Source organism: Pseudonaja textilis, chromosome 4 (genome assembly GCF_049901715.1).
Source record: "Pseudonaja textilis isolate UNSWEBS1 chromosome 4, rPseTex1.2, whole genome shotgun sequence".
In the NCBI taxonomy this organism is placed as follows: domain Eukaryota; kingdom Metazoa; phylum Chordata; class Lepidosauria; order Squamata; family Elapidae; genus Pseudonaja; species Pseudonaja textilis.
Window position 1 is genome coordinate 52,900,099 of NC_141993.1, and position 62,377 is coordinate 52,962,475.

At 36.7% G+C, this 62,377-nt stretch overlaps 4 protein-coding genes across 18 annotated transcripts in view; 2 read left to right on the forward strand and 2 right to left on the reverse strand.

Annotated features, from left to right (window-relative positions):
• Positions 1-493: 493 nt before the first annotated feature.
• Positions 494-18,361, reverse strand: AIRE (autoimmune regulator). Of its 2 annotated transcripts, none has more exons than XM_026701328.2 (12): positions 17,519-18,361; positions 16,799-16,973; positions 16,254-16,403; positions 14,412-14,483; positions 11,070-11,188; positions 8,676-8,791; positions 5,529-5,625; positions 4,969-5,124; positions 4,231-4,352; positions 3,571-3,667; positions 1,906-1,974; positions 494-1,556 (listed from the first exon to the last, which is right to left on the reverse strand). In XM_026701328.2, the coding sequence occupies exons 1-12, from the start codon at positions 17,666-17,668 to the stop codon at positions 1,476-1,478; spliced, it is 1,404 nt and encodes a 467-aa protein (XP_026557113.2). In that variant the 5' UTR covers positions 17,669-18,361; the 3' UTR covers positions 494-1,475. The 2 variants fall into 2 exon arrangements, with proteins under 2 accessions (XP_026557113.2, XP_087789154.1); XM_087933028.1 differs by having other exon boundaries at positions 1,394-1,556; positions 8,676-8,788.
• Positions 18,362-22,406: 4,045 nt separating this feature from the next.
• LOC113436751 (uncharacterized) lies at positions 22,407-29,313 on the reverse strand. Of its 4 annotated transcripts, none has more exons than XM_087933036.1 (2): positions 29,200-29,313; positions 22,407-26,222 (listed from the first exon to the last, which is right to left on the reverse strand). In XM_087933036.1, exon 2 carries the CDS (start codon positions 26,188-26,190, stop codon positions 25,321-25,323), a length of 870 nt encoding a protein of 289 aa, XP_087789162.1. In that variant the 5' UTR covers positions 26,191-26,222; positions 29,200-29,313; the 3' UTR covers positions 22,407-25,320. The 4 variants fall into 4 exon arrangements, with proteins under 4 accessions (XP_087789162.1, XP_026557120.1, XP_026557117.1 ...); XM_026701335.2 differs by having other exon boundaries at positions 29,078-29,209; XM_026701332.2 differs by lacking the exon at positions 29,200-29,313 and adding an exon at positions 28,999-29,029.
• SCLY (selenocysteine lyase) lies at positions 28,766-48,308 on the forward strand. 9 transcript variants are annotated; one of them, XM_026701330.2, is made up of 13 exons: positions 28,766-28,862; positions 32,102-32,234; positions 32,752-32,864; positions 35,374-35,474; positions 35,699-35,885; positions 37,332-37,459; positions 38,477-38,641; positions 39,469-39,575; positions 41,161-41,197; positions 42,151-42,234; positions 42,827-42,929; positions 43,478-43,553; positions 45,377-48,308. In XM_026701330.2, exons 2-13 carry the CDS (start codon positions 32,137-32,139, stop codon positions 45,519-45,521), a joined length of 1,344 nt encoding a protein of 447 aa, XP_026557115.1. In that variant the 5' UTR covers positions 28,766-28,862; positions 32,102-32,136; the 3' UTR covers positions 45,522-48,308. The 9 variants fall into 9 exon arrangements, with proteins under 9 accessions (XP_026557115.1, XP_087789159.1, XP_087789157.1 ...); XM_087933033.1 differs by having other exon boundaries at positions 28,776-28,862; positions 32,107-32,234; XM_087933031.1 differs by lacking the exon at positions 28,766-28,862 and adding an exon at positions 29,129-29,256 and having other exon boundaries at positions 32,101-32,234.
• An 11,175-nt stretch (positions 48,309-59,483) lies between these two features.
• ESPNL (espin like) overlaps positions 59,484-62,377 on the forward strand; it is a 6,935-nt gene continuing 4,041 nt past the window's right edge. For 2 of the 3 annotated variants that reach the window (XM_087933039.1, XM_087933038.1), the window contains exons 1-3: positions 59,484-59,564; positions 59,649-59,682; positions 61,045-61,182. Coding sequence is in view for 2 of the 3 variants with exons in the window: in XM_087933038.1 (XP_087789164.1) it covers positions 61,147-61,182 (36 nt within the window). In the remaining variant the exon portion in view is untranslated. Of the gene's footprint in view, positions 59,565-59,648; positions 59,683-61,044; positions 61,198-62,377 lie in introns of all 3 variants that reach the window. The other variant, XM_087933037.1, reaches the window with a different exon arrangement.

Consider the following 62,377-nt stretch of genomic DNA (forward strand, 5'->3'; position numbering starts at 1 on the left):
ACATTTTTCACAAATATAGAAAATTGTATGCAAGAATTACAAAGGTAAGGAATGAAATTGATAAATTTACATTCAACTTTTCAGAAATGGGAAAAAATATTTGGAGAATGTCAAAACCTTTGATGTATTTCTCTTTGACTACAGAGTTGAAATTTACTGTCAGTTGTGCACACAAACTGAAGAATACCACTGTTGCTGAAAATATGCATTGTAACAAAAGTACCTGAAGTTTTGTATTAATTATGCAGTACAGTTTTTTTTACCAGAATAGTAAGATTATTTATTTATATTTAATATTTCATAACTGCCCATTTTCCTGTTTATAAAATCAGTGTACTGTCTTTTCAAAATTTTGTAACAATAGCATGATGAAGTATACAAATAATAATGAAATACAGCTCCAGGACTCACGTCTATGCTTTATCAATTGAGTGTGTATGAGGTTATTATTTTAAAGCACAGAGATAGATGAAAGCAAAAGCTTAATTTGTTTAACTCTTTATATTACACATAGAACTAGAAAAACAATTTTTGGCAATTTTAGGGTACAGTACAGCCCATCTGTTCCAAGTCCTGAATGCATGTCTAAATACTAGATGAAATTACTGAAACCTCAGCCACCACCCTGGAATTCCATTAGATGCCTGGGGCAGACCAGTAAGATCTATTTCATGAGTGGTATGGCACCAGATCTTCTTTATCAAGTTATGACACGATAGAATAATAATAAAACATTTAGAAATCTAGAGGTCACTTTATAGTAAGCAAGGAGTTTTTTGACAATGGCAAAGCATAATATCAATGTTACAAAGTTATAGATCACGTTGGCTGCCTCAAGATTTAAAAAAAATCATCTAAAGTGAGCAATGTGTTGAGCCCTTATATCAGGAATACATCCATGGCTCTCATAATCATTAAGAATTCCTGAGCTGTCTCCAACTTTTCTCCCGTAGAAGGAAAATTAAGTCCCCAGAAACTCCAACACCAACTACAGATTTTCTGAATGTTTTACCATGATACTACTAACAGTTGTGAGAGGTTAATTGAAAAATTAATTCATTGACTTGTTCAGTTACAGAATTAACAATAGGCAGGCAGTTCTAGTCTAGGGTACCACAATTGGGACTCGGTTGTTAAACGAAGTGTCACTAAATGAAATTGCAGCTATGCTTATGATGTTTATTCAGCTTTTTTTTTCTTTACAGACCCATGACAGTTGTAAATGCAAAGATTGATCTGAACGTATTTTTTCATCATTATTGTAACTGTAAACAGTTACTACATAAGATAGTTACTATCAGTACATTCTATCAATATACACATAAAACATAAAAAATCATATTTTGAGCATAGTGTTGAACTGTAGAAAAATGAGATTATATTCCATGTTACTGAAAAATAGCAATGGAATTAGATATATTATTATTATTATTATTATTATTATTATTATTATTATTATTGAAAAACAGTGCCATCTATGAGAAAAATCCTTGGGTGCCTGATAATGAACGAGGCATGCTCTGGAATGCCCAATGCAAAATCCCATCAAATGTATTCTGGAAGATTATAGAGAAAATAAAATAATCAGAATCTGAATATAGAAAGAAGATAATTCATAGGAATAGGTTACACATTAAAGGCAAACATAAAACTATTTTTATACTTAAAAAAAACAAATTCACTTGTTCCTGGGAAGGGTAAACCACATCTAATTCTGATCTACCGTTTTTCCCACAAATTTGCAAATCATTTTGTGGCTGAATTTGTTAAACTAGTGCGTCAAATGCTGACTATTACCAAGAATGATTTTATTTTTGCTGAAGTCTACAGATGTATTATAAATTCCACATTAGATATTTTACAGAGCCAAATAAATAAACCGACATCATTATTTACTTGATTTACCTCCCCTAAGAGTGAATCCAGATCATCTTTGTTCAATGCAGGTTCAGTTCCAGCAGAATCTTCTACCACCTAGGATTCAAAATATTTCCTTACTATGTAACCGTATACATATCTATTCAGAAGTATCTATTCCACGTGTTCAATAGGATTTGTTCTCATGCTAAATACAGGTTTAATGGCCATTTCAAAGTTATGACATGACAAAAAAATGACAAAAAAAATGACTTATGAAATTTTCAATATTTACATATTTACAACCACTGCAATGTCCCTATGGTATTGCGATTGCCATTTGCGACCTTCCCAGGTAACTCCAAAAAGTAAAGTCAATGGGGAAGCCTATAGATTGCAAATCATGATCATATAAATTTTGTACAACATAACTATGGTAAAAGGAAAACACCAGCCTTATGCATGAGAGTTTAAAAGTCAGGTGTGAATAAATTATTCTATCTTCATATTCCTTTAGTGGGTCCTGCATTTTTCTGCTGATACCTGCTCCTTGCCTTCCCGCAGAAAGGGATCAATGCAATAATCATCAGAAGTCTTCTTTGGGTTCAGTCTTAGAGGAACGTGGATATAAAATTTTTAGTATGCTGAGGTTGTTGAGCTTTGGAAGTGAAAATGATTCTATAAGCTTGAGGCAGAAGCTATTTGAGACACTTTTCAAAAATATAAGCTGCAGGAGTGGATTAACAGATAACCAAGTAAAAGTTGTAGGTTTGTGTCATAGTTAAACATATGGAGACCACCATACCTGTCTTTTTCTTCAAATTTCTCTTCAAAATTCACTTCTGGAATAAATCCTTTGATTTGACACATTCATTTATATTTATAAACTTTACCTGTTGGGTCATCTTCATATATATTTGTGAGTGCAGAAAGTCTGGCAGAGATTCTGTGGTTGCAGGAGACTTAGGTTGCAGGAGACTTACCTGAGCAATTTGAGACATTCTTCTGCAAGGTTCCCTATTGACTTTCTCCCCTACAAGCTTTTAAGGAAGGATGTGATTCCCAACTGACTTTTTCTCTGAAAGCTTCCCAGGCTTCCCAATTGGCTTGTGGGCAGGTGTCAGGGAAGTTGTAAATTAGGATCACATGACGGCAGCAGTGAACAATAGCAGGGTTGAAACAGCAAGAACTTTCTAAAATTTCATTCCAACAGAAGCAATGGGTGCCAGCATTCAGTAATTTAGCCCATTTGCAGTACTTTAGTTGAAAATGGTTTGCCCTGTGTTGTATTGTTTCACAGTTAAAGCTTACAGATACAAACTTTTAGTAGTATCATCAACTTTGCAAATGGAACTATATTTACTTGCAGATTTCTTCCTACCTTATCTCTACAATCTGATAGTTGTTGATTTAAGTTTGTAAACTTAGTGGAGCAGTAATATTGGTTTATTTTGTCTAAGAAACCGGAGTATGTTCAGCATACTGATATTAAGACTAATTAAAAAAAATCTACAGTTGTAGCACAGAGAAGTTATGCCTATTCAGAACTTTTTGGATAACTCCCATTAATCTCAGATAACAAGGTATTAACCAATGATAGGAATTGCATCTCACATCTGAAGCATGAAAAGTCATGAAGGCCATCTGTGTATATACCAGATTTCTTTAATCCACTGGGTACAATAAGGCTGAAAAAAATATGGAAAATCTGACCTTTACTGCTCGTAGTGTTTGAGCATTGGAATGTGAGTCTCCTTCCAAGCTGATAACTGTAGAGTTGTCAAAACAGGACTTACATATCAGGATTCCACTAGAATACAATTTAAAAACAATCTTAAGCATTCCCTCAAAGTATAAGACTTGATTTCAGATTCCATGGTTGCTAAACTGGGTAGAGCTATGTTAGACTACTAGTAGATTCTCAAATGATTTAGTGTCTTTTTTTCCTCACATAAATCTTTTATCTAATCAAACAGCAGCATAAACATTTGCAGTAGAGCCTTCCACCTTATCATTTTGTCTCTGATATTCAGGAAGATTTAGAGTGATGGTGATATGGTGGATCATTCAGCTTTGTGATTTTGCACCTGTACAGAACCCACTGCAAAAGGTGAAGATTAAAGTTTTGCCTTAGCTAAAACTTTAAAATGGCCTTGGAAAAAATTAGGAACAAATATGCCTCTAGGTGCCATATCAGTCACATTAATTTAGTGCACCTGACATCAATATTTGTCAGGTCTCCATTCTCCGCCTGCTCACTTTCCATGGTAACAGCTGGGGCCTTTTTTCACAGGAGTTTTGCACTAGGCTAGATGCCAAGGCTTGACAAATATAAGAGATAAATAAAGATTTATTTTTCAGCACAATTAATACCTGATTTCATCTGTATGGGCAGGAAAATGGCAGCGCCAGTGGAAAGCCCTGAAACATTTATTGCAGTAGACCACATCTCCTCCTTTCCAGCATATACCGCATTTATCACCAATGGTTAATTTCTGAAAAAATACAATTTAAAGTAATTTTCTAGCAAAAAGTGGTCCTTTTTGGCCTTCTTGAGAATAATTTTGTACTTTACATAACATCTCTCTTCTATCTAGAAATTGCCTGGACTGGTTCCTGTATTTTTTCAGAAGCATTTTGCCATTGCATCTTCCTAGGGCTGAGAGAGAGTGGCTGGCCTAAGATCACCTGGCTGGCTTTGTGCCTAAGTTGGCATTAGAACTTACTGTCTCTCAGTTTCTAGCCTGGAGTCTTAATCATTACACCAAACTGGCTCTTGTATTCTATTTATTCAAATTTACTTAATATTGAGAAACATAATTCTAGCATTTACTTAAATTAGTTTTAATTAAATTTAAACTGAAACAGTTTCAGAGTTAGTTTTGGATTTGTCCCATTCTTGCTCCTAGCCCATTTATCTCTTGGAGTGTGATCTTTAGTCTCCCAAAGCCAAAAACATATCCCTGCTTTAAACTTTTATCTTAACATACAGCTCTTCCGATGAAAGCAGCTAAGTCAAACACATGGCAACAAATTGTTTTACCCACACATGATTTGAAATGGCCTCACCCACTGAAATGTGAAAAATCCACAGAAAGACAATCTACTGACCAGTTGTTTCTCTGTTCCAGCATTCTGTACTGCGGATGGAGCTGCCACAGACATTGAGAGCAAAGATGGCAGGGGTTGCCTGAAGGAGGCACACAGAGGTTCTTTGATAAGAACTCTCCTCCCATCTTCAGTTGTTCTCTGGACATAAACAGCACCCTTAGGAGATAGGAAAATTAAATAACATTCCAGTCCTTATTCAGCAGGAAAACATTTGCACATAGAAGGGAATACAAACTGTGCAAATTATTTCAGATCTGTCATATGCTGGTCTCAAAATGTTCTTAAAGTGACAGAAGTTCTTTAATTACATTATACACCAAATATCTATGCATAGCTTTAACAAAATTCATTCTCTGTTTTCATTTTACAGAATGAAAACTAGAACCGTGATACAGGAGCAAATGAACAGTCAACCACTGGAAAAAACAGCAGATTTTAAAACTACTTAGATATGGCAGCCTTCTCCAAACTAATATGCTTCTGATATCTGGCATGATAGCTCCTATCATCTCCGGACAGAATGACCATCTGACCTGGAAAGTAAAAAATTACAGTTATACCTGACTTTGAGTAAAAGACTCTCTATTCTTCTCCTCTTCAGTGCCCTTGTCCTCTTTGGCCTTCCCAGATGAGCAGGAATCACACCTCCATGTCCCACTGATGAGTGTTCCAAGGCAGAAAGACAGGTAGATAATCAAATATACAAAGGAAAAAAGAAGGAAAAATAAATTTAAAAGCTTCTTAAATCTTATATATAATTTGTTTCTTTCATGCAGAGTAGTTACTGGCTGAAAATATTTTGCTTTTTCCCTTAATCAGGGGTGGGATTCTACCGGTTCTGTCCACCTCTGTAGAACTGGTTGCTCTGAAGAGCAGCAAACAGAGAGCATACATTGAACCGGTTCTGTGTCTGCTGCTGTTTTGGCCCACCCGCCTGTCCGGGCTCTTAACGGTCCTTTGTTTCCTGCTTTTTCAACCGCAGCTGCTTTGCATGGCACAGCTGCGGTTGAAAAAGCAGGAAAAAGGGGCTTTTCCAACTGCTGTGCACCACACACAGCGCTGCTCAGCTGTCCGGGCAGCTCAGCAGGCTGTAAATTGCACTTGCGCGACTGACACATGCGCGCGCGATGCAGAACCACAGAACCGATAGTTATATGGTTGGATCACATCCCTGCCCTTTATCCACATTTTTTGAGGTAGTTCTCAGTTGAATTACATTCAGCACTGGTATAAGGACAGCATTCTCCATTATATTTAACTTAGGGTCTCACAATGCACATGGAATTATATCTATCAATATCTGTTGCTGCTGCTGATCTCTATACACAATGCCTGCTGTTCATGCTGGCTATCAGATTCTGTCCATCTAAATCTTCCTACTACACACGTTGAGTTAGTGCTGCTCTCTTATGCTTAAAATGACGCAAAACAATGCATAAAATTGCTGTCCTGTCTTACTCTTTTACAGGGGGCGGAGAGAAGTGGAATGATTGTAAATATAAGGAAAATGACAGAAAAAGCTCGATTTAGTTGTTTTCATTATTTTCTGGAGTGAAATAAGTGAGGGTAGGGCAAAAGAGTCATATGCTGAGATGGGCAACTATAGAAACAAAATAAGTATATAAAGCCAGAAATATATTTTAGAATATTTTGTTTCAGCATAATTGCATAAAAATGCTTCTACTTTTTACACATAAAATAGTGCAACGGTGTTTTCCTTTTTTCTTCCCATGGTAGATGCCCAAAGAAAAGTTTGTGTCAGAAACAGGGAGAAGCAGGAAGAAAGGGGATAATGAATGTGAAAGAAATCAAGATGCTAATGAAAATGGCAAATCCTGGAAGAAAATGGCAGCAGCAAAGGCTGAGAGATTGTGGCCAGATTTCCCAACATTTCCTAAACACACCTCTGATCTCATATACAGCAGATCAGCTGATCTAATCTCCAACACAAGCATGACTAAATGTACAGATTTTATACTATAATAGCACTGACTTAAGCAGAAAAATATTACTTTAAAACTGTTAAGCTTATTATGATCTCAAGCTGTTTCATTCATGGCCTGGAGATAAGGCAAGGGTAGCATCATGAAGATAATGAGTGAATATTGATGTTTCCAGAGTATAACTCAGGCAGATCCAATGCAGTAATGGAAGAAGCATATCCAGATGGCAGGTTTCAGCAAATAAATAAATAAATAAATCTACTAGGACATTAACCACTACTTCTTCTAAAAATTTAAACAGTTCAATGGCATTATCTCTATACCTGATGCTTTACCACTTGGCAGCTGATCAATAGCCTATCATTCTTCATGTCAAAAGATATTTGTTCCTTATTCTTGGTTTACAAATGGTTCTGTCATTCAGTAATCCTGTTTGTAAAGAGTTCGATCTCTTTACAAATCTTGTTTGTAAAGTGTTCAATCTCTTTATAACGTTTCTTTGCTTCTATTAGATCTCTCTTATTATTGTTGTTGTTCAGCAGTCCTACCTTAATTATACATTTTCTTGCAATATTTTTGATTTTTTAAAAAAATATTTCATTTTATTATCTATGGAGATTCTCAGTCATCCAGGTTATGGTTGTCCCAAAGATACTTTTTCCAAAAGGCAAATGGACTTTCTTGGTTTTTTTTTCTCTGAAAACATTTCACTTCTCATCTAAGAAGCTTCTTGGATGAGAAATGGAATGTTTTCAAAGAAAAAAGAAAGTCAATTGCCTTTTGGATAAAGCACCTTTGGGATATTTTCTTTTTCTTGTTATTTTCTTCTCTTTGTTGATATTCTTGATTGAGATATCTTCCTATGTCAGGTACATAAGGCAATATTTAAACAAACATTAAATATGTCACACAACCAGTCCATAAGTATACCTCATCCATATTTTAACTTTCCTCCAATTAAAACACACTATGTATGCCTGCAAATCTGCACAATAGACCAGACTAGCTAAAGCAATGCCTTTCCCAATGGCAATATATAACTGAAAAACTGAAAATAAATAACTGCAATAAAACAGATATCTTCAAATTATGAATTTGAAATGTGGTCTGCAAGAAACCACCCACAGTAAATTGTTCCTGGAAAAATAAAGAGTGGCTATTGCACTGGAGTTATGTAAACAGACACTCAGATACTTGGGCTTGTGATACCGACAGATATGGATTAGATATGTCTGTCAGGGTTAAGTAAAGTGATAGAAAGTAAGACAATGGATAAGGTGTTAGATGCGATCAAGGTTATCAGTGGGATATTCCTGTAAGAAGTGCTAATTTTTCTCAAAGTACCAGTGAGGACAGATTGAGATGGAGAATATTTTTACAGATCTCAGAAGTTGTGCCTGACTTGAAGATACCTTAGATATAAACAATGTACATAGCTATATCTAATAATGTACATCTATCTATCTTTTTCACAATTATTCTTTTTTTTACTTTGAGAAGGTGTTGATAACTACTTTTTAAATTATAACCTAGATGTTTGTCACCTTTTATTTGTTTAAATAATAAAAACAAAAGCCCTTCTATAGCCTGCACCCTAAAATTAATTACAAAACTCAGTGAGAACATGGTACATAAGATTACAAAACTCAAATAAGGAACTAATTTTAAAGGCCACAAAGAACCATAATCATACAAGAAAGCAAATTGCTGTAAATCTGAACCCAAGGCTATATTCAATTTTAGATGGATAAAAGTTGTTTTTACCTTGGAATTTCTGTCAGTGGTGGTATAAGGCAACCAAGATGAAAGGCCTTAGGGCACCCATCACAACAGATCAGCTCTCCACCATCCCTACAAATGGCACATTCATCATCGTTCTTCTGGCCAGCAAAATTGTGGAATGATTAAAATGAAAAGAACATTACAATTTGAACCAATTTCTTACATATGGCCAAGGTTGCTTTTGCTGATTTTATTAAATCACTAGACCTTTTGTTAAAATTATCATTTCTTAGTTTACTTTGACCAGTAGCCCATTTTAAAGATTTTCAATATCCACGAAAACTTATTTAATAATAGGCTTACAGCCTTCCAGAAGATCATATACCAATGTATAGAAAGATCTGTATAATGTCTGAACAATATTTTGTAAAGCCCGAGTCAGATATTGCAGAAATCAGATGTCCGATTTCTTATGTAACCCAAGCCAAAGCAGCTAAGGAGGGCAGTGAATATTGACCAAATGGCATCCTCAACAAGCCAACAGAAGCTCACTAGATGCAAGCTCTTGACAGAAGCAGCATCAAGATCATGAATAAGATGTCCTAATCTCATTCATACTCTAAGACTTGTGGGAGAAGATGGAGAATACTGTTTTAAAACTGGAATGGCTAAGGACAAATTTAAGCTCCCTCCACCCTGGACTGGGAGTGAAATAAAAACTGCAATATGAAGACACACCCTATAAAAACAGTGAGGTGTCTCCAAGCATAGTTAACAGGTCATATAGAGCCCCAAATCTCCGTGGGTCTTACTGATTATTTCTATTCGGGGAGAAGCGTAAATCCAAAAAAATATTTGGGTAATAAAGAGGGTAATTATTAACACCTTTTATAAAAACAGGCAAGAATTAGTTTATGCAGTTATTATATGCTTTGAAATACTTGGGGAATTCCATCTTGATAGAAATGGCACATCATCTAAGAAGGAAAAAAAAATACATCATGGCCAAACCCACATCTTTGAATCTGACACCAGTTTAGTACGTAAGGAAAATTGGGACTTCCCACTGCTGATGGATTATACGTTGGGTATACACTATCCTAGATTAGGACAAAGCTAATGAACTATACTATTAGCTATTAGGAACACACAGGGCAACACCCATCATGCCTCCACGTGTTCCTATCATAGGAAAGTTTATGGAAATTTTTCATTTATATTAGAATAGTGTCATATACACTTAGTCCTTGATTTACGACCATAATGGAGCCCAGAATTTCTATTGTAAGTCATCAAGGTCTTAATCCAAGACATTCACATAACCGGATCCAATTTTATGACTTTTTTTTTGCAGCAGTTGTTAAGCAAATGCCATGATCATTAAGTGAATCAGTGTATTCTTATGGATATTTTTTTCCAGAAACCAGTAAAAAAAGACCAGAAATCTGTAAAAAACAAAACAAAAACCCATTAATCACAGTCATGTGACCATGGATTGCTGCAACCAGCTCTAAAGTTGAGCTGGTTACCAAACCTCTGAAATATGGGACCGCAGGAGGTTGTACAACTGTCAACACTTCAGAATTGGGTAATAAGTCATAATGGGGTTTCCACTGTAACTTTGAATGGTTGTTACTTTACTATACAGTAAAGGATTAGTCTGAACAGCAGTTTTCCAACAAAAATATGTCTATAGGTTCTTTCTACAATCTCACCTCTCTTATTTACCTCAGCAAGAACATGATGTATTGCCATTTAGATGGAACAATTATAGAAATTGTATGAGATTGTTTTCCACTTCAGTTTTAGGAAATACTGTATGACTTTATGCTTTTTTAAATGTCAACCACAGGGCTTACATTGTAGTTTCATGTGATCACTGACTTAAATCTTGAGAAATTATGCTATTATAATTGTGTAATTTAGTAATAGCGATTGGTAAGATTCAACGAGGCAGCAAGGAATGAGTACGTAGGCTGCACACATACAGGAGCCATTACTTGTTCCTTTCCTTTAAAATAATGCATTCAAATTCCACACAAATGTCCTCATTAATATGCAAGGTAAACAATGCAGTATCTAGCACAGTATCTGTCTCTTGTATGTGGAACTAGCATGCAAATGTTTTTCTTGCTGATGTTCACCTATTCATATTGAATAGTCATGTTCAGTTGCTAGTTTTGCATCTTAATATAGATTGGCAATATAGATTGGCATGCAACACTTCTTGAAAAGTACATTGCTCTTGGTGCTATATAAATAAGACTAATAGAGGCTCTTGGATTTCCTATTTATCTCTATGTGGTCACCATAACCTTGCCACAGTGAGACTGACTTTAAACAGAGAAGTCAGCCCAGCATAGATTCCTTTTTACTACTAAAGATCCAAAGAGAATAAGAATTTATAATAATATATAATTATACATATTCAGAAACCTGGGGTTCTTTGTTATTCATGCTTGGCTTCTTTTCATAAGCTTTATTTTCTCCAAGTTCTTCTGATGTGCTTGATGTATAACATTCATCCCCAACTTTAACAAATTTCTTAGCATTGCCTGGAAAAAGACATATTTGACATCTTTGGAACTGTGCCTTTCGTAGGAGACAATTTAACCTTAGCTGTAATTGAAATACAGTATTAAACCAAATTAACCTTTTCAACAATGTAATGTAACATATTTTTTCTGCATACGCCCAGCAGTGCAAAATGAAGTAAGTTATAGATTTTACAACAAAGCAAGAAAGAAGCTTAACACAATATGGAGAATACCACTGTGCCAATGTTTAAGTGGGACTAAAGTAGAATGTAGCACTTTGAAACAGCTGTGTTCGATTCTCGACTGTTCAGTAGATTCCCACCTTTATACCTCAGACCCCATATGCAAAATTGAGATCTACTTAAATACTATTTTAAAATGCTATTATAACAAATGATCAAGTTAACTTTCCTTTGGAAATTCTTCATCTTGACATTCAAATTGTCTATTATTTCTGTTTGAAGATTTCTTTTCTGTTAATATATTCAAAAGAAACAATCAACAAGCCAAAAAGGGAACATATAGACCCATGATGGTGAACCTATGGCACGTGTGCTATAGGTGGCATGCAGAGCCATTTGTGCAGGCACACAAGTCCCAGCCAAACTTACCTGCACTGCATATGCGCGTGCCTCCCAGCTGATTTTTGGCCCATTTGAGGGTTTTTTCGGCCTCCCAGATGCTCGAGGGAAGTCTCTGCACCCTCGTAGAGGCCGAAAAATGGGCCTTCTGGAAATACCGGAAATGACGAAACCGGAAGTGATGAAATGGGCCCGTTTTTCAGCCTCCAAAGGCTGCAGAGGCTTCCCTCAAGCCTCTGGGAGGCCGAAAAGGGCCTCAAATCAGCTGGGAGGCATGTGCATGCACAGTGCAGGTAAGGGGGGTAGGGGTATTGCATGACCATGTGCAGGGGGGTGCATTGCATTGTGGGTGCCAGCAAACACGCACTTTCAGCACACCACAACAAAAAGGTTCACCATCACTGATATAGACCAAAACACTTCAATACCAGCAGTCAACACCCTGATGTGCATAGATTAACACCAAGATTAACATTGGACCAACAATTAAGTGACTATACCTCAATCAAGAAACAGTCAAACAGCCCAAGCAAAGAACTTCCAAGACCACTCTCACCAATACCAACAGGGCAAAGCACTAGATTATAAATTGAGAGCAAACCTCATTCCATACTAGCACTGATGATGTCACCTAGTTTGGGTAATGAAACATCTGCAAGAAAACAACCAAGCTCAGGGAGCACCAAGGATCTTTAATTTTAACATTGAAATATTCTCCTTATCAGTTTCTTCTATCAATCATGTTTGATTCTTGGACACTGTCTGAAATAGTCCCTTCAATTTTCTTGGCAAGATTTTTCAGAAGTGGTTTGCCATTGCCTTCTTCTGAGGGCAAAGCGAAGGTCACCCAGTTAGTTTTGTGCCTTATATGGAACTAGAAATAATCTCCCAGGTTCTATGATGCCATAGCCATTACATTAAACTGGCTCTTTGAAGAGAATATTTAGCAATTAGAAGGTTCTTTAGATTGAGTAGAATAATTGTGGAGAGATAATATTGAACTGATCTGATTTTTCTTAGTTGAATCTCATAATTAATCAATTTTCTTACATGCAACGAATAGACTTAAATGAAATCATCAAAAAGCAGCTTAGATCAACTGTTAAAATGAGAAACTGATTCAGCAAAAGTTACTGAATAGCCTTTAATGACATTTTTTCTCACCTAATGTAATATATAGGCCGCCTGGCTAAAGAAATATTTTGTATGCTGAACAATACTTTAGCCATTTAGAATTCTAAATAAGAAGAATGACTTGGGATCATATCTGAGTGAGCAGTACATTAAGGCATTGTATAAAGATAATGTTGGATAGTCAAAGACTAGCAACCAACAACTTCAAAATTAAATCTAAAACTTAACCAAGTTGTGTGATATTTCAGTATGTAACATTGACAAGACTCCAAACAAGGATGTCAAATTATTGTGAAATTCTTTGTTTCTTTCTGAGATCCCCGGGAGACATTTCAAAATCTAATGATCTGATAATGAAACAAGATTGTTCAGGGTTTTAAATTTTATTTTGATTGATAGATCATTTCACAGAAGTAGCCGAACAGTATGGATTAACATATTCAAGAGGGCTGTGAAAATATTTATAGACCCCTCACATCCTGGACATAAACTGTTTCAACTCCTACCTTCAAAATGACGTTATAGAGCAGTGGTCGCCAACTGCTGGGCTGGGGACCACTGGTGATCTGCGAGAAAATTTTGGTGGTCCACAGAGAAATGTCCCCCAAAAGCATTCCCCCCAAAGCAATTAATCCAGGCTGCACGAGAACATAAGGCTGCACCGCCCACATGGCCCACCCACCTGCTGGCCCCCACCCTTCGGCCGAGCACAAACCTTACCTTGAGTAGAGCCACATGAGCTGGAACTGGAAGGTAAGACCAACAGCGGGGAGGGAAATCCATCATGGGATGTCTTGCTGACTTTGATGGGAAAGTCAGTCCCATATTCCAGAGCTGCAGTAGTCACAGGACTAGTCTTTTGGTCATCCTGGAGCAGCTCCTCCAGTCCATGGCAGGCCAGTGTACCCAGGTGGAGGGGCAACTGCTCCAGGATGACCAAAAGGCCAGTCCTGTGACTACTGCAGCTCTGGAATATGGGACTGATTTTTCCACCAATTTCAGCAAGCCACCATCTGTCAAAATTCATATTAGTGGTCCGTGGGATTTAAAATTATGAGTTTGGTCGTCTAAGGTCCAAAAGGTTGGTGACTCTGTTATAGAGCACTACACACCAGAACAACTAGACACAAGCACAGTTTTTTCCCCAAACACCATCACTCTGCCAAACAAATAATTCCCTCAACACTGTCCAACTATTTACAAAGTCTGCATTACTATTACTATTACTCTTGTCAACACTCCTTATCACCCATCCCCTCTCACTTGTGACTGTATGACTGTAACTTTGTTGCTTGTATCCTAATAATTTATATGAACTGTTTTCTAGTATGATTTCATTGCTTATTGTACCCTATGACTATTGTTAAGTGTTGTACCTTATGATTCTTCACTCTTGATGAATGTATCTTTTCTTTTATGTATTCTGAGAGCTTATGCACAAAGACAAATTCCTTGTGTGTCCAATCACTCTTGGCCAATAAAGAATTCTATTCTATTCAACAAAAATAGCAAAGTGATAAACTTACCACTTGGAAGAGGGTAATGTTGTACCTCAGCATTTTCTGATTTCTTCACAGCTTTTGTTTTAGGATGGGACCCTGTTGATTTATAAGACGGTTTGCAATACTGAAAGCAGAAATTTTTTTTTTTTTGCAAAATGCACACTATAGGTACTATGTTTCTCCAACAATAGGCCCCTCCAATAGGAAGGCCCAGCATGTATGAGGTGAAATTAAGCCCCTCCCCCAAAATTAAGGCTCATTTAAAACATGCAAAATGGGGGGAAGGGTGGGGAGGAAACTTGCCATTAGGAGCACCCCACAGGCAGCCACGCCTCGCCACCAGCTGCTCCTAATGGCCGATCATGGCAGAGAGGGGAGACCTCAATACCCCCAAGCGCCATTGCTGCAGACCCAGGTATGATGCTGGCTGTAGGCCAATTCAGCGGGTGGGCAGTGGCGGAAGACACTCTTCCCTTTCTCCCTCCCTCCCTCCTTCTTTCCCTGCCAAGCTTCCCAGTTGCCGTCAAGCAAAGCGATGCCCCAGTGGGAGGGCAGGAGGTTCTCGTTGGCAGCAGGGTCTGTCCCACCGCTGCTGCTGCTGTTGTTGGAGATGGCACTGGTGAGAGAGGAGCCACTGCCGGCAGGAACCATGGAAGCTAGGGAGGGGGCTTCTCGCCTAAGAAGCTGCCGAAATGCTGCTGGTGGAGGAATGTGCTCAAACCATTCCTCCACCCGCTGGAAGGGCCACTTCTCCACTACCACTGTGCCACAATGTCCAGCAGACCCTCCGGCCTCTGCATGTTGCCCAATGGCAGAACTCTGAATGCAGCATAAGCCGCAAGGGCAGAAGGGAAAGCAACGGCGGTGGAGGAAGCGGCAGTGATGCAAAATGCCCTGCCGCTGCTGAGGCTGACATCCATGCCGCCGCCACTGACCCAGCCTGCAGCCAGCACCATACTCAGGTCTGCAGCAAAGGCGCTTGGCGGAGGTAAGGAGCTCTCCATGCTCAGCCGTTAGGAGCGGCTGGTGGCAAGGCATGGCTGTCCATGGGGCACTCTAGGAGAAGGTGCATGGTGGTGGGGGAAATTAAATCACCCCCGAAAAGATGGCCTAGCTGTTTTTGGGGGGTCAAAAGAAAATAAGGCCCAGTCTTATTTTCTGAAAAACACGGTAGTTCTAAACTTACAACCACAATTGAGCTCAAAATTTCTATTGCTAAGCAAAGAGGTTGTTAAGTGAGTTTTGCTTCATTTTATAACCCTTTTCTCCACTGTTGTTAAGTGAATTACTGCAGTTGTCAAATGAACCATGCAGTCATTAAGCAAATATGGCTTCCTCCATTGACTTTGCCTGTTGGAAGCCTGTTGGGAAAGTCACAAATGGTGATCACAATACCCTCGCACAGTGCAGCTGTCAGAAATACATGCCAGTTGCCAAGTGCCTGAATTTTGATCACATGACTGTGAGGATGCTGCAACAATCTTTAGTGTGAAAACAGTTGTAAGTCACTTTTTCCAGTGCCATTGCAATTTTGGTTACTAAACAAATAGTTGTAAGTTGAGGACTACCTGTAACAATAAATCTTATTATATGTTATTTATTAGGATAAAATTAAGAACTATACTTTTCTCAGAAGCTTGAGAGCCATTAGTAGAGACAATATACTGTAAAGGAATGTTTAACTCCAACTGCATGTTATCTTTAATTTTATAAAAAGAGAAAAATACAGTATGATGTCATTCCTCTTCTGAGATGCTTAAGTTTTGGAGAGGGGTTTCCTTTTTTCTTTAAATTTATTCTTTTCATATTTTAGTTAAACTGCAATATCCCACAGATACAGTAAAAACATAGTAAATAATTCTATACCAAGGTGCAGATCAATTTTCCCTGAAGGCTGAGTCAATTGCAAAGGGTCTTTTTCTTCTATCTTTCTCTTTCCTTGGGATTTGTGCTGAGTCACAATCTTTGGACTAATGGCAACTTTCTTTGTTCTGCGATGCTTGCTGAAATCCATATCTGAAAACAAGGGAAATACTGAGACTGATTGAGATTCTTGCCTACAATTGTGGGAATATATCTCCAACTACATAGAAGGTAACATCTTCCTTAGCAAAGACAGATATATGGCACAAGATAGATCTTCTAAATGTGCTGGCATTATTAACTCACATTTTCATCATTGTATCAAGTGATTGGCTTTAAATTAAACTTGAATTTTAGCTTGTACTAAAATCACTTTGATATGCTAGACATGTCCCAAGTACACTAATTTTACTATGAACCTCATCCAGCCAATTAGATACAACTTGGTTTACTTCCATAATTCCCAATTTCTGTACTACCTATTATTCACAACTTCTCACTGTCTCCTGTAAATTTCATTTTAAGGCCATGATGACAACATCTTATACCTTTAGGAAAGCTGCTCCAAATGGACTGAAGCTTGGAATACCTCTCCAAGTTGTATTCTTTGAAAAGGACTCTCCAGAAATCTTCTATGGAAGATAAATCCTGATTTAGCAACCATGTCAACATGGTATAAAAAGCCCTGTGGCAGCCTTCGGTTTCCTTCAGGTGGAGAGTGTCCTTCAAGACAAAGAGAGCGAAAATACAAAATTGACCTAATTCTCAAATATATTTTATTCCTTTAAAATGCTTAACATGCAGTATATATTATTTGTTGTAGTCCAAGTTCTTGAATAGTAGCTAATTAGGGATGGTAATAGCCTCAACATTAAACTTTGGTGTATAAATTGGGAGACAACACTTTCATTCATACTTCAATTCTAAAAGTTAATAGCCAGGATATACAGTTTCAGACTCTCTTGATTTTTCACCGTACCTGCCCAAATAAAAGTTTATACAAAGCCGTCTGAAAAACCATCGCATTTCAATAATTTGCACAGAATGAAAGAGAAAATGCAGTAATGAAAAATAAAAACTCCAAAGTTAAAAAGTGAGAGAGACCAGAAAAACTGTAACTGAACATGAGTTATGCATAATATTGTATAAAATAAAACAAGAAATATGCAAATTATTGTAACACATTAAATGAATGGCTTAAAAGAAACAGATATATTCCAGTATTGTACTGAAGAGCTATATGTACTCAGATTTTTTTTCCCTCTCACCTTGAACATCTCTTCAGTGACAATTTCATGATCAGCAAGCCCATGAAGTAATGGGAAGACATCATCCACTGCCATTGAAATCTCTGTGCGATAAATCTTCAGTAACTTTCTCAAATCTCCTTCTCCTAATGCTCTATTGGAATTGAACATCCTGGAACAGAAACATGTACAGAAGGAGTAAACTAATCTTCCAAGTTTATTTTTGGATCAACTTTGCATGAATCAAACCTTATTAAAAGTGCCAGAAGATAATTAAAACCCCAGTTTTGAGGTAAAATATTCTGAAGGATCATCAATTATGAACCTTGCTGGCTTTGGAACATTAGACGTGCAAAAATAGCTTGCAAAAAGATGGTACTCCTGCCTATAATTTGTCTTTTCCAATGACTCCTTGGTTGTTATTTTTCATTTCTTTCAATATTTCTAAGTATTCAGCTTTGACATGCTTAGCCAGGCTGCCTTAATAATCAAGAGATACCACCTTGTTGGTCTCACCTCCTAAATGGTAATCAACACAATATCTGCTTTCTGTAGTTCCTTGTGCTCCTTATATTGCTCCATCTTGAAATAAGGATAGATGAGGAGGGAGGTGGTGGTGTGTGGAACAAGATCAATAAAATTTGATTGAAGATACAAACAGAAACTCCGTAATAACACTCTGATGAATCTGGGAAATAAAACCTCTCTCCAGTAAAGCCTATTTAGACCACTTTATTATTTGAAATATCGTGTTTCTTTCACAGTGTTTCACTCCACCCTGTGCCATCTGCACACACTGTGTATTGCCTTTCTTGACTGGAAAATGAGAAGGTTGTACTGTGTATGGGGAAGTGCTGGGTCCCCACCCCACCCCGGTCCCTTACAGTTCTGATAACTTGCATGAGAGACTTGCCAATTATTATTATTTTTTATGTTGCAAAGATATGGCTATAATCAGGAATATAATAATATTGAGCACCTATATTCATGTTGTTTGACAAGTTATTGCCATAATTTATTTAAAATACAAATATAGGATTTGTATTTTAGTTTTAGAAAACCTAATACTAGTCTATTGTTTCAATTCATGAAAATCAGGTGACAGCTAAAAGCTGTGAGTAGTGTTCTTTTATATGCTAATTCTGTGAGAATTGGATCAGAAACTGCTTTTCATGAAAAATAAATATACAATTACTCTCAAGTATGTAATTGGTTTCAAAACACTTTAAATTATTCTTGACAAAATTTGTGGACTTTCCATAGTATGTAATCATTATATCTTCACTAAAATGAAGCTAGGAAAAGCCCACAATAATGATCACCAAAGAAATAAAAGTATATAATTCAAATGATCCTAAGTATTGCTAATGTGTTCTTAGATCCACAAATTTCCATTCTACTTTAGAAACACTTGGACAATTATTTTTAACAGTGAATTCATTTTAATCTATTCTCCAGTAATGCTTTGTCATCTAATTCTCTATTCATTACCTTTCTCTAAATATATTAGCTTAACTTTTTTCTCACTCCATTTTGTAGTAGTCATAGTAGTTCTTCCCCTTTTGGTCCAGATAGCTCAACTAATAACATGGCTATTATATATATTTTTCCCTAAACTATATTATTTTCCTCTGTCACTAGAATACAGGTATTGCAAGTATTTTAAACACACTTGGAATGAAACAGAGCATGGCTAGTTGCTGCTGTATCCCAGCTATTGAAAATGTATTCATATTTCCACATCTCTAAATCCAGAAAGCAAGAAAAAAATGGATACATATTGACCTAGGTAATGATTTATTTATTTACTTATTTGTCAAGCAAGTATTAGATAACAAGTATAAGTATAAACATGGTTATGAATACATGAAATGTATACAAATAAAAAAGAAACAATAGGACAGGGTCTGTAGACATGTTGGTGCGCTTATGCACACCCCTATAGACCTCTTAGGAAAGGGGTGAGGTCAATAGTAGACAGTCTAAGGTTAAAGTTTTGGGGTTTGGGGAAGAAACCACAAAGTCAGGTAGAGTATTCCAGACATTGACCACTCTGTTGCTGAAGTCGTAGTTCCAGCAATCAAGTTTGGTGCAGTTTACCTTGAGTTTGTATCTATTGTGTGCTCTTGTATTGTGGTTGAAGCTGAAGTATTCATTGACAGGGAGGACATTGCAGTAGATAATTTTATGTACTACCCTTAGATCAGATGGAAGGCGGCGTAGTTCCAGGTTGTCTAGGTCTAAAAATTTCAAGTCTGGTGGCATAAAGTATTGTGCTACGAGGAGTGGAGAACTCTTCTTGTGAAATATTTCTGGACTTTCTCAACTGTATTAATATCTGATATGTAATGTGGGTTCCAGACTGATGAGCTGTATTCAAGTATTGGTCTAGCAAATGTTTTGTATGCTCTAGTTAGTAGTGTGATATTACTGGAGAAAAAGCTATGCAGGATTAGGTTAACAACTCTTAATGCCTTTTTTGGTTATGTAGTTACAGTGGGCCCTAGCACTTAGAACATTAGAGATGAGTACTCCAAGGTCCTTGGCACAGTTGTGGTCATCAACAAGGTCTTGATTATTCAGCTTGTATTTTATTTTCTGATTATTATTATTTTTGCCAATATGTAAGACAGAGCATTTGTTTGTTGAGATTTGAAGATGCCATTTGTTTGAACATTCTGACACATAGTCAAGGTCATTTTGAAGGGTAGCAGTATTGTCAGTGGTGTTGAATAGCTTTACATCATCAGCAAAAAGAGCACGGTTGCTCTTAATATGATCACAGAGGTCATTTATGTAGAGTATAAAAAGAGTTGGTCCTAGAATACTGCCTTGGGGTACATCACTGTTGACAGGTACAGGATTTGATAGGACGCTCCCTATTTTGACTATTTGTTGCCTTTTTGACAGGAATGCATCTATCCAGTTATGCAGGTGTCTGGAGATACCATAAGATTTTAGTTTCAGTGTACCACTGAATCAAAAGTTTTAAGTTGTGTAGTCCATACATTTTTGCAGTGTAGGAGTTGCAGATTACAGGAGTTTTTTTCTGAAACCAAACTGTTTGTTAGAGAGTAGGTTGTTTGTCTCTAAGTGGAAGATAATGGATTGATTAATAATTGATTCCATGACTTTACAGGTGATGCAACATAAAGAGATTGGTAATTTTCAACTAGGCTGAGGTCTTCCTTTTTGAAGATGGGGATGATTGTGGCTAGTGACCATAGATATGGCAGGGAGCTGGTCCTGAAAGATTTTTCAAAGATTATGCTTAGAGGTTCTGCTATGGCAGTGGATAGCTTTTTGAAGGAGTAGGCACATATTCAGTCCGGTCCAAAAGATAGAGATTGTTTTAGAGATGGCGTAGTGTTTTTTCAACATTACCTTCTATAAAATCGATATGTATTAGATCATTGCAGTTGTCTGTGATTTGACTAGGAAATATTGGGCATGATCCATTGCTGTTTACAAAGACTGAGCCAAAGAATGTGTTAAAGAGGTTGGCTTTAATGGTGTTACAGTCGTTACAGTCTTTACCGTTAGGTCCTTTCAGGGGTGGGATGGACCTCGAGTCTTTTGTTTACAAAATTGTAGAAAGCGCAGGTGGAACTGGTGCGTAGGTTTTCCTCTTGTTTAATGTGATAAGTGGTGCATTCAGTCTTTATCTGGTGGCATAAATTTTTGTATCGGCTTTTAAAGTTGGGAACATGACCAGATTTGTTTTTCCATCAAAGGGATGTCTTTTTGGATTGGAGCTTCCTTATTGCTATGGGTAAAAATTTTTTTCTGGTTTTGGAAGTTGTTATTGGTACATATAGTTTGATGACTCTTTTGACCTCAAGTAAAAATATGTTGTAATGGTCTTCAACAGTATTGCATCCAGTGAATAGAATTTGCCAATCAAGAGATAAGATCGTCTCTAAGATCATAGTTGCCTTTTTGAAGTTATAATTGGGGATCCCGTCGTTATTTTTGAGGACATATGTTGAGACAAGTCAGTCATGCTGTGGTGACTGTTGGAAAAGGATTCTTTTGTTTGTATTCCGTAAATTAAATTCAAACTGTTGCAAAAGATGAGATCTAGGCAGTTGTTGTTGGTTACTAGTTGATCCACACCTCCATTTTTAGAACTGTGCATACCTACATGATTGTTTATTGTGGCATTGCACCTCACCCAAATTCATTAATGAAGTGGGAACTGTAAGAAACAGAAGTACATACTATTTTAGAATTTCAAGTGAAATTAGAAATTCAGCTGAAATTGGCACTGGGACTTACCTGAAAGCATTTGAGGGCTGTTGTTAGTTAAGGATTGAATTCATTCATGGAGCTTAACTATGTTGCTCATCTGATTTGTGCAATTCCATTCACTATTTATAAGCCAGCATTGACTTGATGCTACACATGAACAGGGACCAACATTTCTTACATGCATTGAATTAAATTCCCATAATCCTGATAGTCTGTGAATTATGTGTATATTTAGAAAAATATGGACAAGTACAAGCATACTTTGGACAGAGTTCCTATTCCCAAAAGCTGGACATATTTTGTCAGCTACATGATTCAGCTGCTAATCAATGATGTGAATTTGGTATCAAAGATTATTCATATTTGCAATCACAATTGTTTTGCAAATTCTGACCAGAAATTTGCATGGAATTTTAACTTGACTGATATGACCATGTATGATATATTAGAACCCACCTTGTGAAGAAAGATTCTATTCATTCAGGCCAAGCATCAAACTTCTGATTCAATTTTCATATAATGACAAAGAAGTAGGATTAAGAGGTAGGCCTTCTAAGTTATGGTTAGGGTCCCCTCAAAAGTAGGATTGGTTCCACCCAATCACTGTTTCAATAAGCTTTAGATATAATTATTATGCAGTACCAAAGTAGATTATAGAGACTGTTGTATCATAAGCATTTATTCCATTCTTCCAGGATGCATGGTGAATGCTTTCTATCAGACTTAAAACAAGAAACAGCAGCAGAGATGTTTATTCACATGACAGAATAATTAGAAACAGATTTGCAAGTTAGAAATCAAAACAACAAAAGGAAAAACTGCAAAGGTTTCAAGAAAATTGAATTCAATCTCCAATCTCAACCTCAAAAAATTGACAAATGGAACAGATCTTCCAATTAAAGTTAGATTAGGGAGATGCTGATCCTGTTAATATTCATAAAGGCCACAAAGCTTTAACATATTGATAAAAAGCACCGCAAACAATCAGAATGCTGCTTTTAAGCAATTTTATTCTTGGCCAGAAAAAAATCTTCACTCAGTTTATAAAACAATTAAAACTGTTAATTGAGAGCCTTCTTAACATTTGTATGAAAACTGTCTTGGTCATGCAATTGATTATTCTGTAGCTGATCACAGTACTGTTCAAGTAAGCTTAATACAAAGTTAACATACTTGATCATCTTCCTTTAGTTGTAAAAGGAATTAACCTAGGAGGCATACATTTCCCATTCTCAAAATTTCATTCTCAGAGTTTCTATTATTCTACAATTTTTATACTACATCCCATATAAAAACATCTCAAGTGATTAATTTGTATATTCCTTAATCTTTAGGACTTTCAAAGAAAAAAATAAGGCCCATGACCCATTTCCCCCATTTATTTTACTAAGCTTCTCAACTTTCTGTTTTCTTCTTCATAATACCAGAATCTGAGATCATCAGGTGAAGGTGAATGGCGGGAAATTCAAGAAGCTATTTCACATTATACAACACTTAATTTAATCATATAAATTCATTTTTATAAAACGAATCACTTTTTAGATAATTTTAAAGGATTCAAAACATTCTCAGGAGTATCAGAATACGAATAATTAAAAGTGACATGGCTCTAAATACCAGAATTTAGAGTAAAGCTTCATTCCTGAGGACTATATAATTTTCTAGGCAGGTGGTTTCCCATTGCCATTTTCCAGGATATGATTATACCTCTGAATTCCAGTATCTAAAGAACAATTTGTAATAGGAGTTATTGTCATCATAAAGCACCTTATTTGGAAGCTTTCCAGAGGTACACAGTTAACCAATATGCTTAATTCCAACACTACTTTTCTTATTTTTTTTGTTGCTATTTTAGCATTCAAATTGATATTTTCCTTTCAAAACAATTGCATAATTAAAACCAGTTTGGACTTACTTAATCATATATTCACTTGTACTGTGTGTACTGTTTATTTTAGTAGTTAATGTTGTTATAGAGGAATACATGGAAAATATAATGCTAAAAATACAGAAAAAAGCTTTTAGATGTGAAATGAAACAAAAATATGTAATAATAATAGCACTTCAGACTTTGCATCACCTCCATAGTGCTGGTACAGAACTCTCTGAGCAGTTTACAAATATCAGCATATTGCCCACAACAATCTGGGTCCTCATTTTACTGACCTCGGAAGGATGGAAGGCTGAGTCAATCTTGAGCTGGTCAGGTTTGAACTCCTGGCTGAACTCCTTGCATTCAAACCACTGTGCCACCATAGCTCTTGTAATGTATCTACCTAATTTATGCAGAATTATTCTTAAAATATTATTGAATTCACTTGCTGCCTATCTCGCCATGGGACTACTCTAGAATTATAAAGAAAAGATTTGAATATTTTAAGTTTTAAATTTTTAAAGAATCAACAACTTATGTACAAAGTCAGTTGGTATGACTAAGTAACTAGATATTTCTGTTGTTGCAAACATGAGAGTTTACACATTCAAAATTATCAGTCTATGAGACTTTTTTTCTTTAACCTTTTGGCAGGTTTACCTTATTGTGTTACCATATCATATCGTGTTTTACACATCTTCCTGTTACTTTTAACTACAGATTTTTTTTACATAATTACCACTGATATTTAATTGCCAAAAATTTAGAAAAACGATAGCTGTCACCAGCACACTGATATCAAACGCCATTGTTTAAAATTCCTGTTTTCTTCCAACAAGCTATCAAATTATCTACAAGAACTGGTTTGCCAAAGTACAGGGTCTCTTAGCATCTACTAGGTCAAATAAGCAACCCATTACTTTTTGTGCAAATACCTAAAACCATTTGAATCTCAGTGTATCAACTGCAAGTTATATATACTACATCTCTTAGGGCCAGACAGGTTTTTGTTTTCTTTTTCCCCTAGAAAATAACACCACATTCTGAATCACTGGGACCAATTATTATTTTTCCTTAAGGGACATGGTTTAGTTGTCATGGTTTGAGTTTGCAGTTTATTGTGATCTTCAATATTCCAATGTTACACAAAGACTATGAATTTTGTCCCTTTCAATAGCCATGTATACCTTCTTAGGTTAATAAATTGGATATGGTCTTCCAAGCCCCAGCGATGTAAAACTGGAATACAACACATTATTTAATTAATTTACTCTTCATTTTTTTCTTTCTCAGACCTTCATATTATGTTTTTAGCAAAAGGTTTTTAGTATGCCTGGTCTGATTCAAATGCTGTACATAACGGATAAAGCATTATCTTTCTAAGCTGTTTATTGAAATGCATACATTATTCTCATGGAATGTAACCTGTTCATGTCTACTTTTCTAAGCTTATAAGCACTGGAACTTCAGATTTTTGCAAATGTTATATTTTTTTCATAACTAATATTTTCTCTTTGTGAATATTGCTATAAAACTAAATGACTATCATCTTAACTTTTTCCATGGACTATTTTAACCAATCCTTTTGGTGCTGCTGTTGCAAAATAACGGAGCCCAACATAATTATCTACACCAACTCCCAAATAATCTGGGTACTTTAAGATCTAAGTTAATTCCACTAGAGTGTTCAGATATCAAACTAGCAGTTCTTGTATTTGTCAAAAGTCTCATAGAATCCTGGTCTGACTTTTCTGATATTCATACGTAGATGCTGATTTTCAGAAGGAACTGACTCATTGTAAGTGGTTGAAGTTGCTGTCCCAGTTACCCAACAAGGTGACAGACGCTTTCTTTTTGCTTTATCTGAAAACCCTGCAATTCCCTTGTTGTATTCAAGACAGGAGTCATCTTTATTCTTATTAACATCTTCAACTGGCTGTTCATCCCTGTTTGAAGTCATTTCTTTCCGCTTACGAGCTTCTTTCTCTTCCTCTGCAATTTTCCTAAAATGCTCTAATGACTCAACCTTTCTCCGTCTTTCTATTGTTTCCATTTGTTTTTTGTCCACAAAGTCCTCAAAGTACATTTTTCTCTCATTCCTCTGATCTTCAAGGAATTTCCATTCAGTATCTGTCATCTTAACACCACTGCACTGCTCCAATTTCTCTCGTGTAACAGTGTCTGTACAAAATATATCAAAAAGCTGTTCTGAACTCCTATTGAAGTCATCTGCTTTCTGAATAAACAGTTCATTTTTTCTTCGTTTTCTGGATTGGTATAACTTTGAGAATTCTTCATATACTTTCAGAATATGCTTCTTTATGCTGTGTGTTGCTATGGTATATAGATTGCAAAACAACCAGTGTTCCTGCAAAAGTTCAGCAAGCAATTGGGCGGCATCTTCTTTGGATCGTTGTGCTTGACCAGCCCTTTTTGGATGCAACAAATACAACATGTTTTGAATGACATCCTTCTTTGTAGGCAGAATTCCTTGTGCAAATTCAGAAGATTCTACATAATCAACAGTTCCCAGAGTCTTTTTTGCTTTTATTTTATCCAAAGCTGCCATAATTCCTGTTTAAAGTCACTTTATATGAAAAGCTGAAAAAGAAAGGAGACATTAGCTGAAATAACACACCAACAATGAAATGAGAATTTTAATTCAAAAACTTTAAAATGCTATATGAGTAGTTCTCGCTTAACTGTTGTAATATGAATCGGCAACTCTGCCATTAAGCAGTCAAGTGGGAAATCACAAACCATGCTTTCCAGCTGGAAGAGACAAGACTACTAAGTTTCACAGCTTTAGCATTTGTTCGCCTTCTTACCATTCCCCCACTCTTTGGAATGCTCAAGTGCCCACTTACTGTCAAAAGCAATGCAATCATACTGGCAGCCTAGGACTGAGAGCTGCAGGCAAGTTACACAGCTTACAGTACTCTTGAAACCTCTTCCTCTCCAACTTTCTCCACTCTGCTGGGGGGGGGGGAGAGAGAGAGAGAGAGAGAGAGAGAGAAAACAGCTCTCTTTTATTTGACTGCTGCCAGCATGATTGCATTGCTTTTGATGGGTAAAAAAATAAGCTTACTGTTTCATTAAACTGTATAAAACATTAGTATATTATTTTATTTACTGAAATAATTGTATTTTCAATTACCTCTATTGACAGAGATAACTAATATTTTCCCAAACAATACAGATTTATAAAACAATGTTTATACAACAAAGTGTATTTATTTTATTAAATTTATATCCTGTCCATATCACCATTACAACAACTCTTGGATACAACCTAAAAGACAAATAAAATCAACAAAGCCATGTCACTGCTATATCCTGATTACATTGCATTATGTTTTACAGGATCCGCCTTTTAAAATTATTCTAAAGCTACAGTTGGACCAAAATGCCTATTTGTCTGCAGGTGAGAGCTACTTTTCACATAATATTGGAATCCACACTGACCAACAAGAAAATTCAAAATGAATTAAAGCCCAACTTCAGCTTAGCATCCAATAAGATCTGAGAGACTAGGCATGCACCTATCACATAACCAGTGTAATCTGGCAGTGTCTAGGAGGCATGTCTTTTCTGCTTTCATGCCTGCTGAAATGTAGATGTTGTGTAGTCTTGCCCCTGGCCTTGTTTTTTAAAGGCTCTTAAAACTTCACTTTTCCCACAGGAACTGACCAGAAGGTTTTATTACCATCTTGACTATTTTTAAATTATTTTTGATTCAGTGAAGTTGTCTCTGTATATATTATTATATTGTAAAATTTAACAGTTGTGTACTATGCCCTAATTCATATGACAGCTGGATGCCTATATAAATTAAAATAATTCAGGATCATCTTGAAATAGTTTCTACCTATTCAGGACACAGACCACTGAAGGCTTCTTCTCCATATAAAATCTAGGAAAAAATGAGGACATCTTATTCCTCAATGGAATGGAAACCCCATATGGAATGCCATCCCACCAAAAATCTCAATGGTTCCATTATTCTTATCCTTTAGCAATTCCTTAAAAGTTGACCTATTCAGAAAAGAGTTTTAAGATTTCCAGTCCATATTACCTATTATATTTCTAATTATAATTTAGGAAAATTAATAGTTTTGCCATTATTTCTCAACTAGTCTGCTTTTCTGTTACACCACACAAGTCTTTTAGAGCGTGGCAATATATGTATTAAATGAATAAATGTATATTTTCTACTGATGGAAATTGCAATACTCCCAGGTAAGAAGATATCCTCTCAAAGGTATTTTTGGAGCCATTTGCAGCCGAACATAAGTTATTAATCACAGCTATATTAAACCTGCTTTACACTATCAACTTTTAACTATGCTCTTTATTATACACAATGGAAATTCTCTGCATCTTTTCAAAAACTGTAGGCTATGAAAAAAACCCGACTTAGCTGCAAAGCTTAAACTAAACTTGAATTTCCAGAACTATACATTCTTAAATATTAATGCTGTCTACTTTAATTACTTTTAAACATATGTGCAAAGAAATGCTGCCCTAAACAGAATGCGCTTTTCTTAGATATGAAGAAAAGGTATGGAAACACAGAGGAGAGTAAGCGGTACTCCCATGTACAGTGCTCGATTTTTATCCAATAATGCAAGCAGCAGCCTTCAAAATACAAACTTTACATTGTGCAGCTGGATTATAGTTGTATAATTTCCAGCAGCTTGCAATTTAAAAAAAAAAGTTGCACGTCTGCAGGGCAGGTGGCCAAAGAAAACATAAGACAACCGGGAGGTGGAAGAACTGTAATGGGTAGGATAATTTAACGCATTAGTATTTGGGCGCCACAAAACTATTAGTGTCTTCGCTGCAACACATACATAACAATACTTATTCATTCAAATTGTATACTGCCCGATTCTCTTCTCTAACCTAGCAGCTTTCCAAAACAGGGTAAACAAACCCCACCAGCCACCTCAATCTACCCTTCTGTCAGCAAACTCCAGAATACCTATAGGCTCTTTATTTGCTCACTGGGGTGTGAGTGACTGAGTGCTGTCCTTCCAAACGGAGAATGAGAAGCCCCTCTCCATTTGGCAGATCCCAGTCGCTACTTCACTTCATTTGGCTTTTCCGAAACGAGGATGCTACGTAGAAAAAGCAAAGGGCCACCGGACCCATAAGGGGGTGGAGCGGCCTCCTCCCTCTCGGCCTCGTCAAGTCTCTGCCCACTTGCGTACAGCAGGCCATCTGAAGCCTTCTTCCCCGGTAAGCCAGCGACAGCGGAACCTAGTCCGGTGAACTCCAAATCCGCCTTTCCTCTCATCCCTCCCCTCCCGTTTCAGATTACCAGAACGGCAATATAAAAAAAAAAGAAAAGAAAAAACGGTAAGGCGTCACTTACAGGCCCACGCGCCGTGCACCATCCTTTTACTGAAACCCCGCGAGACCTCAAGGCAGTAAAAAGGGAAAAGTGAGCCCACCTCCGCCATCTTGAAGAAGGGCATATTTACAGCTTGCTTTCGGGGAAATTCCTTCCATCTCGCCGTCTCTATGGTCCAAACGGGCTTTTAACGAGCGGCTGAAGAAAACAGCATTAACCTACCAGGAATCGTCAGCTAGCTTGCGTTTCGTTTTGACTAGTCAGCGGAGACGAAACATGGATAAGGGCCTATCAAGTTTTGGAAAACTCTTGACAGCCCCCCCTTTTTTTTCTTAGCGTGAAAAAGAACCGACTGAATAACAGCACAGCAAAAAAAATAATCACTACCATCTAGTAAGGCGAGTCAACAAACGACATCACGGTTAAAATAAGGAGGGGGTTCGCGCGGGGGGAGTAGGTTATTTTAAAGTAGATGGCACCATCCTCATCGACGAAAGAACTGGCCGACCCACAAAAACAGGGAGGCTCTTAGCCAATTGGCTTTCAGTGGGGAAAAACTCGATTGGTCCTCCAAAAGGAACCTGCTTAAATTGCCGTTAATCGAAAACTAGATTCGAATATTGGCCAATCCGCTCTTCTCTGGGAGTACCGTCACCTTGCCAACGAGGGCGGGACTAAGTAAGTGCCTGCCGTCCTTCCTACTATATGTCAGTGCTTAGACTCAAAACTTCTCTTGCTGAGTGTCGGGTTATTTTTTCAATCGCCGCTAATCACCTATGGCTGAGTAAGAGGGCGCGGACTGGTTTGCCTTTAGACGATTTCCCTCAGTAACCAAGGGCTACGCCGGGAAGTTTGTGTAACAATTGTCTCGCTTAGTTGAAGTCTTCGACGTTTAACTCCGGTGAGAAGCGAGCTTGGTTTTGTGATTGACGGTTTCTCCGTTTTCCTCTCCAGGATATTATACACAGTGATGCGCTACGATTTTTTACCTGGAGGTAAAAAAGTAAAAAAGTAAAAAAGATAAGTCTGCTTATCTTTTGATGCTGTGCCATCGTTTTTGCTTGGTGCAAATTTCTCTATTATCAGATTAACTAAAAATTTAAAAGCTAACCTTGGCACAGATTTGTTTAACTTCATATTATAAGATTGTTATTTATATTAGTATATTAATAATTGATATTAAATATAATGCTATTAAATAATGGACCCAAGGCATCCAAAAGTATAAGCCTCCCCTCCCAGAGGACTTGTAGTTTAAAAACAGACGGAAGGTGGAAATAAAAAAGGAAACAATATTATTTTAATTAAAGATGCTAAAACTAAATTACTACAGAACACTGGAACTGGAGTGTTGTGTCAAATATTTAATCAGCTAATTTAGTTTTGACTGATGAAAGTCTTTACTACTGTGATCCAACCCTTTACTAGGTTCCCTTTTGTTTTGGATATTAAGGAAATTGAAGTGCAGCATATCTGCAGGCACTAAACTTTGATATAGACACTAATAGGTATATTTTGATGCTTGTTTTTTGAAAGACATGTTACATCCCACTGAGTGGGATTTAGGAAGCAACTATTTCCAAAGCTATTTTTGATAAATCAGTGATGCTCTTAAGGATAGCAATTAGAAAGAAGTGAAGATGGAAAAGTTGAAAATTGGACAAATTTGGTTGCGCAAATTGGGAAATATGGTATATAAAGTTGTTTTGCTGCCTGTACTACAAAGTATATGAGAATTAAATGCTCTGTATATCATACAGGATTTCATTGTTTAGTCTTATTTAATGCTGCATTAACAATGTCAGCTGATTTTAGTAAGGCAATGCAAATTCCCTTCCTACAAAACAAAAATGTTAGATAGGTTAGTGTTCAATAGCATGACCAGTGCTGAAGGATGCTGGGAGTTATACTTTAATTATATTTAGAGAGTCATGAATTTCCCATGTCTTAATGGAGTTAAAGAATGGAGTTCACTTTCATAAGCTTTGTCAATGGCTATCAAATTAAATATCTTTAAAAGAGAGAAAACTGAGGGTCAATCAGTGAGTGGCTTCTTATTGTTATAACTGTTACCTCCTAAATCAGAGAGGCAGAGCTTGAGATATTACAGGAGCCTTACTTTTATGCCTTATGTCTATAAAATGTTTGTTTTACCACTGACAGAAAAAGATTGCTGGATCCAAAGGGATTTTGAACAACATATATACAAATGAATACCTAGTTAAAAATCTAAGTTTTCTTTCTGTTTTTGCTTGAACCAATGTGCTAATATAACTTGATATAACTAATGTTCACTGTTGCAATCTCAGAGGCCATCTCATAATCTTTCAACTCTTTATATAGAGCCAGAAGATCCATTATTGGTTCAATTAACCCAATATTGGCTCTATTTTGTCATATACTAGTTCTTTGTAGCCCTCCCTGAGAATAGAAATGATGCCAAAGATTTGACATTACCTTTCTGCTCTGACAGCATAAGGGAAGGTGGATTGTATATATCCACATTGTATATATTCCTTCCTGAAACTGTTAAGCTCCAGGACCTGGATAAACTAATGCATTATATTTAGTCACCAAAAGTATGAAAGTCCATGAGTGCAATTCCTGGGAGAAGATTTGAAATTCTTAAATTAACATCTGGCTACTCATGTCTGAGCAGTGTCAATAAGGATGAAATCAGTCATATGGTGCCTCTTAGTGGTCAGTTTAATCAAGGATCCTGAGGACACAAGTGTTTTGAGAATTAACTGTGGCAATCCTAATGCCCTTCTGACAACGAGGTTGTAAAAAGGTAACAGCAACCAAATTCGGGGATCTCTTTGATTCCTTTTCCTGACCATGGATCCTCTGGGTTCAGGCTGTCCCAGCCATATGTTCTCTGCTCCATTCCTTGCCAGTCACTTGTCACTTAGAAGCAATTACTGCCAAACACATAGTGCGTCATTCTGTCTACCTGCATTGGATTCTTTTGTATATGTTTCTTTTGAAGCCAATATGCCTACTTGCAGGAGTTTCTAAGGAGTTTTAGCTTTTTCTGCAAGTACCTGAACTGGGCATCTGGCAGGCTACTGCAGAGAAACAAATTGTGATCTTGAGAGTTGTATGATACATTTTTCTGTTTCAGCGCAGGTCATAGTTTAACAAGGAGGCTGGCTGAGAATGGAAGAGACCACCTTGAAGATGATACTAGTGGAACAAAGAACGGAGACTAATGAGAAATTAAACTGTAATGGAAAAAATAATATCTCATCAAGCAGGTATGTAACATTTATTACCAACTTATAGTCTTTGCTTTTAATGTAAGTACGGTACTAAGAACTTGCTGTTTCCTGTATGATTTATTTTACAATAAAATCTGTTGAACTTAGTGGGGCTTATTTTAAATTGAATTTGCATAGGATGGGTTGCAAATCTCATTCAAGAACACTATCCTGGAATGGAATATCCAAATCACTAAGATTATTAGCCAATTTCAAATGTCTGATTATGAGTCATAACTAAATACAAAATGCTTTCAAAATTAATGAACGTATCAAAGAGTGAGGCAACCCCTCTCAATTTTATGACAGTTTTCCAAGAAAGTATAGAAATACAATTTTGTAACATTTAGAGGTGAAATACAGTAGTGTTACTGCTTGGAAAAGTAGATAGCAGTGGGAAAGATTTTTCAAAGAAAGTTTTCCAAAATACACACTGCAACCTAGTGTGAAGGTGATGGTATTAATCTATGTGGTTCCTCTTTCTATTGATAACCATTTTTTCTATCTCCTATAGGAAAATTTATATGGATTACAATGCAACTACCCCTCTGGCACCAGAAGTGATTGAGACAGTTAAAGAAGCCATGTATGAAGCATGGGGCAATCCTAGCAGTTCTTATGAAGCAGGTCTGATAAAAAATAATATGGAGGTATTTTGTGAAAGCATCTTTTTGGGGTACAAACATGTCTAATGGTAAAGGAGGGATCTAATTTTGAAGGGTTATTGGAGTGGTAGTTAAGGATTTATTAGAAGACTCAAACATTGAATGGTGAATCATTACAGCCTCCAGTCACTTCTAGCAGTAACTATGGAAAATTGAGATAGCCCTAGTAACATTTGGAATGTTTGCGGTTAAATTATATGTATATATACATGCAATACTGCATTTTTCTTTGTTTAAAAATAATACATGGGCTTGCTGCTTGGAAAAGATGGTAGGATGGCATGTAATGTTGCATGTGTATGTACATATACCGTGTTTCTCCAACAATACAGCCTCCCCCAATAGGAAGTCCCAGCATGCTTTATAGGCATAAAATCAAATTAAGCCCCTCCCCCCAAATTAAGGCCTATATTAAACATGTGAAATGGGGAATGGCAGGGGGGGACTGGCCGTTAGGAAGTACTTTTGTTGCATACCAGGATATGGTGCTGACTGCATTGACTTCGGCATTGGTGGGGCACTTCGTATCGGGAGACCTTCCACCGATGCTTTCCCTTCTCCCCATGCTGCCGCAGAGTTTAAAGCAACGCTGCAGCGTTTGGCACAGCCACGCGTGGCCAGCCAGGGCTCCTCCCTGTAACCGGCTTCAGGTGCTCCTGTCGCTGCCTTCCCTTTGCCTTCAAAGGCAAAGCCAATTTGTTTAAAAAACGACGCCCGACTACCAGTACGACAAAGAATCCCCTGCCCAAGAGGGCAGCCCAACCCCACATGGGGAGACGAATCTCCCGGGGCCGCAGCACAGGATCGGCCCATCCCAGGAGAAGCGTCCAGCCACCATCCCTGCCTGGCGCTGGGCAGAGCGCAAAGAGCTTCGCCTGGGGTGCCCAGCGCAGCTGACAGGCAGGACCTCCTACCCGGTGGCAGAGCTCTCCCCAAGGCAGCGAGCGCCTCCCCGCCGGACCCACCGCTCATGCTGCCAGAGCCATGCAGGCTGGGCAGAGCCAGGAAAGAGAGCCACGGGTGCGCGCCTGCCTGCCAAGCAAAAGAGCCGGACCGACCCAAGCTTGGCTTCCTTCCCAAGTCCCTCCAGCCCGAACCCAAAGGGTCCACTGGGAGAGGCCACCCGAGGCAGTTATAGTGCCCACCCATCCGTGGACAGGGAGGCAAGGCGATGGCCTGCGCCGTGTCCTCCGAGCTGAGCCCCGCTGAGTGAGCGCCTCTGCCCGATGCCCATGCCGCTGCAGCGTTTGGAGCTGCCAGCATGTTTGGAGATGCGTGGGGACGGGGACGGGCTGGGCGAGGGGTGGAAAGAAAAGGCGGCTTTGGGCTCTCTCGGCTAGACCCGCCAGCCAGGGAAGCAGCGCTGGGCGCCCCAGGCAAAGCTTTTTGCGGTCTGCCCAGCGCCAGGCAGGGATGGCGGCTGGGTGCTTCTCCCGGGATGGGCCGATCCTGCGCTGTGGCCCTGGGAGATTCGCCTCCCCACGTGGGGTTGGGCTGCCCACTTAGGCAGGGGAGTCTTTGTCATACTGGTAGTAGGGCGTCATTTTTAAAAGAATTGGCTTTGCCTTCGAAGGCAAAGGGAAGGCAGTGACAAGAGTGCCTGAAGCTGAGTGTCTCCACCAGGCTCCGGTTGCAGGGAGGAGGCCTGGCTGGCCACGCATGGCTGCGCCAAACGTGGCGTTGCTCTAAATGCCACAGCAGCACAGGGAGAAGGGAAAGCAACAGTGGCGGAAGGTTTCCCAATACGAAGTGCCCCACCAACGCCAAAGTCAACATCCAAGCCGTCACCACCCACCCGCCCGAAGATGCAAGGGGGGGGAATTAAGTCACCCCCCAAAAGACGGCCTAGCCATTTTTGGGGGGGTCAAAAAAAAAAAATAAGGCCCAGCCTTATTTAGTGAGAAACACGGTAATTTAACAGCAGTCATATTTTATGTATTATTAAAAAGCAATACAAATAAATTTTAAAAAGTGTGTAAAATTAGTCAAACCATCAAGCATACCTGGCATTTACAATTTAAAAGCAGCAAAATAGCTATGTGTTCTTAGCATCTGGTAGTCATCACTGGATATTATAAACCTAGCTCATTAATATTGTTTTGGGGCAACAATGGTTGGATAAGTTTCAGAGCTGTAAGTTATGTTTTGCCTCCAAAACAGTGGGAGGAGAAGTAGCATTTTAGCACACCTTGTGGCTAGTGTTGAGTGTTGTTTATTTAAGGAGGAAAATGCCATTTTAACACTTAGAACAAAGGATTACTTAACCCTATCTCACTCACTGACTGGGGAATAAAGTGAAGGTAATTTCATGGATACAAGACTGAAAGGTGGTGTTGCTGGGACTTCTCTGTACAATAATTAGGCGCAATTGGGAGAAAAGCCCACAATTAAAATGCACATGCCTTTAGTGTGAGAAACAAAATAATCCGGATCTACCTTATATGATACATTTTTGTGTCTTACATCCACAGGTCAAAGAGCAAAGAAAATAATAAATGAAGCTCGTGAAAGTCTAGCTAAAATGGTGGGAGGATCATTCCAGGACATTATTTTCACTTCTGGAGGGACAGAAGTAAGATATCTGACATTGTTAACACTATGTTGAGCTGACTTTTATTTTTAAAAATGCCTTCAATTTCTAGCCTTAGTCATATTTATTTTTATTTTCTGGAAATGAAATTCTGGCTGAGAAAAATAAGCAAAAAATAGTAATTAACTCAAAGAAAAATATTTTTCTATCCTACAGAACAATTCTTTAATCTGATTTGTATTTCATTCTTTTTTTTTTTTCTCCAGGCCAATAACTTAGTGATTCATAGTGCAGTGGAGAACTTTATGAAAAGCAACAAACAAAGTACTGTCGCAACAAAAGAAAGCCATGAAGAAAAGACCTTAGGGACACTTCCACATATCATTATATCTTGCATTGAACATGATTCAGTTCGTCTCCCTGTAGAGCACTTGGTGAAGGAACAAAAAGCTGGTGAGCAATTGACATTTTCGAGGTAGGGCCATCAACATTTTTGGTGGCACTTTTGAAATGGAGGTGAGGATGTTTCACAAAATGGCTGTTATTGTAGGCATGGCCATTCACAAAGCACAAATTTAGTAGAGCATGAACTTATGAGTTTCTTTATCTCACTATCTCATTTATAGGCTTAGGATGCTTTGTGTGTCTGTCTCTCTCACACACACACACCAGTTTACCTTTCTTATTTTTTTAATGGGTAGATGAGTTTTCAGAACAAGTATGCATCTTCAGCTATTAAAAATTCTTTGTTTTTTAAAAAATATCCATGGAATCTTCAAATCTGTTCATCCTGTACCTCTCTTTCTTATAGTTCAGTGAATTGGAGCATTTCTATGTGAGATGCTTCCAAATGTTATCTGTCTCTTTTGAACTTAAAAAAAATAACTTCACATCTGTTTGCCTAACGGTTCCTGTGTTATCTCCATCAAGGCCATCTTATTGTCTGAATGAAATATATGCATTTCATTCTGCCATCCTAGCTTAGACCATTAATTGTAGAAGGTAATGGTTATATAAACTTGAAGGAGTGCAAAAAAAAAGTTTGCATAAACAGCATAAAATAAATAGCTTGGCCTAGGAAGAAGAGAGTGTGAGGAAGAAACTCAAGATTACCTGCTTTGATTCTCTGGTATAAGAGAGGTCAGAGGAAAACTCTGGCTTTCAAAGTCAGGCTTTCAAGATTCTGTGACTATATCCTATAATAATACAGTTAATACAGTTCCTGTAATTTTTACAGTATGGGATCTGTTTCTTGACTTGGCTACCTTAAAAAGGTTGGTACTTGTGTTATTATGAAATTAAAATTTTATTAGAATTTTATCCCTCCTTTTATATTTAATTAGATGGAGTTATGCAAGGAATTTGTAGATGACCAGGCTGAAGGGGAAGGGGGCAAGTGTGTCATTAGTTTGGAGTTTTTCATGCCCATAAGAGATCTAAGTCTCGCCCTCCTTAAATTCCATTGACTCTTATTTATTGCCAATTTGCCTTGACCATTAATAATTCAGCTTCTTATAAACAGCTAGAATGGAATAAATTTCTACTCATTTGAATAACCTTGTTTCATGGTTTCTTGCACCTGGCAGAATTCATTATAAGCATTTTCTTAACTCTTAACTTTTTATAAAATAAAGGAGCTAAATTATACCCTGCTTTCAAGCTGCTGCTGAGTTTCTGAGGAGTTTTCCTTTTTCCTTAAATTCTGCCTTTAAACCTGTAACTTTTTTTAGGTTTCTTCATGACTGCTACACCTTGCAGTCTCTGTTGCTGAGCAGTTTGACTGGAATTATCTGGTATCTATTGTGGCATCCTTCAAACCTATTGTAAGAAAAAATAGCAACTGCTTTTGAACAAATTTGAACTGTGGGATGACATTCTTCTTTTTATCCTGGTTTGTAGAAGCCACTTTTGTGCCAGTATCAAAGGTGACTGGGCGAGTGGAAGTAGATGATGTTGTTGCAGCAATCCATCCAACTAGCTGCTTAGTTTCTGTAATGCTAGCAAATAATGAAACTGGGGTCGTGATGGTGAGTTGTAAATTTAATTGTTATAGCTCATACATTTAAGGAAAATAGTTATTTTTTAATTAATTGAGATTATGTCAGATATTAGCAAGTACTGACAGGTATCCTCGTAAAACATTTTCTATTATTATATTCATTCAGCCTACTTTCAATCACTGACTGATGAATTGCAAATGACACGTGATTGTGACTGAAGTTGTTTCAGTTGATTGTATTCCAAGGATGGGGCAATGTCTACAATGATGTACAGATGACAAGTAAATAAATAAAGCCATGAGGAACAGGTTTATTCATGTATGAGAATATAATGAATCCACTGAAATATATTTATCTTTCTGTAGACTGATGTCTGACTACAGTATTTTATACATTTACCACATTTTATAAAATTATATGTATGTATTCTTTCATACACAGACACAGACACAGACACACACACACACATATTTGAAGTTATGTCCCTTTTGCTAAACTAATGCCAAAGATGTATCAAAACAGGTTCTTTAGGATAGCTGCTTTTAACATTTAATATCTTAAAATTTCTTAATTTTTTGTGATTTATGCCAGTGTTCTTGCTTCCATATTTTACAACAATGACTTTATTTTTGCCAGCATAGATTATTACATTTTTGTTTAATAAATTGCTAGATATGTATGCAACACATTTTGGCTTTGTTTTTTATTATAAAATTTTCTAAATAAATAGAACAAGATCAATATTAAGTTACTAAGTAGATTCAGTTATGCTAATTGTGGAGGCAGGCAAATGTTAACAATAGATTTTATGACTGTAGAAAGATGGTAATACCAATATAACAATAGGCCTATTAGTCATAGCCTATTCTTCAATTATGAAAGACTAGAATTATATCCAATGTGATACACAGAGCATATTAGTTGATGTAATATCTTTTCTATTTCAATAGTTCAAAAATGAATTATTATACTAATAAGGAGGGCAAGGTGGGGTTTTTGATAAAATTATATCTCCTGACACCTAACAGGATACTTTTCTCTCAGCCCATCTCAGAACTCACTCAGCAGATTAAAGTTATCAACCACAAGAGAAAGGCCTCTGGCCTGCCATGGATCTTAGTGCACACAGATGCAGCCCAGATGATTGGAAAGGGGAGAGTGGACGTGCAGGACTTGGGAGTAGATTACCTCACTATTGTAGGACACAAGGTATATTTTTCTCTGTTTGGGCTACTATCTCCTTGTTGTGACTTCTTCTGAACTTTAGAGAATTTCATACACAAGACCAACAGTTCTCACTTACTAAATTAGAAGCCACTATGCCTCTTAATTTAGTTTATCATTTCTGGAAACTATTTTCTTACAGATCTCATGTGACATGCTGTTGGAATGTTTTTTGTTGGATAGCTGTACAGTAAACTCTGCTTTGAATAATCTTACTATGCATGTTGGTATACAGAATATAAAGCAGTGAAACAGTAGTAATAAGGTATTTAATTATGCCACATTTTAAGAAGGCACACTGTTAAGCTTGATACCTCTAGGAAACTATTGGAAATTTTCTTTTTCAAAGAGGAAGGTACAAGGGTATTTGTAATGTTTGACTTGATAGTAACCAATACTAGTATCACGAAGTAGAAGTAGTGGGAACATTGAGAAAAATGACTATATAAAGCTGAGATTATCCAGAGAGATGCTTGACTCCCCTACATTGGATTGTTTAAGCAGAGATTGAGTAGCCATCCAGCACTGAGCCTTTTATTTTGAATTCTTACATGGAATAGACAGCCCAATCCAATGTCAAAATGGCTTTATCCAGCTCTATAATTCTGTGATGAGAATCATTGTTTGATTTTAATGATACTTCAGAGGGTCCTTTAAGGATTCTCCAGCAGATGGCCCTCAGGAATAATTTTTGAATGAAAATTCTGTTCAATAAGTCATCTTTTTAGGAATCTTTATCTGCATTGTTAATTATAATTTATCTCCCTTCAGTTTTTATATATTGCTTTTACTGTTGTGATTTATAATTGCAGTTTTATGCCCCACGTATTGGAGCCTTGTATGTGCGAGGACTTGATATGAACACTCCTCTTCACCCTATGCTGTTTGGAGGTGGACAGGAATGGAGTTTTCGCCCAGGGTATAGTGAACAGGAGCACTGGATGAACCAACGGAATTGTTAGAGACAAATGTATTGTGAAACTGTGGCGGGATGTACAACTTTCTTTGGTTCAAAAGCATGTAGGCATGCTTGATGACATGCTCAGGACTATAATCTAAAAGAGGGTAGTGGGGCAAAACCCATCACGATCAGGAATGGGGTATTTTGTTTTATTTGTCTTTGTTTTTATTTGGCAAGTAAAAGTAAATAATAAGTAAAAGTAAATAAAAAGTACTCTTTTAAACCTTGCTATGCTGCCATAAATCGATCCATAGTTCTGTCTCAGGGCAGAATAACCTAGCTGGAATTATTACATTTTAGACAAATTATGCAAGGAGCTAGCTGTTTTGAGAACAATCACTTCTAGGAAAGATAGAAAAAAGAAAAGAAAGAAAGATCAGCAGTAAACTGGATGAACCCAGGTACAATGGTGACATGTATGCCATGGGAAGACCTGAAGGGCCAGGTTGGGGACATATCTTGCTGAAGGCCTGTCTATTTTGTCACCAAGAGTCAACACTAATATGATGGCACAGAATCAGTTAAAAATGGTAATCATTAAAAAATAAAGTTTTATTGCAGAAACACATCTATGTTTCCCTTCCCTCCTCTCTCAATCCAATTTATAATTCAGTACAAACACAAAAACACGTCTCTCTATATCTCTGAATAAAAACGTATGGGAAATTAAATAGATGGATCCTTATCTATTTCAATGCTCTGCTTTTCAATTCCCGTTATCTGATTTTATCTTAAACTGCAGAAAAAGGAAATGCAAGTATGATAAGAAGAGGGAAGAAGATAAACAGTTCAGGCAAGAGCAGACTATGCTGAGAGTAGCAGACAGACAGAGAAAATGGGTAAAGGAAGGGAAAAGCAGTAGGATAAGGATTGCAGAAGAGTATCAAATGAATTGAGAGAAAGTTGAGGGGAACTGGATTGAGGCAGCAATGACGGAAATACTACTGGGAAGGAAAATGAGCAAAGATCACAGGAACAAAGGATGAGAGTTATCTAGCTAGGTAGGAAGGCAGAGGTGGTATCAGGTAAGCCACAGAAGAGAAACTGCAAGTAGAAGTAACACAGAAGGTAGAAAAGATGATGGAGGTAATAGTGAGCATAGTAGAGGAGAAGCTGGAGGGAGTGGAATTTGGAAGAGCAGTTGAGTAATAGGCACTTTTGAATAGCAGAAGTCAGGGCTGATGCCTGAAAAACTGGTTTGAAAAGGAACCATAGGTAGCACTGACACCTGCCATGCCATACATTTTGCACCTCTAATGCTATAGTGAATTGTATATAGGTTTTAAGAGTGTGCGAGAAAAGATATGGAAATGTTTGGAAGAAAAATGCAAATAAACTGATAAAATAAGGAGAGGCTCTTCTGTTTCCTAGGTAGTATCTTGATTTTCATTAGAAGTGTTTGTTTTATTTACTTCATACATTAATACCAGTGACATATTGTAATATCTTTGTTGTGCTAAGTATATGTAATGTGTTAAACACTTCATACAGTTGTAGACATTTATGTAATTTAAGTGTATGAATAAAAGCTTTTTTTTTTTAGGACTGAGAATACTCCAATGATTGCTGGTCTTGGCAAGGTAGGCTTAAAAATGGTAAATAATATAAATATGCAATGTGAATAAAAACTGTCTTATTGAATAGTGTGTCTTTACTATATTTTTTAAAAAAGAGGAAATGGATATCAGCAAGTCATAGATTTAAATGCAGTATACATATACCTGAGGGGAGTAACTCCAGATTCTCTGAGATTTCTTTGATTGGACTTAGTCAATGCCAATATTCTTTAGTTTCTAGACTCTTGCACCGAGTCTTCACAATGTTTTCTGTGTTTGCTTGTGAACCCAAAGTTCTACACCTAGACTTATACCTTCAGGTTAGTTTAACATATAGTAGGTTACTAATAGATGATCAGGTGCTTACAGCAATCTCACAATTTTTTTTAGCACCTTGAAGTCTTCAATCTCAGCAACTGTGCAGGTAGCTTATCAGGCTAAAAGTAAAACATCAAGTTGGAGTATATAAACAAATGGCAGGGAGTGGAGTCCACAGGAACCAGTGCTTTCGTCATTTGCCTGCTTTTGATACCTCCCTCCTAGGGAATGGCTCTGATTGTTGAATGTGGGTACTGCAAAAAGAATGTGGGTACATGCTTTGAAAATAATTTGCAAAAAAAGGGAAAAAAAAACCTTTTGGACCTATTGGTATTGTTTTTTAAAAAATGTTAGGTTTTTGAGTAGCCTTGAAAAAGAGCTTTAGGTTTCTCGCAATTATTTTTGAAGTGCGTACAACCATACTACAGAATACCCCAACATTTTCTGTTACTTTTTATCTTTTAGACTGTTTTGTAGGTGTTGCGTTTTGTTCAGTAGATTGGGAGTTTTGGGGGATCCTGTGGACCTACCATATTGGCTTTTTGTCTACCCCGGTTAATGAAAATAAACATCATATGGTCAGGTGCACAAGGAAACTGAATGATTCCTTTCAAATTTGGCTCTAATATTTAACCTGATATTCTCACCTTCTTTTGCAGGCAGCTGAATTGGTAAATGAAAACTCTGAGCTATATGAAGCTCACATGAGGAAGGTTCGGGATTATCTGGAAGAAAGGCTTGAAGTAATTTCAATCATTTGTCTATTTTCTGTATAGTTTTGCAGTCTTTGTACAGGAGCAGGAGATGACATCAGAAAACGATACTGTACTAAACAGTCATGGGGCAGTGATGCCTTTCAATCTAAATGGAAGTGGGGCAAAGGGCAAGAATGCTAAAATAGCAAATGGACAGAAATGACACAGAGAACACGTTGGTTCAGATTATAGATACATGTGTCATATCTGGATTAACCCTCGTGACTATTGCAGAACTGCTATTTTTTTGTAACAGAATAACACTGAAGCCTCTTTGAATTGCCTTTCTTGGAATTCATTACTACAAGAATTGTGACAAATGTCCTACTTTGATTTGCCAGAACAAGGTAGACATAACACAAGACCTTTCAGATATTCTTCCCACACCTATGAATAAGGTGATATTTAATCCTGTGAGTGCTATACTGGAAATTATATTGCCACAAGAACAATACTACCCATAAATTTTTTTTTTAAATTTATGTAAAATTATAATACGCTTTTATTTTTTCTTGAATTCTGTGATGTGTGTGTGTGTGTTAATTTTACATTTTATAAAAAGTGTTACTTCATATTCTAGACTATATTTGGAAGACAAAATATCAATTTTAATTGTCGATTGGAAGGCTCTAAACGACTTTGCAACACCTGTAATTTTTCTATATTGGGCTCAGGTCTACAAGGTAACGTCTATACTATATTTGCCCTATTCTTTAAGAACTAGTCTATGATTGATTTACGGGATTTTGTATTTAGTGATCAATAAAAAAATTAGTATTAATTGCTTTTAAAACTAATCTCTCTGCCTTAAACCAAATCAAGAGGTTATCAGCATGCTTTTGTGTGCTTAGTCAAATTTGCATTGTAATTTCATTATGAAAATACCAACTAGAGATGCAAAATATAAAGAAATTTTTTTACAAAATGAATTCTGTAAGTGGTCAAAAGGCATTTTTCTGGTTTGTTCCTGAAACGTAATTTGAAATATATATTTCCCATGTTCTAATTTGGTTGTAGCAATTTTTTATCTATAATCCTAACATTGTTTGTCAACATGCATGAGTGCCAATTCTACCAAAGTATGAACAAGGACTGATTTTTAAAATTATATCTTAGTTATACGTGATACCATAGGTAAAACTATAAGCAAACTGTTATGTGTTTCTTCCGTACTTAGGCCCATAGGTACTTTATGAGAAGAGAGCAGATATATGTCTCATTTTTTCTGTAGGTTGGCTGGTGCTCTCACGTTGTAGGACTTTGCTAGCCAGTGTTGGGGCAGCCTGCCACTCTGAAAAGGGTGACCAGTAAGTAATTAGTGTTGTGTTGTGGTTCCTGTAATTGGAGGGCATATGTAAAGAAGTTTGTTTGTGTGTGTATTTTAAAAATAATTAACCATTTAGAGTCATCACAGCTCTCAATTTCTCATATTACCCAAGAATTAGTTCATGAGAATAGGAATAAGTGTCCTATAGATATATTAATATCTATTTATGAGAATAGGAATAAGTGTTCTATAGATATATTAATATCTAGGCCATTTATCCAATTAAGTGCAGTATTTGTTAGCTGGAGAATATTTTTCCTCCTGTGTAACCTCTCAAATAGCAGTTAGTCAATCATTCTAACCATTATATTCTTAACAGCTAGTAATGGCATGTGACAAAGTATTATGATAAGTAATTACAGCCCTTACATTATTGTAATTGCCCCCTTCCTCACTGATTTATAATATCCAAGAAATAAGCATCATTCACAATCCATTATTCTATGCAATAGGAACAAATATATGATTTAACTAATTGTGTTCCTCCATTGATCTTCTACCAGTTGACTCACTATATATTATTCTTTCTGGGCCTTTAAGAGTAAGATGTAAGGAAAGAGATATTATGCAGCCTTGATAGAAGTAGGGAAAGAATTGACTATTCAGAAGCTAAGAGTATTTTGATTTAGCTACCCGGACCATTATAAAAACTGATCAATCTGCTGACATATGTGTTTATTCCTAGTGATGAGCAGATGCTTTGTACCACTGTAAACAAATCTTTTCCCAAATCCCCATAGCCCTCTCTTTGGGGGGCAATGGCCTATATAATTAATGGAGTATGGGGAATTAGGATATTGCAAAATGCTTTTGTTCTGATTAGATAGAGAAATATAAAATGATGTACCAAGTATCAAGAAGTTACTTGCTCTCCATATTGTGTAATGTATACAGTATTTCAGATACCACAGGTTTGTATAAGTACTTTGCATTTATATCTTTCTTTTCAAAAGACTTAAAATCATACTCTGCAACCTATAGAATATTTGTTAAAATTGCCATAGGCGTTTTGGAATGCAAATACTAAGAGACTTATTCTAGTAGTTTTGCTGCCATCCATGACTTGAATCCATAATCTGGTTTATTATTCATTTGCTTTTCCTCTGTCTCATCAGTCAGTTTATAGCATAGTCATTAAATATAATCAAATCTGAATTTATCTGTTCTTGTAGTTAAAATGGATAATTTAAAAAAACATTATTTCAATACAATAATGATTCTTCTGAATCTTTTTATGTAGGTGTTCTATCTTGGCTACATAAAGACCTGGATTTGAAGTTTAAATTTGTTATTGGCTTGTGCAATAACATGCATAATAAAATAACATAACATAATAAAAATCCACAACCTTTCATCACAATTGGTTCCATAAGTCATTTGGAGTATGTGTTGTATATAATAACTTTTTATCAGTTTTAAATGCTAGCAATAAATAACAATTCCACATTCTCCATACTTAAAAGCCCTTAATGTTTAGCTTGTCATCCATACCATATTTATTATTGAACATTAATCTCTTTACATTAATCTAATTACATTAATTCAGTAATTCTGAAAGAAATTTCAGAATTACTGAATTGTGTGGTATGGTTTAATTGTCTATCATCCTTATGAAGTGTGGAATTCTGTAGACTTCAGTATACAAATTTGACCATGTTTGAATTTCTATTGAAACAAAAATGCCTTAAAAATAAATGTTTTTTGGACAGGAGGAGTTATGCATAATGTGTTTATATGCTTCTCAGATCATGGTAAAAATACTATTAAAGGTTATATTTTGTTTTAATTGTGTCTGTTCTCCAGGCCCTCAGCTGTTCTGCTTAGTTGTGGAATTCCTTATAACGTTGCACAGAATGCCATACGCCTCAGTGTGGGCCGTGATACAAGCAAAGAAGATGTGGATCTGATTGTAGAAGATTTGAAACAGGCTGTGGCTGAGTTACAGTAGGCTGTATACTTATAGGCGGCAGCAGCAGCAGCAACAACAACAACAGATTCTGTTCATCAGTATCAGGAAGTGAGCTCATCTAGTTCTGATACTCCATTGCTCAATGTGCCATACTTACATCTGACATATTGTGAGCTATTGTATTGCCATCAATTATATGAAGCAGAATTTTTGTTGAATATCAAGTAATTTGTTTACAGCTTTTAAATACCTTTTCAAAAACAAATGTAAATATTATGGTTGTCCAAAAGGTGCTTTTTCCAAAAGGCAGCTGGGCTTTCTTTTCTTTTTTTTTCTTTGAAAATATTTACTTTCGATCCAAAAGCTCTTCATTTATGTCTGTGGAGATTCTCAATCATCCAGGTCATGGTTGCTTTTCCAAAAAGCAACATATTGGGTTTTTTTCTTTGAAACGTTTCACTTCTTATCCTTCTTCAGCTTCTTGGATGAGAAGTGAAATGTTTTCAAAGAAGAAACCCAAGAAAGTCCAGTTGCTTTTTGGAAAAAGCACCTTTGGGACAATCATGACTTGGAAGAAGGAGAATCTCCATAGATATGATTACAATAGGTAGAAGGCATATGCATTTATATACATGTGTATATGCCTTCTACCTATTGTAATCATATCTATGGAGATTCTCCTTCTTCCAAGTCATGATTGTCCCAAAGGTGCTTTTTCCAAAAAGCAACTGGACTTTCTTGGGTTTCTTCTTCTGACATATGCATACATATATGGTCAAATAAATCTCTAAATTTGAACCAATCAGGGATTTGCCTTGGAGATGTCTATGTTTAATCCAGAAATGTATAATAATAAATAGTTCTACTCTAATCAATGCATGTATGCATATACATATGCACTGTGAAAGAATGTATAATACATCTATCGTGTATAATACATCTATTAGAATTAAGGAACAGAGAAAAACAGAATATTGCTTACATATGGACCTGCTTCCTTCCATTTAACTTAGCATTAAAGGGTTATTTATAATTTTATGTAGTTAAACCTATTGCCTTGAGTTTTGAAAAAAAAAGTGGGATATAAATCTAATAACTAATTAACTGACAAGTAAATCATGCTGGAAGCAACTCAGATGTTGGGGATCTGAATTGGGTTGTTGCTGTCCCTTTCTGTCATGAATGGCAAGAGGACAGAATTAACCACAACAGTATTTTCTTTTGAGGAGAAGCAGGTGCTGTGATAGATGCTGGGTTTCACCGTCCCTGTTTGTTACAAATCATAAAAAGTCATAAATATAATAAATAGGAGATCTGTTCTCACTTGAAAAATCCTACAATAGAAGAGATAATGGCAGCTGGGAATATATGTGTATTTTCTTTAAATGTTGTATTTCAGAAATATGTTGTAATTGACTTGAATAAGTGAAACAAGGTCTACTGTTTTTGTGTTTTGTTTATTTTTACTGCATCCACTGAAACATTGTTTGCTAATAGTGAATGGAGCTAAAGAGGTAACGTTTGGTTTCTTAGTACTGTAATTGCTAAGGTTTAATAGGAAATTCTCCAGTATAAGTCACTCGCTGACCTTTCATAGTATTATTTGTTTTACATGGCAGCATGACCTGTACTAAACGGTTAAAGTGAGTTATACTGTAAACGGATGCCCTCTGTAAAATGTAAGCACAATTATATCTTAGCATGAAATACAACTGCTTAGTTGTTCATAGAAAGATACAACATACAAAGAAGCAACCAGTTGATGCATCTGATTTTATGTTGACTGTAATTTAAAGCTAATATAAGCATTTAATTCTTCTGTATTTTTAATCTCATTTTTTGAGAGTTGGCCTTGCCCATCTCCTTTAACTATGATACCGCAGGAAGTTTATTTGTTGAATCTCTGTCTAATCATTAATATCTAATATCTAATCTTCCAATTTCCTTCATGTTCAACAGTTCTGTTTAAATATTTCATCAAACAATAACTTTGGAGATCTATATCCAGATTTGCACAGATTCATGGATATTTTACATAACAGTTTTTGAAATCAGTTTTGAAACGCAGTACAGTTTAAACCCCAAATATATTCTTATAATTTTGAAATATTTCTTGATTTGCAAAGGACTCACGAAACAGTTTCCTTTCTTTGACTCTTGTCTCATCTATTTCTGTCCCAGGTCCAAAATTAGGTTTATTTATTTATTTATCCATTTATTTATTTATCCATTTATATACATTTATGGATAAATTTATAAGGAATGTTTGTGATGGAGGCACTGTATAGGAGACAAAAACCTATGTTTAAGTTTTTAGCTAGATGGTACTGTGTTGTTTTCTAAGAACATGTATGTTTTCTGTGAAATTAGATTGAATGACAAATAAAAAATATTGAACTGAAATAAATTACTAAGATATTTGTGATAGAAAACCTGGAGTGAAAACAGGAGTTAAACATGTGGTAAACATTAGAGAAAGAAAATTATATGTCTTACTGGTAGTAGAAGATTGAGAAATATTTAGATATGCAAATTATGATAAAGAATACAATGTAGTCTGTCATGAGGAATTAATATTGAAAATGTTTGTATATAGCAGAGTGCTTCTGCCAACTTTCTTTGCTTATTGAATTTGCATGTGATTGTATTTGTATTGAGGGTAAAATTATTCCATCTCAAATGACCCAGAAAATGATGAAAATATGGAATTGCACTTAAAAAAAGCAAATGGAGACATAGGAAACTCAAAAAGAAAAACAGTAATTAAAGTTTCTTCAAGCTTTTGTAGCCTATAATTGATGAATATATAAATCAGATAAAATTGCAGTGTAACAGTGTAACTTTTAATTTTTGCTATTTTATAAGTTAGAGTATAAAATGTGCTTTACATTTGATTAGTCCCTTTAAAGTACATTTGACACTTTAGGAGTTAACGTCACAAGAGAAAGGAGAATTAATACAATAAAAGGCCTGTGTTCCTTTCTAAAGCCCACAACAGAAATTGGGGTTCCTATCATCTTTTACCAAATAATCAAAAAGATCCATCACCTGCTTAATATATTTTTTTTAAAAATCAGAAAAAGCAAGAAAACCAGCAATAAAGTTCAAATAGATGGGAAAGCAAAGTGCTGCTGTATTAGCTACCAATGAGCAAAGCCAGTTGCTGATAGCAGTCAGAATCAAATAGTGCTCTGAATCAGGACCTAGTCTTTTATGCATCATAAGCAAGCAAGGAGGATTTTCTCAGATCTCTTGCTCTGCAAGCAAAGCTTCTTGGAAACCAAAAATAAACAGTGCAGCAATTCCAGCATGTGATGGAGCAACTTGCCAAAATACAACAGCTGAAAAAGATGGAGAAAATAGTGTGAAAGTAAGTTGATAAGGACTTTCTAAACATACACTAGAAACAAGAGAAGAGTTGGACTTTGTTTATACCACACATAATTGTAGTGCCTGTATACATATTGCTGTTCGATTAGCTGTGAATGCCAACAATAGTTGGATTTTACTGCTATGTATATTTAATTCTCATTGAAAAGTTGCTTTCTGGCATTTATCAGTTGTTCCTCATTATGAGAGGTGGAGTATTCTAAAATAAGATTGTGGATTTGAAAGAGTGCACACTGTGGAAACAGATATTGCAACAGACTGAATATTTTTCACTGTTTGCAAAGGGAACATTTTACATATCCCTACAGGATTGATATTAGGACATTACTAGAATAATGCAAAATGTTTTATTCTAGCCATTTATTCATTTGCAGTATATCCCATCCATCCTTCATTGATGTACAGTTCTAATCATTTACATTGTGTGCTGTAGACTAAATCTCTGATGAACTTAATGGAAAGTATTAAGTATTAGGCTTTATGATGCAATCTTAATATTTTTATTTGGAAATAAACTTTAATGAATATTGAGCTGTTTAATACATATACACACATAGAGTAAAAATGCATTATCACAGTTCTGGGCATATTTACATAAAAGTGCATGCTACTGAAATTAAACATAATTTTGAGCAGTTTTTACATTTTATAGCTAGTGATTTGCTGCATATGTCTAATTTGGGAGTAGCAGTTTTTATACAATGGGGGTTGTGTATACTTTTAGTGATAGTTTGTATGATTTGGGCAAGTAGGAAAAAAACCCTTTAACCTTGACATGCTTTTATAATTTTATCTCAATGGGGGCATCTTATCTTACCACCATTAAGCCTCACCACAGAAACACATTTGGGATAATATATCAAACATACAATCTATATAAAAAATGTCAATTAAGATGGGAAACATTTAATAACCACAAAAAAACCAGATCGCTCAGATCCAACCAAACCACTTTCCGGCGTGCAGTTGCCCCCAAAAATATGGAGCCACCTGCATAGAATCAGGACAGGCTATGCCAGAAATAAGGCAAGACCCTTTAAGTGAGGAATGGTTGAGAGCCCACAAGGTGACTGTGGTGCACCGGAACAAACTGTGACACATAATGTTCAAGAAAGTCTCAAGAAATTTCAAGGCACCTGGGACAATCTCATTCCAGCCACACCAGAAGCAGTTAGATGTTAGCTTCCTTAGATATTGATAATATCCCATTGCAATTCTAAGGCTCCATATTACAGTGATATTATTATGGTTTTAATCTTAATTTAATATTTTATCTCCTATATTGTTGGAGCAGAGTTGGGGGCGGCTGGATGGAGCTGAGCATTTACTGGCCAGATGCCCTTTCTGACACCATGCAGAGTTTGCATCAGATTTTTTTTCTTTGTGCCCTAGCTGCTACCTAGGATTGAACTCTCAACCTTCAGAGTGGGAGGCAAGCATCTTCACCACTAGACCACCATGCCATTCATTCTATTATGGATGTACTGTCTATATACATATGTGTATGTGTCTGTACATATGTATGTGTGTGTATATATCAAATAAAGCATCAGCAATATATACACACACACACACACACACACACACACACACACACATAATTTGCTGATACTTTATTTAAAATACATTTGTATATCAGCAATTGCATGACCTCTGTAGTTATACTCTACATCAGGGTGTCAAATTCATGTTGTCACAGCAGTGTCACATGATATATTGGGGATTTTTTTCTGCCTTCCTTAAACTGGACATGGGTCCTCCACATGGAGAATATGCCTTCTGCTTAAAGACATTTAACACTGGCCATTCCCTGACCGTTTTGTACATGGAAAGATGGAAACAGTACAGTTTCTGAAGGGGAGCCTTGCTTAAAACATTAAAAGATCAAATGGAAAAGCCTGGCAGGCTGTGGGGGACTGTCTGTGGAGAATGCATTGTTTGTAGCAGGAATAAATTTTGCATATCAGCCAAAGTAATATCAAATCCCATATAGAGAGCACGAACAAAGGACAAGAATCACCCAGATTTCAATAGAAGTTTTAGTATAAGAATTAAGACTATGGAAGAGTATCTTGGAAATAGCAATCAGAACCTCGAGCCCTATTTTATTAGTAAATAAGTTCACTAAAGAGGAATGTTTTGAATCTCTGGAGTCTTTCTGCACCCTAGGCTGAGTTGCTGTTTGCCAGATACATGTAGTCCTCAATTGGGATTGTCACAATTGGGATTGGAATCTTGGTCATTGAGTGATTGTTAAGCGAGATGTCCATATGACTGCTTTGCTCAATGATCACAGTCCCACCCTCTGTGTGTGGAAGGTAACTCCCAAGTGGGCTGCAGAAATTGAGTTCTAATCTTTGGGATCCAAGCTCCATTTCTGTACTCTTCTGAAGGAGTTTGCCCCCCTCAGCAGGCAACTCTTTCAGCCAGCACCAAGAGACGAGGAAGTCCTCTTAGCAGTCAGCAGCAGCTTGCAACCTTCCCTTGCCAGCTTCCCCATTGACTTTCTGGGGAAAGTTGGTAGAGAAGATTGCAAATGGCGATTTCATGATTGCAGGGTGCTTCACAAATGGTCATAAATGTGAACAGATTACCAAACAACCAGATCACTATCATGCAATTGTGGGTGCAATGTTTTGTGAGGGTCAGAAGTATGTTACATGTTGCAAAGCACCCTTTCAGAGGCTGTCTTAGTTCCAGACTATTGCTGAACAAATGGTCATAAGTTGAGAATTACCTAAGTCATTAACATCTTCTGCTATCTATTGGTGTTCTTGTCTCAAGTTCCTCCCATTACTCTCTCATCCCCCCTCAAAATCTCTCACAGATGCTAGGTTAAGATAGCTGCATTTCCAGATTACTGCAAAAAAGAAAGGAGAACAAATAAGAAGTTGCAAGATTTACATAAATAAAACAAAACATAAGATGGAAAAAAAATAAAATGGAGTGGGGAATAACAACCCAAGGATGCCTGGGCCTTATCACCTGAAAGAGCAAAAGGAAAGTTAAGGGGATGAAGATGAAGGATGAAAGCATAGTATGAGGTATACAATTCTTGTTTCCCAACCTACCATTCTGCTCAAACTGGTTTGTGATTGAAACCCAAGTTTTCTACCCATCCTGGCCTTCAATCTGAGAACTATAATTTCAACTTTTCTGGATAGAAAATATTAGGGAAGACTGCAAGTCATGCCTCTGAGTTTTACATGATGTCATTTGACTTGGGGGTGATAGATTGGTGTAGAGTCCACAAAGTAGCTCTACTCTTTCTTGAATGTCTATGATCTCTAGGTGACTGTATCCAGGTGGCTTTAACTGTTTTTGATATTTGTATGGCTGTTTTATTCTTTATATATATATATGTTTATGTTTTCATTGCAAGCCACCTGGAGTCACAAATAAGAGATGGATAGCTATATAAACTGAATAAATAAAAATTCCAGAAGCATCTAAAAACCTCCGACTGCAGCTTCAAAATAGACTTATCTATGTCCCTTGTGTCCTTGTAGACATTTTTAGTTTGAAAATTGGAGTGGAAAAATTTAGTTATGTGTATCATAACTGGCTGAGAGTAATAACAGGCCTTGCTGTTAACCCTTGCCTGGGGAAAAATTCAAAGGGTCCTGGGGAAGAGCTGAGTTTCCTCTCTTGGATGGAAGCTTCAGGCAAGTATCTTGGTTTAAGTGGCTAGAGTTCTTATGCTGCAAGTAGGGAAGGCTTAGAAAAGCATTGAAATGGCTACTGTGGTTAACTTGACACATTAACTTTGCAGTCCTAATCAAGGGCTTAGGTTTCATTGAACAAAGCATAGAAAATAGCCTGAGATTTGGAATAGGAAACCAGAGCCTCTGTTACCACTCAGGTTCCTAATAAAATATTAACGGGGGGAAAACCCCACCAGATTGCTTCATGGCAATAACTGTGGCCCCACAAGTGGACCAGTGGAGGGATTCAAATTTTTTTACTACCGGTTCTGTGGGTGTGGCTTGGTGGGCATGGCAGGGGAAGGATACTGTAAAATCAGAGGTGGGATTTGCTGGTTCTCTGAACTACTCAGAATTTCCACTGCCGGTTCTCCAGAACTGCTCAGAACCTGCTGAATACCACCTCTGAAGTGGACTAAGATATAAGGACACTGGGCTTTTGTATAAATCTTATAGGCTTCCATTCTTGTGACTGGGGGGGTTGCTATAATGGTGATATATAATTTGATAATGTATTATATGAAATATTGAAACAGTGGATACCAGTTCTGCCTACATATGGTGCAGCTTCTTCCTAGAACATTTCCACTATTAGAGCCAGCCCAAAATTAATGTCTTTAGATGTGTTGTCCATTTATTTATTTATTCAATTTGTATAACTGCCCTCCTTAGAAAAATGACTCTGGGCAGCCAAGAATCATAAGATTAATTAAACCAATTAAAAACACAATAAAAAAAAATTAAATACAGGTAGTCCTTGATATACAACACTTCATTTAGTGATCATTCAAAGTTACAACAGCACTGAAAAAAGTGGTTTATGACCATTTTTCACATTTATGACCATTGCAGCATCCCCATGGTCTCATGATCAAAATTCAGGCATTTGGCAATTGACTCATATTTATGACAGTTGCAGTGTCCCAGAATCATGTGATCACCTTTTGCCACCTTCGGACTAGCAAAGTCAATCGGGAAGCCAGATTCACTTAACAACCATGGTGTTACTTAACAAATATGGCAAGAAAAGTCATAAAATGGGGCAAAACTCACTTAACAATGTCTTGCTTAGTAAGATAAATTTGGAGCTCAAGTCTGGTCATAAATCCAGGACAACCTGTATATAAAGTAACTATCAGATAGTTTTAGTCTGTCAATATTAACATAACCAGAAAATGACATCCTTCCCATACTTGGGCCTCAGACTTGTGCACATAACCAGTTCTTCAAGATCTTCTGAAAAGCCAACAGGGTATCTTGAAAGGGAGGATGTTCCAGAGAATGGGGCCTATGACAGAGAAGGCATATCTTCTAATCCTACCAGCTGACATTCCTTGGACAATGGAATCTGGAGTGCGTTCATCTTTCTGAAGCAGATTGGAAGGAGAAACAACTGTGAGAAAACGATCCATCAGGGAACCTGATCCCAAGACATGCAGGGTTTCAAAGATGGCAACCAGCACCTTGAATTGCATCTGGAAACACTAGCAGCCAAAGCAGCTCACATTGCATTAGAGTTACATATGCTGAATAAATGACACCATTTACAATCCATGCAGTTTCATTCTTTAGTAGCCAAATCTTTTGAATGCTTTTCAAGGGCATCTCCATGTAGAATGTGTTTCAGTAGTCAAAACAGAAGATCAAAAGGGCCTGAATGAAAGTGAGCAAAGCCACGATCCAGGAATGGATGCAATTGTCACAGAACTCAAAGGTGTGCAAACACCCTCTTGGCCACAGCTACCACTGTTCTTCCAAACAGAAACCATGAGTCCAAAACAATTCCCCAGATAGCACACCAGGTGATTTGAAGCAGTGCCACCCATTCAGGACCAAAGGTAGAAAAAAACTCACACCAGAAGACCCAACTACCCAAAGCCATTCAGACTTCCTTGAGTTGAGTCAAAGCCTATTATACTCCAACCAGGCCTTGCTAATTGGATACTGAGATAGGGCATCCACAGAATCACTCAGGCAATCCAAGGTAGAGATACAAAGTTGGGTATCAGCATACTAATGATAGTTCAACCCTAAATATTTGGATCACTGCACCTAATAGTCTCCTGTAGGTATTAAATAAGAGGGAAGACTGAACCTGCAATACCCTACAAAGTAGGGCCATAGGCTGGACTTTTCCTCCCCTATCAACATAGTCTGGAACTAACCTCTAAGGAAGGAGAGGAGCACACTCAGTGCCATCCACCCCCAATTCTCAAAGCCAATCTTGAAGAATAACAGGGCCAATAGTTTTTAAGGCCTCTGAAAGAAAAAAGAAAAAAGAGAGTGGATGGATGAACTACTCTTGATCCCACCAGAAGTCATCCAAGAGTATGATTTATGCCATCTCTGTCCCATATTCCAGCCTAAATCCTGATTGAGAAAGTCCTGATAACCCACTTCAACCAGAGCCTTTTGAATCTGTCATGCAACTAATTTTTCAGGGAAGGTTGGAGACTGGACAGAAACTATCCAGATTAATTAGTTTTTCAATAGATCATAATTAACATCAGTAAGAGTTAAGGATTCATGCATAATGCTAAATGACTGTTACCTAAAAACCAAACTATCCTGCAACTGTATCAGAAAAATATAAGAACTAGAGCAGGGGTGTCAAACTAGCGGCCTTCAGGCCGGATGTGTCACATGCTGGCCCCATCCTTGGCCGGTTTAGCGAAGAAGAGAAAAGTCCTGATATGTCATGTGACGCCACCATGACACCACGAGTTTGATACCCTTGAACTAGAGGAATATATGAGCCAAGGTTTGTGAACATTATGTTAAAACAATAATTAACTCTCTGTGACCAAATGAAAATTGACCCATCTGACATGACTGAATTAGAAATTCTTTAGGAAGGACTAACCCTAACCCTAACCTTAATGTTCTAGATTATGAACAATAAAATGAGATTGTTTCCATCACAAGAATAAGTAAGTGTTTTTCCTGTCTACATTTTCCAAATGCAAGAAGTCAAAAATGTGTGCATTTTAAACTCACTGTCAGAAAACATTCAGTCACTGTAGCCACTGCACTTTAGGGTTATATCATCCAGTCCAGGACATTTTTTACAATCAATTTGACTGCTGATGTAGATCAGCTGCATGTCAAGAAGACAGAGAAACATGATATCTCCAAATTAAGAAAAGGAGGATACATTTTCTGAACCTACTTTCCTTTGTCACTTGGTTCTATCTATTAAATTGTGTGACGAAAAGACCTGTCAGGTAGAAAGTAGGGGGTAGAATGGGATAGGCTGTCCTGGTGATAGAAGACAGTCTTCTACTGGCAGCTTAATTTGGTCTGTCGCTCAGCAGTATATCATTGTAGTTGGTCAGCAATAAGTTATTTGACACTGGCATTACCACCATGGCTGAGCAATGGAAGGTTCCTTGTTTATAGGTAATGTGGCAGCAGCAGAGGCATCTCAGTATGATTGCCTCAGTGCTTAGGGACCTAATACCTCTCCCAGGGCAGTGTCTTTGTTGGCATTGTGAATGAAGATTTCCAGAGTAATAGTTTATCCTTGAAGTTTTTTGTTGGAAGTTTTCTGCTGCTTGCTCTCCTTGCTCTCAGAGTAGGCAAGCAGTTACAGCAACAATGAGAAACAACAAAGCACCAATCACTTGTTGGGCCCACTTGGGGTTGAACCTGAGTCTAACAAGGAAAGAGTGTTGATATCAGTGTCAGAATCAACAATGTGAGCGTAGTTGGGAATCAGTCGAAGTAATAATATTTTGCCAAAGCCAAATTTGTATACTAATGTATACAATAGGCAATATCCAATCCATTTTTACCAGCATTCACCCCTAATCATCATACTGTGATATTAAATAAATCATATCCCTTCTATATTATCCAGCTATTGCTTCTACATTGATCTGGTTAGCTGAGACATGCTGATACCTTCAAGCGGGCTATGTATCCTATCTGAGTCTACAGAATTCATCAATATTTTATGAAGCAGCAGTGATCTTATTTTATCTGACATAGCACAGCTTGCCCTTACACATAATAAGGTAGGACCCACTGACAGCCTAAAACATGATTATTTCAGCCAAAGTTTGTATAGTTAAAACCATTTAGGATAATGCTTAAGGATCTCAGTGAAATACATTTTGAATATGATGTTTTTCAAAGCACTCCTATGTGATCTAACATTTCAAATAATCTTGGTTAATCTTCCCATTCTCTTATTGGCTAAAATTCTAATTTCTGTAATTCTAGAAATGGCATCTAGATTATCTTATCTCAGAGGACTACATAGATTTCCAATGCTATAGCAATGGCCTAGTAGGTTCTGAAAATTGTTGGTAAATGATTGTATAGTTATGTTTCTGGGAGTCAAATTTGCAAGTGCTTGTTTTTTCCAAGACAAATGCACCTGTCCTTTTCCTATAATTTCTGCTGGTGAATTTTCTAGTATTTTTTAATTTGGTTTCTGATCTATAAAGGAAATATAATAAAATATTTACATGACATTTATACACAGAGGTAGTATGCCAGATGATTCTCCAACTGATTTAGTAGATATTTCAGCAATGCATGTTAAAAGAACATTATAGTCTTTATTCCTACAGGCAAATAAAATCAAAATTTCTTTCTCATAACTTGAAGAGATTTGTGTATGTATAAAAACCCACCATGATTCAGACATGAATACACACTACCAGTTTACTATGGCAAGATTTCTTAGAATGGATGAGAAAGAAGATAGCATTCATCTTTCTATAGGTGACGAAACCCAGGAAAACCATAATACCAATGTCTTAATATCAACCTGCAATATGGACTAATATGGATTAATAGAAACCACCAGGTTTAATATGATGCAGGGATCAGAAAAATGTTTCTGTTACAGTCTGGAATCGGTTTCATACTTTCTTTATTAGTCACTTATTTCCAGTTGTTTTTTTCCTTTTTGTGAACAGAAAAAACTGTGGCACAGACATAGAACATGTCTAGAGGATCATGAACTGCATTTATGTAAGGCTTTTCCTACCTGAGATGGAACTGATTTTTTCATTGATATTTGCAGATGTCCTCGTGCTGTTATTTGCTGCACCTTACATTTGATAGAACACGCAGGCTTTATTCATTAACACCATTTTTTTTCCAGCTCCTCTTATATCAGATGATTTACCATCCTGCTTCTTCTCCAAGCACAGACATTGTTTCCTCACAGATTTAATTCCTCAACTGAATAATATCTTCAAAAACTGGATAATGCAGCAGTATATTCCCATCTTAGAAATAAGAATTTTGGTGAGGGATCTTTAATAATGTCTTGCAGAGGTTTGCAACAATGAAGGGTCCTTGGTGTTCTCTGAGTTTGGTTATTTTTATTGCAGACATTTCATTACCTAAACTAGGTAACATCATTAGTGCCCTAGTGGGAGAAGTTATCCATTTAAGGTGATAAATAGATATAATGTAAATATTTCCTAGCTACAATATTCCAGTTTTAATTAGAACAGTGACATTGAGGAAGGGATGTGCTATATTTTCTTTGAAATTGCTATTTTGGGTTTTAATATAATCTCAAATTAAATACAGGCCTGAAAAAGGAAACCTAAATTCTTTTTCAACTCACAGCTGTCAATAACAGTAGAGTGAAATATGAGTTAATTCTGGAAAATGGCAAAAGAATGGAAGCAGGAAAAAAGATCAAACATTCCCCCCCACACACCTCCTAATGTTGCTTTTCAATTAATCTTTATCCACTTAATACCTAATTTTAAAAATAAATTGTGTGTGTGTAATAAAACTATTTAATATACGAAAACTAAAATACATATTGCATTCTTTTCAAAAGAAATTGATATTTTACGTTCCATTTATTTAAAAATTTGAAACAGGTGGAGATAGCATTTCTCCATTGCAGCCCCTTCAGTCTAGAACAGCTTCCCAAGAGAAAGCAGATTAGGACCTAACCCATGGTCTTTCAGAAAGCCATTTAAGCAATGCTGTTTTGGAGACCTTTTGAAGCCCACTCAGTGCCAGTGGGATGAGGTCCAGGTGAACATTTAATTGAGGTATTGCTGAATAAAGTTGATTGCTTTTTTATGGCTTTATTGTGAACTGCTGGGAGTTATTTAAAGCATAGCTGTACAGGTAATCCTCAACTTACAACAGTTTGTTTAGTGACTGTTCAAAGTTACAATAGCATTGGAAAAAGTAAGCTATGACCATTTTTCACACTTATGACTATTACAGCATCCCCATGGTCACATGATTTACAGTCAGATGCTTGATAAGTGAGTCATATTTATTATGTCCCAGTGTCCTAGGTTCATGTGAGTCTTTCTTGTGAACTTCTGAGAAGCAAAGACTATGGGGAAGTCAGATTCACTTAACTGTGTTACTAATTTAACAACTGCAGTGATTCACTTAACAAATGTGGAAAGAAAAGTTGTAAAATGGGGCAAAACTCACTTAACAAATTTCTCATTTAGCAATGTAAATTTTGGGCTCAATTGTGGTTGTAAATTGAGAACGATCTCTACAGAAATACCAAAAATAAAATGAATTAATATAAAATAAAAATCAATTCAAATAATGATTTTGCACATAGGTGCAAGATGAAATTAGAAGCAAACCAGCGAAATGTTTGGGCATTTGCTCAACCTACTTCAATTCCTAAAGTGGGAAACCTGAGCATTGTCAGCCAAACAGGTGTTCTTTGTCTGTGGGCTACCTTAACTGAATATTCTCTTTGTTTATAAAATCTGGATATTCTAAGAAATAAGTGAAAAGGAAAGTAGACAGCCAAGGCAGCCAGCCAACATCCTTCTTCATAGTGCCAATGTTCTAATCCCCTGTGTCACTCTGCCATCTGATGCCCAGACTTCAAATATTAATGCAATGCTAATTTGTGACTTCCTGACCCCCACCCTTTCTGCTCTAACTGGTACACAGTACAAGTTATGTCTATCTCCAGGAAGAATGACGAGTTCTTTTAACTTTGCTTCCTTCTGATTCATATTCATTGGTTTGTTTAGAATTTCTGATATTCCTAAAATTGAATCTAGCCAGAGAAAACTATATTTGCCTCATCTTCTTTCTTTTCTCCCAGATGGATTCCATAAACAAATGGCAATGCAAGACAGGTATGTAATTTTTTTGGCCGTGTCCCCAGTTCTACCTAGCTATGATATGCCCTGGCAATGTTTCTTTGCTTTTCAGTCAATATGTTGTTTTCATTTTGTTCCCATCCAAAGCGAAAGACAATCTTAAATAATGGGAAATTAGATGATTGGTAGAGACTTGGAAAGAATCAAAAGAAGAATAGGGTCCAGTAATTTTCAACTGGTGTTGCTTTCTGCTCACTCAGGGGCAGGTAGATAGCACTTTAACTCGACAAATCCCATAATTAGAGTCATCTTTTCTGCCTGCTGGAGCACAAACACTGTGAGTTTTTGTAGGGAGAGGTAGATCTCTGCTCAGAGATGACCAGAGACCAGGAGATGCATGTCTGTCTCAGAATACATAAACCTCAAGGGTTCAGTTCTGCTACCTCATTTTGTTTTGTTCCTCTGTTGGGGTTCCCCAATATCAGATAATGCATTAATTGAATGAGAGACTATTGAGGCTTTCTTTTTAAGGGTGAAAAGTAACATTATATTACTAGCGGTAATATTAACCGCCCAGAGTTGCCTTGTGGTAAGTTGGGTGGCCAATAAATTTAAAAAATAAATAAATGGTAAGTTACCTCATTATATGATAAATGTAAGATAAATGTTCCCCTCAAGCCAAGTTTTTTTATTTTATTTCCCAATCTAGTCTATACTTTTCATTTTGCTCAATATTCTCCCATCCAGTTACTAACTAGGGTCAACAAGGTGAGAGGGATGGGGTGGAGTTATTAGGGGGCTTGGGGGGATGGGGGCTATCTTTGTAAGTCACCCAGAGTTACTGAGAGTGGGCTGAGCAGTCATATAAAAGTTCTTAATAATAATAAACAAAAAAGCTTAGCTTCCAAGACCAAAGGCAACATTATATTGAATTACTGGTAATAAGCCAATACATTTCAATCCAACTGGTTAATCAGGTTTTTAAAAGACAAGTTGATAGCTCAATTAAGCACTTAAAACTTTTTAGTAGACTAAATATAAAATAGATTTAAATATAATGCCAAGGCTTATAAGATAAATAGCATGCCCATCCCTGCCTTAAAACCTTCATTCACTAAGGATACATTTATACAGGGCAGCTACAAAAAGTTTGTGAAAACAAAACCCTATTTCTTTGTGCCTAGATATAGACACCTCAGGAATTGCATTGAAAGCACAGAGAAGGTACTTGTAAACAATATGTAAATAAACAAGCCATATGCTCAGTGTAGCAGCAGTGCATCTGAAAACGTCTTTCAGACTGAGTTTTGGTTTCTCATCGAATGTATAACTGCATTTTTCTGTTCTCATGAATAAGAAGAGAAAGCAAACTATGTGTTTGTCTCTTTGTCACATTAGGACAATTCTGACAGTGAAGAAGCTCAAGTTTTCAAAGTCAAAGTATTGAAGCAAAAGAAAACCAATATTGATCAAATACTAAGAATTAAAAATTGTCCGCAGATGTTGAATGGAGATATAGTTATGGAGAATAGCCAGGTAATAGCTATACTGGTGGGTTTTGGATTTTATCAGTTTATTTTGGAATGCTTTATTTCAATATTTTATTATTTATGGAATTTATGTGTGTGTGATTCTTTGTAGATGCTAATACTGCATTAATCTCTCAAGCAAGATTAGACATACAGTTGTTCTTAATTGAATGAGTTATTTGTGGTACAGAGGCAAGTAAGGTCTGGAAGTTTTTATTTTGATGCATCTTCAAATTGCTTTAGAAATGCTGGAGACTTGTTATTTGTGCCTAAGTGCATGTCTCTGGGAAGAATCTCGGTCTCTCCAGATGTACTGGGTTATGGCTCTCTCATTTCTTTATCATTATTTGCAATGCTAACCTGATTGAAATAGAAGTTCCAGCTTCATTTCAGCTTTATGATTTCTTCATAGAAAGTCAACAAACTGCTTTTATATTTCCAGAGACAAATGTATATGCTTGTTCTATTTTGAGATAGAAATTAAATTGCTATCAAATATAATTGATAAACTTGGCATTGAACTCTACCACATAAAGGGAAAATCTGTCTCTATTCCTGGGTGTACAGTATATCAAGGACCTTCAGAAAATAATGTGTATCAGGGAACAACATATCACAAGCACACCAATTATCTTCTTCTAAACTTCCAAGAAGGAGGTTGCTCCTATGCTATGTCTCTGCTACAGAAGGAATACACAAACTGAAATTTCTTGTCCTCTTCATTGTATTATGAGTGAGCTCACAATGCAAAACCAACTCTCCAGCTCATAACCATTGTATATATACAATTGGCATGCCAAATTGACTCTCTCTTGGGAATGGGCAGCCAATTGGTAATGTAGCAGAGCTTGGAAAATTATTTTAAAAATAATAAAGAAGTAAATGGCAGGGAGAACAATGGATATAATCTCAATTCCAACCAACTCCATAATAAACAGATTTCTCAGTGTTCTCCCTTTCATGTATAAACGTTTAGTTCAAAATTATAATAGGGTCATTTACAAGTTGGGAATGAAACAGAAAGTGCAAGCTTAGTTCTCTTTTTCAGCATATGTTCACTGAACACTTAAAAAAGAACTAATATGAGGAGATTGTGAAGAAAACAAAGTCCAAATTAAGCAACTGCAAACTGTTCTATTTTCATTCCATATTAATTGTTCATATTGAATAAAAATAGCACTAAGAGCACTAGCTGTGAATTT

Bases quoted from the DNA above. Each gene is read 5' to 3' on its own strand.
- LOC113436751 (XM_087933036.1), bottom strand. From the start codon at position 26,190: ATGGCAGCTTTGGATAAAATAAAAGCAAAAAAGACTCTGGGAACTGTT.
- AIRE (XM_026701328.2), bottom strand. From the start codon at position 17,668: ATGTTCAATTCCAATAGAGCATTAGGAGAAGGAGATTTGAGAAAGTTA. The intron at 5,125-5,528 runs GTATAACTGTAA...CTATCTCCTAAG, and splicing joins AGTCTTTTACTCAAAGTCAG to GGTGCTGTTTATGTCCAGAG. The intron at 1,557-1,905 runs GTAAATCAAGTA...ATAATCTTCCAG, and splicing joins TGGATTCACTCTTAGGGGAG to AATACATTTGATGGGATTTT.
- SCLY (XM_026701330.2), top strand. From the start codon at position 32,137: ATGGAAGAGACCACCTTGAAGATGATACTAGTGGAACAAAGAACGGAG. The intron at 35,475-35,698 runs GTAAGATATCTG...TTTTTTCTCCAG, and splicing joins TCACTTCTGGAGGGACAGAA to GCCAATAACTTAGTGATTCA. The intron at 37,460-38,476 runs GTGAGTTGTAAA...CTTTTCTCTCAG, and splicing joins ATGAAACTGGGGTCGTGATG to CCCATCTCAGAACTCACTCA.